At 44.2% G+C, this 72,089-nt stretch overlaps 1 long non-coding RNA gene across 2 annotated transcripts; it reads left to right on the forward strand.

The window, feature by feature from the left end:
- Positions 1-10,883: 10,883 nt before the first annotated feature.
- LOC131899930 (uncharacterized) lies at positions 10,884-29,093 on the forward strand. 2 transcript variants are annotated; one of them, XR_009376151.1, is made up of 3 exons: positions 10,884-11,026; positions 12,106-12,549; positions 28,701-29,093. It is a non-coding gene; the product is annotated as an uncharacterized LOC131899930 (long non-coding RNA). The 2 variants fall into 2 exon arrangements; XR_009376150.1 differs by lacking the exon at positions 28,701-29,093 and adding an exon at positions 13,140-13,468.
- Positions 29,094-72,089: the final 42,996 nt, after the last annotated feature.

The raw sequence follows: 72,089 nt of genomic DNA on the forward strand, positions 1-72,089 counted from the left end.
CAGTGACAGCACAGGACAACGGTCAGGAGCAGAAGGGAAGGCATCTGGGATCGTGGGGGGCAGGGAGCTAGGGGGTAAAGAGGGCCCAGTGGTGCCCAGCTGATTTCTCCCCATGTGGAAGAGCTGTTGCTATGACAACATCAAGAGGCAGATCGATGCTTGGCTTTGGATGGAGCTCTCAGTCACTGCCAACTCCCTCCCTCTTCTCTCCCTGAAGTGGGGAGTGTGAGAGTGAGCATGGGGGAGGGGAAGCCATGATTCCCAGAGCCCTCTGGGGCCACAACGTGGGTCTCTGTAGCCCTGGCTAAGGCATACACACCCTCTCTCCAGAGTTAGGACGTCTGAGACAGGATTCTTCTGCCTCCTGGCCCTTTGGCTTGAAAGAGATGGGGTGGAGAACAGTTCTCCAGCCCCTGAGAGCTGGGGAAGCTCCCAGCTGCTGTCACCAGGGTTGGAGGGCACAGGAGCCAAGCATCACCTTGCTCCCCTTAGTCACCAAAAGAGAGCTGTGAAGGGCTGCAAGGCAGGTCCTGAATCCTTTCCAGGACTCCTTCACGTGGAAAACTGCAGCAAGGACGCCTTCTCTGGCAGGAGGGGAACATTTTGGAACATACACAAGGATGTCTGCCTCCATCAGCCTCAGGAGACAGGGTCACAGGGAGGATTCCCGTGGAGTCCCTCCTTGCCTCAACAACCAAACCTCCATTCAATGGCCATTTCTTTGAGCTTATAAAAATATAAGTACTGCAAGGCAGGACCACATGCTGACATCCTACCCAGGTGACAGGCAGGCAGGCTGGAACCTCAGGGAAGGGAATCTGAGGGCTCCGTTCTTTAGTCCTGGCATGTTATTGACTTTCTGGTTTGTGTTTGCACTTTGTTTTGATTTGGTTTGGGTTTGACTTTCTGAGATAGGGTCTTTGTAGCCCAGGTTGTCTTGGAATTCACTATGGACTGGAATTCATGGTGATCCTCCTGCCTTAACCTCCTGAGTGTTGGGATTACAGGCATGAATTGCCACGCCAAGCTTAAGTCTGGGACATTTTAATTTATTCCTCTGCAAAGTAGGTCTTGGAAGAATATTAATACCTGGGTTGCTGTTGACATTCCATGAGTTAAAAATAAGAATATATTTAAAGACAGTTCTCGTGTAAGTAATGGAAGTTGTCATCAGTCACACCTGAATGAATTGGCCTCGCCTGGGTAAGGTCTTTTGAAAGCATGGAGAGGTAGGAGAAAGGCTTGAGTCCCATCGGGCACCAGGCACTGTGCTAGCATCATCCAGTTTGGGTTCCTCAGTAGTCCTGGAAATCAAGTCACCCTCATTTTTCAGATGAGGAAATTGAGTCTTAGAGAGACCAAGTGTGTTTATCACCAAGGTCTCACTGAAGGCTAGCAATGGGCCTGAGATTTGAATGAGCTCAGGTCTCTTTGGCTCTAGCTTGTTCATTGAAAACACATTTGCAGAGCACAGGTTCCTGCCCATGGAGGGTTAGGCCTAGGGACCCTCTTAGCATAAAGACATAAATTTCAGCAAGGAAGACAGTGGAGAGCAGGCTGGGGAGGCACTGGGACCGATTCTACTCATCTCCCCCACAGGGGCACTATTAAGACATTTTCTCATTGAGCTCAAGTTTCAGAGAACAGACACATGGACTCTGGTGAACACCCCTGAGCAGTTTGCTACTGATTTCAGCTCAAGAAAGAAGGGAAAGGTGGATGAGAAAGACAACCTGCTCCAGAGCAACAAGCCTCTCCATTCTCTACTCCAAGGCCAACAGACTTTCTCCGAAAGTCCCCATGAGCAATCGGGGACAGATCACCTCCCACCAGCCACTTCCAACTTCTCTGAGTCTGTCTTCATGGAGTGTCAGGTAAGGAGAGCATTTCCCAGCAAGGCGGGAAGCTGACAGAGACCGGGGCTTTCCTGGGTGTATAGAGAGAAGGATCTTCAGCCAGAATGAATACACAGGTGCCAGAGGACCTAGGGAATTCCAGGAAGAACGAAGCTGCCAGCCGGGAGCAATGTGTAGGAAGTCTGTGGGCAGGCACTGGCCCTGAGGCAAAGGATAAGTGAACTTGTGGACAGGGATGTTACCAAGAAGACAGTTGAGTTCTGCTAACAGCACTGGAAATGCAGCCTCTGCAGTCCTCTTTGGCTTGAAAATGGATATAGTTTGAATTAACTAATTAATTGAGTGTGTGTGCTGCAGGTGTCCATGTGGGATGTGTATGTATGTGTGTGTTTGTGCGTGTTCATGAGTGTGCACATATGTGATCATGTGGAGGCCAGGAGAGGATGTCTGGTTTCTTCCTGTGTCATGCTTCCTGAGGACAGGAATTCTCACTAAACCAGAAGAAAGCTTGTCATTGGGCTAGGCTGGCTGGCCAGTGAGCTCCCTGTCTCTGCTTTTCCCTCAGTGCACACACAACCATGCCAGCTTTCTCCATGGGTGCTGGGGATTTGAACTCATGTCCTCACGCTTGTACAGAAAGTGCTCCTACCCAGTGAGTCACCTCCTCGGCTTTTTAAAAGTAATGAGGTTTGTTTTTACTTTGAAACTGAATGAGAAGAAATCCTGAGATTGGTTCCAGATTCAGTCTGTTGTTAGCTGTTTAAACCCCAGGGATTGGCACCACCCTCAAAACATAAAATAAAAAAGGGCCTTCCTCCTTGGATGACTTATAGGGAGATGGCATGATGTGTGAACAGGAAACAACCGATGACAACCCTGGCATTTGACAGGCTTCGTGAGGTTCCTGTTTCCCAGGAATAGGCTCTGAGGCACTCAAAGACACACCACTAAGGCTGGGAAGAAAAGACTTCAAGGAGACGGTGGTAGTCGTGATGTTCTGCAAGAGCGGAGTGTTCCCTTTTCATAGGTGAGATGACATTAGCCCTATTTTACAGATGAGGACACTGAGGTAGAAACCAACAGAGCTACCCAAGTTCACCTGCTCCCTAAGTTACACCAAGTAGTGGAACCAGAATGCAAGGATGGGTATTTCACGTTCTAGTCCTACAGGTTTGTTTGTTTTTCTTAAATGTTTCTATTTGGGTTTTTTTTTGAGAATTTTATACATTGTATTTTGAACATTTTCATCCCCCGCCACATCCTCTACCAGATCCACGCCCATTCTGTACTCACCCAACTTTGTGTCATTTTTTTTTAATCCATAAAGTCCCATTAGTGCTGCCTAATATATTCTTAGGTGTGTGGCCATCTACTGGAGCATGTTAGATCTCCTGGGAGCTGTACTCTTCAAGAAAACTATCTTACCCTCTCCCTGAAACCATTCATTACTACAGATCTTCAGCTAGGAGTGGGGCTTCATGTCAGCCCCACCCCTGCCTCACTCCACGCTGAGAGTTTTCTCTGGCTTGAGCTTACTCAGACTTCAGACTTCAGTGTCAAAACCACTGTGCATTCATCTGTGCCACTCCCCTGTGGTGTGTGCTGCCCTGCAGTCACCCACTGTCTCTGGCTCTTCCCGTCTTTCCACCCTCCTCTTCTGAAATGATCTCAGAGCCTTGAGAGGAGGAGTGTGGCAGACTCTGTCCCCAGGGAGGGCAGCAGCTGATGACAGGCATGGCTGGAGACTGGATCTACCTTTGTACCCTCAGGCAAGAGGCTTTACCTCACTGGGTCTGTCTCTTCACCTGTAAACTGAGGACTAGATGCAATAATGGGTAGCAGAGATCCTCCCAATGTCAGGTATGGGAAACACATATTTTGGAGAGCTTGAATTCTAGTCTTATTCCTGACTGGGCTTGCTATGTGGCTGTTATGAGTAGTTATAATTGTTAACTTGACACACTCTAGAACCACCTAGGAGTTCTGAGAAACATCTATGAGAGATTATCTTAATTATGTTAACTGATGTGGGAAGATCTGTTCACTGTGGGTGGTATCATTCCCTAAGCAGGGGATATCCTGAACTGTATAAGAATGGGAGCTGAGCAGCAGCATGGGTGCATTTACTGGCCCCATCTTCTGACCATGGACAGGTAACCAATTGCTTCGAGTTTCTGCTCCTTTGACTGTCTTGCTACGAAGAACTGTGATCTGGAGTTGTGAGCCAAAATAAATCCTTTCCCCACTAAAGTTACATTTGTCAGAACACTGTCATAGTAATAGGGAACAACACTAAGACAATAATCCTGGATAAGCCGCAGCCTCTCTGGGCTTTAGAGCATCAGAATTACTAGAGAAACATATGAGCCTCCCATCTGGAGATTCCAATTGGTTGGTCAGGAAGAAGCCTGAACATCTGTTTTCTTTTCAGCCCATTAGATACCCTGGATATACATTCAGAGTCAAAATGCCACGAGTGGTCCTCAGAGAAGGGTACCTGAACTAGTGGTACCAGAATCATCTGGGAATTTTCTAAAAATGACATATCTTGGGGCAATCAGCAATTTAAAAATATTTCAGAATGAAAAAAGCAATCTTTTTTGACAAGCCCTGTGTATATGGAATGTATTCAAATTTGAGAATCTTGGACCACAGAATTCAACCCTAAGTTCAATTGCTTTTTAGGTAGTAGGCATTGGAGAAGCGATGAAGGAATTATGCAAGCACAGGAGAAGGTATGCATGGAACAGAACAAGTGAGGTGGAGAAGATCCAAAGAATCAGCCAAGACCAAGGTCTTTCTGAGTGTATTGACTTGGCACACTATGAAACCCGCTTTATATAAAATCAAAGTCTTTGGACTGGGAAGAAAACACAATCTGTAAACTGCTTTTTACATAAACACAAGGAACTCGGTTTGATCCCCAAAGCCCACATAAAAAGCCAGGTGTGATGTATTTGTATGTGATGTACACACTTGTAATCTCTGCACCAGGGAAGTAGAGAGGCAGAACCTGGAGCTTACTGGCCAGCTACCTACCCCAGCCCACTGAGAAAGCTCCAGACCAGTGAGGAGCAACATCTCTGATGTGGATACATGTGTACCCCCTCCCCCCAACACACACACACACACACACACACACACACACACACACACACACACACAATTTAAAGTCTTCTGAGGATCAAATCAGGGAGTGCAGCAGGAAAGGGCGATGGCACAGAATAAGAATGGTGTGTCTTCCTGGAAAGTCAATTTACCAGAAGATGTTTTAGGAGGAAAAAAGTTAAATGACTGTGCCAATGAGCAACAGGAAACATGACAGTTAGATTAAAACCAACAGATGTATTAGGACACAGAATGCTACCTGCTTATACACGGCTGAGGCAGAAGAAAAGCCTCAGAGGCACTTTCTACTTGAATTTGGGAGTTCTGGATTGCAGCCTTGGTCCCAGGTCCCTCTCCTCACTCTGTGGACTCCTCAGTGGAAAACATGGCCCTTAATGAGTGAATTAATGGACTGACTAATTCATCAGTTGCTTGACGGATCAGACAAATGTTTGAGCTCATAACTTATGCCAAATCTGTTATTGAGTCCAAAGAAATTTCTGAAACAAAAATATATAAAAGTTTCTGCCATGTCAAAGCTTACAGCTTAATGTGTATGTGTGTGTGTGGGGGGGGGGGTTGGCGGGCATGGACAAGCTGGGGCATTAACCCAGCTACCACAGACAGATTTGTCATAGCAAGCTGAAGTGTTTCTAACAAGTGTTCTGAACAGCAAGGGAATATCTAAGAGCAGGAGACGGGACAAAGCCTACAGTCGGGTCAGAAAGGGCTTTTTGGGGAAATGTCCGCTGTATTCTGACTGGAGACACAGGAGAAGCTTTGTGCCTGGGGTGTCAGGAAGTTGGCCTGATATTGTTCCCTCTGGCTTCTTAGCCTTGAAATTCCTGTCTACTCAGTCTGTTAACACTGACCCTTGTTGGGAGTGCACACCTGGCCCAGCCTGACCTCTTTGACCTCTTCACCCTCTGAACTTCCATGATGTACTCTTCCAGCACCTATTGTAATGACCAACTCCTGAATTCTGTCACTGGAGTCCCATCTATAAGCCTTCTATACCCAGGGAATAGCAACATCAGCCATGGCTTGATCATATTTTTCTGATTGTATTTATAGACATTTATTTCATTTTGAGACAATCTCATGTGGTCCAGATTGGCCTCCCACTTACTCTACAGCTGAGGCTGGCCTTGTATTTCTCATCTTCCTGCCTCTGCCTCTTGAGTGCTGAGATTGCAAGTGTGGGCCACCATACCTGCCAAGAACTGGATTTTAAAGGGAATCTTGATTCAACTTATTCTAAGAAAACCATCTACAAACAATGTCTTAAGTGTGTCTATGTAAGAGGTAGCTAATAAAGCAAGTGCTTCTGCTGGGCAGTGGTGGCACACGCCTTTGATCCTAGCACTTGGGAGGCAGAGGCAGGTGGATCTCTGTGAGTTTAAGGCCAGCCATGGCTACATGGTGAGAGCCTGTCTCAATAAAAGAAGGCAAGTGAGTGACACAGGGTATGGAAGGCTGTCAGAACTGAGACATCCTCTAGGACACACGAGACAAGCGAATATGAAACATGTTGTCTCATTGGCTTCTCTTGCTGTCTCTGTAGCATCTTAAATAACATCGTGGTCCACTATGGTGCACTACATCACAGTCTGCCATAGTGCACTACATTTTTGTGTGGCTGTGGCTCGTGAAGGTTACATTGTATTGTTGTTGTTGCCTTGGGGAGGATGCCAGGGCTAACCAAACTGCAGAGTCTCTTGGGACAGAGCTCTCTGCCATCCCTGTAGCACTCACAGCAGCTGTTCTCATGGCTCTTAAAAAGAAGGTTCATTAACTCACCGTGCCTGTGTCCCATGAGTGCTGGGATCTGTTGAGTACTTAATCTCTTCTTTGCTCTCTGCTAAGTGCTCTACATGTTTTGCTTCCTTGAGTTCTCACTACGACACCTCTGGGGGCAGAGTTAGTCTTGTCCTTTCAATTCTACAGAAGAGACTGAGGGTCGAGACAGGGAAGAAAAAACTTGAAGAGGTTTGTACAGAAAGAAAGAGGTAAGGCTGAGCCTTGAACTCATGTCTAGCACTGCTGTTCCTCACTGTGGTCTTATTCCATGCTCAAATGCTCATGGTCACTGCAAACAGCTCAGCATCCAGACACTGCAAGTCTGAGCCACAGACCTCTGTTTTGAAGGACAATGCTTGCTTTCTCAGAGGGAACCCATGCCAAAGGACTTTTACGAAAAGAAAATAAGGACATAGAAGAGAAAACAATGGAAAGAGATGATGGCAAGAACTGTAGAGTGCCAGTTAGTGAAGTTTATCACCAATTCTTCTCACTCCTTCAGCTCTTTGGTGACACCATTGCCTGCAGCGTGGGACCAAACACTTACTTTTCACGTGTTGCCACGATAAACTTTGCTGTCTGTTACTCATATGGTGAATAATATTGAAGAATTAGACTTTATTTTGAAGTCATGTACACACAAGAAAATGCAAGAACTATGAAGGAGGAAGGTGACACAGTGTAGTTCAACTCACAAGTTCTTTTTTGTTTGTTTGTTTGTTTCGAGACAGGATTTCTCTGTGTTGTTTTGGTGCCTGTCCTGGATCTCACTCTGTAGACCAGGCTGGCATTGAACTCACAGAGATCTGCCTGCCTCTGCCTCCTGAGTGCTGGGATTAAAGGCATGTATTACCACTGCCCGGCTCAACTCACAAGTTCTTGTAATGGTGTCAAAACAGTTTGCATTCAGCAGAAAGCAGACTTCATTTAAAAATACTTCCTTCTTAATTTCCTTCCTTCCTTCCTTCCTTCCTTCCTTCCTTCCTTCCTTCTTCCTTCCTTCCTTCCTTCCTTCCTGCCTTTTCTTCTTCTTTCTTTCTTGTGTGTGTATGTGCACATGTACACAGAGGCACATGTGCCTGTGTATATGTCTGTACATGTGTGTGCCTGCATTCGTGTGTGTGTGTGTGTGTGTGTGTGTGTGTGTGTGTGTGTGTGCCTGAATGTGCCACAGTGTGCTTGTGTACATTAGAGGACAACTTGAAGAAGTCAGTTCTTTCCTTTCACTATGTGGCTTCTGGGAATCAAATTCATGTCGTCAAGCATAGTGGAAAGTGTCTTTACCCACTGACACATTTTGCTGGCCCCTATGCTTTCCCCCAGGCTGATGTTCTGTAACCTGGCACCCTCCGGAGATGTTGGGCAGTGGTCCCAGCTGCAATGCCCAGTGAACAACCTGATCTCCGATGCTCTACTGTGTACTATGTTGCTATGATACAGCTCTCCATAGGTTAGGTGTGTTAAAAACATTTTTACTTAACATTTTCAACTTGTGGTAGATTTAGAGAAACATCTGGAGAGCCAAATCGCTCCCACCTACCCTGTCAATCAGGTCTCATCCCTGGGAAGAACCACCCTTGTCAGTGACTTGGCTGTCTTTCCACACAGTTCTCATATATAAGCAAGCAAACACACGCATATGCATCACCCATGGTGGGAACTCCAGCCCCAAGTTCTGTCCCGTCTGTCCTCTTCACCCACAGGCCTCAGGCAATCACTTCTCTGCACCCTGCCTCTGTGTTGACCTACATATAGTGTATGTATGTGTATGTATGTGAATATGGGGTGTGTGTGTGTGTGTTTGTGTGTGTGTGTGTGTGTGTGTTTGTGTGTGTGTGTGTGGTGTGCATCCCTGTGTATGGAAGGAGGATGTCAGGTCCTGCAGTCACTCTCTACTCTGTTCCCTTGAGACAGGCTCTCTCACTGAACATGGAGCTAGACTGGCGGCCAGCATGCCCCAGAAATCCTCCACTGTTCCTGTCTCCATGTCCTCACAGCACTGGAGTCAGGCCTGTATGTGTGACCATTTCCAGCTTTTAACGTGGGTGTGGGGATTTGAACTCAAGTCCTCATGCTTGCACCGCAAGCACTTACATCCTTAGCACTCTCCAGCCCTCTCTCCACTCCTACCTAGAACCCAAAATCCTTGTGTGGTGCAGGAGGCCCTAGGGACACAGCGCTGCCTCTGGCTCTCTTGTTACTGCTTCTCCAGCCACACCGTCCTTCTTGCCACTCCTCAGGAACATCCTCCATCATCACAGAGCTCTGCACTACCCACACCCCCATCTCTTCTTCTACCAGGTCATCAATGGGTCCCCATTTCAGGACTGTTCAGCTGCCATATCTCCCGGTTTTCTCCAACTCCATCCTATGGGACCCTTGCTTTCCTGTCCCCCTCTCTTCAAAGAACATGTGCCATTCCAATTCAATGTCGACTTCTGTCCCTCTCCTCTCCCAAAGTACGTGTCCCATAAGGACAGAGACATTATTTACAGTGTAGTTCCAGTCCCAGAACTGGGTATAGTATATAATTGGTACTCAAAACATATTTTCTGAGTGATTGGCCAGCAAGACGGCTTGGCAGGTAGGGGCACTTGCTGCCAAGCTTGCTGATTCCAGTTGATCCCTGGAACCTGCTTGGTGGGAAGAGAGGTCTCACTCCTGCAAATCTTTCTCTGACCTCCACATGCATGCTCTGGGATGCATGCCTCACCCAGGATAAACAAATAAATAAACATAAACAGATAAACAGAAACATTTTCTGAGTGGTAAACGAAGAGCTAAAAACCCAAAGTAGGATTAGTGATAGCTACGCAGTTCAACAACAAACATTTGGAGGGTATTTGAAAGAGGGAGGCAAGAGGACAGAGGGGAAGAGAGGGGAAGGGAAGGGAGGGGAAAGGAGGGGAGGCGTGGTCTTGAGCATCATTTAAGAAAAGCATCCCACTTGCTCTGATACTCTACTTTGTTCTGATTGTAAAACCTTCACATATTGGGGGTTGACCTTCAGGTGGGAAACCAAAGGGTGGACTCTCTCAGCCACACTTCCTCATCTACATGAGAAAATAAGGTGCGCACTGAGGTTTTGTCCTTAGAAATCTTTTGCAGCATGGAATCGATATCAGTCCCAGCATATAATTTTGGCTTTAACAGTCAATCCCTGATGTTCCTGACTTAATAATGCCCGATTTGAAGGGAAACAAAAAAAAAAAAACAAAAAACAAAAAACAAACAAATAAAAAACTCAGACTGCATGCAGAGCTTCTCAGCAATTGTAGTAAATAAATAGTCCTTGTAGGGGGCTCCCGCCTCTCTGCAAAGAAAAAGAACACTGAAAAATGATCAGCCAGATGGGCAGACATTTTAGAATATGCTTGGTGTAATAGAGGTTCTGGCTGAGAAAATGGTAATTGAGGCTGCCTTGCAGGGGTGATGGGTTGGGAGGCTTGCAACTTCTTGATGACCCATTGTGGGAATTGGCTGATGGGAATTGGGAACAGAGGGGAGCGAGAGGGGCCTCATGGCTGGGGAGCTGAGTCCCAAGGAAGGAGCCATCAAGGGGAAGCAGTCCTGACAATACTGCTCTGACGCCTCAAGGACTGCCTCTACACTGTGTGCTGTATTGACAGAATTCCTGATGCTGGCTAACGCATTAGGGAAAGAGATTCTACTGGCTCAGTGCTAGAGGCTGAAAGCTCTTGATCAGAAGGCCTCAAATGACAAGTCATCTTGACTGTCAACTTGGTGAGAGTTAGGGTCACCTGGAAACACACCTGTAGCCATGACTGTGAGGCTGTCTCCAGAAAAGGTTAACCAAGCCAGGAATTCCCATTCTGAATGCAGGTGGACCCGTCCCATGGGCTGAGGTCCCAAGATGAATAAAAAGGAGAAGTGGACTGGGAACAAGGAAGTTCCCTACCACACCTATATTGGGCTTTCTGGTTCCCAAACTCAGTCTTGCAGCTGTTGAGAGTCCCCCCATCACCACCAAATGAGTTCATTACTGTAAGATTGGACATAATGGAAAAGGTTCTGATGTTTGTGCTGTCACTAAAGTATTATTGGAATATAGCCACACCCATTTGTCTATACCTCATCTCTAGCTGCATTCCTGTTACAATGACAGCATTATGTAGTCACTACCAAAATGTAATGGCTTCAAGACTGGGGGGAAAGCCATCTGGTCCTTTGCAGAGGAGTTTGCCTACTCTTCTTCTAAAGGATGAAGCCCCAAGGAAGTCTGGACACACAGCTTTCAGAAGGTGGGTGCACGAGAGACTTCTCAGGAAATGGGTGGAGGAGCTTGTTGGTGTGGGGCTTTCTGCATACTGTGACTCGGCCTTCTTATGAGGAATCTGAACCTCTTAGTGACTATGATCAAATGGAGATTGGCTTGGAGGCTCTTCACAGCGAATGACAGCTTCGTCCTGCATCTTGCTCTGCCACCCACCCCTGCAGTTTGTACATTTGCTGAAACATGCCTGCACAAACACATAAGCGCATGTGGACACACGCAGACAGAAGACCCTTGCTATTTCTGGCCTTCTCGTCTATTCCTACCCATTCCTCATAGCCAACTCCTTATGCAGTGAACAAGCCCAACTTTTACAGATCTTCAGTAAGGAGTCAAGGACAGGAGTCAGGCAGCTGCCATTTTTTGCAGTGAACTAAGGGTATGCTTGGGTTTAGGGGCACCCAAAGCAGACCCTAACCTGGCTCTGGGGCATCAGAGAAGTCTTTATGGTGACAGAGATATCAGGACTAAGTCCCCAAACAGACCAGGAGTGAACCATTATGTCAGATAAGGAGGCAGAAGTTCCTGTATGAAGAAGAGGCATGTACAGAGGCTGGGGGTGGGTAGAGGACAGAGTCCCAGGAACCAGCAGGGAGGCATGGTGTCAAGCTGTAGTACCGGAAACCACAGAGCTCCTGGGCAACTAAAGGATCCCTTCACAGATGGAATAATGATGAGCAAGAGGGATATGTGGGACATCTGTAAGTGACCATGTTTGTGTTGTCTCCGTACACTCTGAGAGTGGGGACCTACTCTTTTCATCTCTGTACTCAAAGCACACTCTGCCATTCTCTGCATGGCGGAGCACTCAGCTGGTGCTTATAGAATGTTGGAAAAAGCGGAAACTCTTCCAGATCAAGATTCTGGTCCTCTTGGACTTCTGCTGATCTGCTCCGGGACCCCGGCCAGGTTATGCCATCAATGCCCAGCATCCGCTGGGCCAGCAGAAGAAGGAAAAAGACACTATCAACATCAAATATTAAGTTAGCAATAGAATCAGGCTGGAAACCATTTTCTCTGCTAAATCCAGTACCCCCTTTCCACCAGGGTTCTCAGAGGGCAGATCAATGAAGAATTTTGCTGTGTGGCTGACTGCACATCCTCTCTCAAGCGTGCATATTCATCTTTAAGGAGCTGATCAATTCATTTCAAGACATCATTCTTCCAAAGCAAAGCAGGGGCTGATAAACAACACTCCAATGGTGGCTTGGAGATGATGTGAATCCTACATACAAATGAGGAAAATCTTATATATAAGTGAAGAAACTGACCCTCCAACAGCTAAACTTACTTGTGTTCACAGACCTGGCAAGAAAAGCATAGAGTGCAGATGGAAACACAAGTCTTCCTGAATACCAAACCTATGCACTCACCCACCCACAACAAGGGGTTCTGGGTGTGAGGAAGGCTTTGCTTAGGAGGCAGTAGCCAATTGGAGGTCTTGTGTTCTGCTTCATACATGGCCTCTTAGACTGAAGGCTTTAGTTTGGGGTGAGTGACATCTCAGTAGTTTTCAAGGCTCTCCACTGAGTTGCTATGAGAATAGAAACTAGAATATAACTTTCGCATTTTTTACTGGTGACTTGGGCTGGTTTAAGATGACTGGATAGGATTCATGCATCCTAACTGTTTAGCTTCAGGTCTCTCTCAACCTGCTTCTCCATGGCCAGGCCTGAGTCCCATCCCTCCCTTACCAAGAGTAGTTCTGGCGATGCTGCACTGTGGAGTCTGGGCCAAACTAGTTACTAGCTAGACAGTGGAGACAGCTTCCCATGGTCATGTTTATGGTTTAGTTTTAGAATCTTCACCTCCTGCCCAGAACTGACCACTGTCCAGGAGGTTCTGGGGTGAGAATACTCCTTTGCTTCAGAAGAAACCTCATCTGGGATTAAGGCACAATACCTGTCTCATCCTTAGGTTAAGGTAGGCATGCCACCCAGCTTTCCTTCAGTTTTTCAGATACCTACATTCCTGATATCGCAAGGCCTTTACCCAGAATGCCTTGGTGTGCTTGACTGCTTAGAGAAATGTGAGAACCTCAATCCCTTCACTACCTCATTTCTTCTTTCCTTCTCTTGGAGGTGATGGTCTGTGAGGAAAACCAAGGTCTCACCATATTCTTCACCTATACTGAGGAGCAGAGGCTAGGACCAACAAAACACTTCTTCATAGTGACCATCATTTGTAGCAAACAGGGCAGGCAGTGGGCTGTGACATTGGATATAGGACAAAGAAGGCTGGATTTTTTTCAAGTACAAAAGTTCCAGAATGTCTACCGTTCCCATCTCCCAGTCCCATTCCCCTTCAAGAGAATCAATGTTTTCTTTCTTGCTGGAACTGAACGTCATATTTAAATCCCCACTGTATCATTAAATATGTCTTTTGCCTCCACACCAATTTACCAAATGTATTACTGGCTTTGGCGTGTATCTTTTCTGTAAAGATCTATCTTAATCCAATATTGCCCTATGTCCATTAAGGCACCCCCTTTAAAGATTACCTCTGCGGAACACTCCTCAAGTGTCTTCAGTTTCATCCCCATGGTCAGCTGGAAAACTCTAAAAATTTAGAACAGTAGTAACTTCATGAGTACCTAGTATGTGCACCGCAGCTTATGTGATGGCAAATTATGTGATTTAGAGCACAAGTTGGTTGCTAAAACATTGCACAGCGGCTAAATGAATTTTTATCCCTCTGATGTTACAGCATGGCAGTAACGGAGGTGACATGAAGGCTCACAATGTTATAAGTCCCAGCTTCCTCCTGTGTCATTGCTCTGACATCTTGAGTCTTCACTCTTATGAAAATTGTGGTATCATGACATAGCAGCCAGCTGTGGAAGGAATGAAGATAAGGGATGCTGCTACTTTCCTTTACGGAAGTTATAGATGGCAGCACGGCTATACACAGCCCCCCCCCCCCCCCCCCGCGTGCACTGCTGCCCAAAGAGTCTGAACTTACTCATAGACCTGTGCCTATCTGCAAGAAAAACTGGGAAATGTGATCTTCAGTCCAAGAGGCATGTACTCAGAAATAAGATGTTTTATAAGGAGAGGAAAGGGAATATTTGGATGCTACCAGCAACACATGTCACCAAAATACAAGGTGATCCTAAATGAGACCAGATTCCAAGGTCTTTGAACCTATGATAAAAACAAGAAACAAGTTGAAAATCAAATTGTCAGAGTGAGACACAGCTTCATCCAAACCAGGGGTCTCTGCCTCAGTCGTAATATGAAACAGCCTCAAATACTTAGATTGTCCTGTCTGTGTGGCAGGGAAGATGGTACCCCAGGGGAACAGATGTGGCTTCTATAAAGTAAAGGGAGATTCTCATAGCAGAACCTCCTGGAGGGTGGTCAGTGCTGGTCAGGAGACAAAGGTTATAAAAATGAACCTTAAATAAGATGGTGAGAAGCTGTCTCCACCCTGTTAGTAAGCCATTTGGCTTGGACTCCACAATGCAGCATCGCCAGAACTACTCTTGGTGAGGGAAGGATGGGCCTCAGGCCTGGCCATGGAGCAGCAGGTTGAGAGAGACCTAAAGCTGAGCACTTCGGCGAGCAGAGGATGCACTGGTCCTGTCCGGGCATGGTGAAGTATTCTGCTTTGCGTCTTTTAAACCACCCTCAAGTCATTAGTAAGAATTTGGGAACCGAACTCCTATATTTTTGGTTGTGAGCCTAGCCTTTAATGGCCAAGCCATCTCTCCAGCCTAAGAGTTTGAAACCTACATTCTAGTTGCTATCCACGTGTGGGAGATTAAGACAGAGTCCATCAGCCATTCTTAGGATGCAGTGCACATGCTGCTCTGGACTTCCTTCAGTCCTTAGAGATGTTCCAGCCTCTGCTATCCCAAGGCGTTTGCACACACCTTCTCTTTTCCTGTAGCACTGCCCTCTACAACCTTTGCCTGTACCCTTCAGCTCATCTTGAGGTATCTTCCAGATCTACAGTAACACTGCAAGTCTCCCGAACGCTCACTCTAGTAGGTTACTCCTGACAAACTTCTAAAACTCCTCTGTTTAGTTTATTTAGAAGTTTTGAATGCTGAGTGCCCAAAGAGTATGTATGGTACAGGCTCTGAAATGGACTCTTCTTATTTTTAGCACTTCACAGTGGGGACACATCTGGGAAGAAAGATGACATTATGAAGTAAGAAGCCAAAGAGTCTGGGATCCTGTGGTCTCTTTGGAGAGCATATCTCCAATGACCTAAGGTTCTCCCACTGGGTTCCACCCCTGAAGAAGCCCAAGCTTTCAAAACATGATGCTTGGGGGTCAAACTGCATCCCAAAGAGGAACTCCCTGCCCATTGCACGAATGCTTTGCAATTACGCACACTCTGTTTTATTGTTTGATCTGTATCTGTGAGCACCACAAGGACAGGAACAATGTAGTTAGGAAAAAAAATGGAAAACCTACTTTCCTCATGCCTGAGTGATCTTGTAATCTCAACACTAGGAAAGTGGAGACTGGCAGATCCCTCGAGTTTCCTGGTGAGCAAGCCTTACCTAATAGATGGGTTCCAGACCAAGTGAGAGACGCTGTCTCAAAACAAAACTACCTAAGATGGACAATTCTGGAGTAATGATGCTTGTGGTTGTCCTCTGGCCTAATGTGCATACACACATGCACTCCCACATGCACACACAAAGAAAGAACAATTTTAGACTTTCACTGATGATAGAAAATGCCCATAATGAGAAAAATTAAATTCAGGAGCAAATTGTGTAACACAATTTTACTTCTGTTAAAATAAAGATTCATTTATTCTGTTGACAACATGCACTGTTGTTAGTTTTCAACAGTGGTTGGAATTTACTGAGTGGCTGCTATTTTTCAGGTGGCATGCTAAAAGCTGAGGACCAAGTAATGAACAAAACAAACACAATTTATTAGGTTATCATCACCAGCCCATGGACTACTCTCTCTTGGAATGGTAGCTAGCTTTCTGTCTCTCTAATGAAATACCCGAGATCATCACATTTTAAGGAGGGAAGGTTTACTTGGATCCACCGTTTTGTAGCTTTCAGATGGTATGGGCAGACCATTGCTCTGAGCCTCTGTGGGGAGGGGCCTGCTGATGGCAACAGTGGAGAGTGCATAGCAGAGCCAGCTATTCTCCTGAAAGCCAAGAAAGAGACAGGAAAGGAGAAGCAGGGTCCTGGATCCTCTTTAGGGATGTGACCTCAATGACCTTCAGGCCTCCCACTAAGCCCCATCTCCTGTAGGATGTACCACCTCCCAACAGGACCAGCCTGAGGACCCAGTCATTAGCCCATGGGACTTTGGAGACACTTTCCAAAACCATAACAGCTGATGGTTACTGAAGCCAATGGGTCAAACTCCCTAAGACTCAGTTTATTCATCTCTTAAAAATGACTACAGCTACTAACAATATATTTATTCTTGAAAATTGCTAAGCATGCAGAACACTGCAAGTATATTTTCACGTTAAAAAATGAATAAAATCAGTGATGTATGCATAAAATAGTTTAGTCATTCTCCTGTGTGTACATATATCAAAACATTGTGGTCTATGCCACAAATATATAGAATTTTATAACATTTATTTATTTATTCATTTAGTATGTGTGTGGATTTCAGAAGACAAGTTCAGGAGTTTGCTTTCTCCTTCTACCGTGTGGGTCCTGGGGATTGAACTCAGGTCATTAGTCTTGTCAGCAGGTGCCTTTACCTTTTACCCATTGAACTCTCCCTATATAAAAATTTTTAAATTAAAAAAATGTGATTTTTTTTAAAAAATGACTGCTCATATTTATTACATAATATCTAGCAGTTTTCTATACATACAAGCATAATGTGTATAAACACAAGAGGATAATAATAGCAATGAACAGAGATGTGCCTAGGTCAAACTTGAGGCTGAAGTCAGCATATGAGGGCTTGCTACATACATGTTCATCACATCAGAATCTAGTTGTTGCTACTCCAGGATACCAAGGTGCTCCACAGGATCACAAGGCTGCTCAGGTCCTGGGTGAACCCAGCTACTGGAGATCATTACCCACTAAGCTACGATGAAGCACTATGTTCAGCCACTTGGATCATCTGGTCAGTCATTCAGAGCCTATGAGTTTTTTTCTGTGGCTTCTAAGGTTCTACTTATCCACTTCCCACCTCTGCTCCTTCCTGATCCTGACACTAGCCTTCTGGAAGTCCCTAGTATACCAAGTGTGCTCCTGTCTGGGCTCGGTACTTCCCTAAAGCAGTCCTCCTGTGTGTCCAGTCTTCTTTCCAATATCTCCCTTCAGAAGAGGCTGAGCAGCCTAAGACTTCCTGAACCTTCTACGCATCTCCCCATTGACTCACTCATGACGACTATGTGACGTAATTACGTTCTTTTCCTTATTTACCATTGTCTTCCCTACTCAGTGTCACCTCCAAAAGAACAGAGACCCAGTTTTTCTAGACCCTGGCAGAACTTCACCTTTTAAAACTATGCCCATCACAGAGTGGACATTTAATAAATTCTTGTCAGAGCCAGGCGATGTGGTGCATGCTTATAATCCCAGCACTCAGGAAGCTGAGGCAGGAGGACCACAAGTCTAAGGCTAATCTGGGCTACACAGTTGAGACCCTGAATCAAAATCCTAGAGGCTGGGAGTGTAGCTCAGTAATAGAACTCTGGCCTAGCATATGGAGGTCTCTGGGCCACCCCAACACTGAAATAAAAATAAATGAATAAATAACTATATGGATGAATATGCCCTGCACCATGCTACCCATAGCAGAGAGTGACACAGTGAGACACACATCTTTTCTATCATCACTTTGTGGTGCTTTTCTTCTTGTTCTCCCACAGAATAATTCCCCTGGGTCCTGTCTCACCTGAGAATCCTCTAGAGTTATGAAACTAGCATTCATTTCAATATGCCAGACCCTTTCTTCAGGCTGCTCTTCTACCACAGTGCTTAGTAATTGTCTTCCAGAATCTATGAGGGTTCCAGTTTTTGATTAAATGCTTTCCTGGCTTTCAACGTTCCGGGCCAGCCAATTAGGCTGTGCCCTGCCATAGCATCAGCTGGTGCAGTGACTGACGGAGACGCACCTTGTCCCCTTCTTATTAGCAGCGATTTCCTTGAGCGTTTTGATCCAGGCAAGGAGTATGACATTATTGATTTGCTCTGCTCCACTCACTGAGAGCCTCATCTGCAAGAGCGGGGATCTTTATGGCTTCAATAATTTCCCGTAGTGCAGAGGACTCTTTTGTATTTTTTGCTTGGCACTTTGCAGATCTGTAAATTTTTTATGGACTCTGAGGTTAAATTTTGTCCCCTGTTTCTACATTCATCAGGATGTTGGCTTGGACTCTAAGAAAGTGCATGACCTTTTTGTACCTAGGTGTGTCCCATCCCACCCTAAGAGGGAGATAAAGATGGATATAGAGAAGGAATGAGGAAGGGGGAAATAGACAACAAGAGAGAGAGACAGAGAATGTTCTAGAATTGCTTATGTTCTATATGTCTTACTGAAAAAGATAAAAAAGAAATAGCTCAGAAAGCTTTAGTGACTCCCCTCAATTACCCTAGCCAATAAGTGGGTAACTCTCCTACCTTTGGGGTAGCCATTGATGATGTTCACCAAAATGTTTTTTCCTCTTCTCCTGGGAACAAACTAGAATTGCCCTTTTTTTTTCTCCACAGTCACATGATTTTCTAAGGCTAAGAGGGAGTGTACTGAAGCACTTCCAAGTAGATGCCTTTAAGAACTCCTGAGTGACAGATTAATTAGTCCTTTCCACCCTCCAAGGATAGAGGATCCCTCCACCTGTAACTGCAAATGAAGACAGTAACTCAAGGTCATGGAACATGAGTGGGAAGTAAAGCTATCATTTTTGGCACTGAGTTTCAGAGACAGCCAGCCTGGCGGTGCACACCTGTGATAACAGCACTTGTGAGGCTGAGACAGGCAGGCGAATTGCGAGTTCAAAGCCAGCCTAGGCTACACAGGGAGACCCAGTATAAAACAAAGGCAGAGCAAAACCAAACCACATGGCCACCACCATAGCAAGAGATTCAGAGTGCTTTGTTTTCACAATATAGCTTGGCTCATCCTCACGGGTACAGACTCCAGCCCAGAGCCTCCAAAGACATATGGAAGTCTTGAGATCCTGCTTGGGTAGCCTGGAAGACTGGGGCAAGGAGAGAAATGGGAACTGTGGTTACTTTAACATCAGATTTCCCATCTACAGCTTTGTTTGGAACAAGAATTAGCAAAGCTATAAAACAAGGCTAAGCCTCATTTATTAGGACAACAAATCATTCCAAACCTGTTCTTAAGCTTCCTTTCGGGCTCGAATCCGCACACTGTCCTGGTGCCTTGACGTCACTTTCTCCTCTTTCCTCTGCTCACTTCTTCATTTGCTCACCCACTCATTCAGCTCATGTCTTCTGGGTTCTTGGTGTCTCCAAAGCTTGCTGTAGACACAGAAGTGTCAAACTGTTACACACACTTCCCCTTGCCTTGCCACCAGCCCTCAATTCTACTTTCAACATAGTGAATGTCTTTCATGTTGTGAGAGCCAATCAAAATTCTTTGTATCAGAAAACCTTTCTGCTACCCCTTCCCTCCAAAACACATTCAGCCACCATTTTCTCTGTGCTCTTGACAGGCTGAATTCCTTTGTCTATGGAGCATCTGGTGTTTCCACAGCTCACACATTTGTCTCCTTCACTAGACTCTGCCTCTTCTGAGGTGGGGGTCATTCCTCAGTCCCTCAGTGTGTCGGAAGCTTAAGTGCCCAGCTTATAATCTGTGTCCAGTACATGTATACTGAATGAGGGAGTGAGTGATGTTTGTTCAATCTTGTTATTATCCCCTATATCACACCCAATATTCCAGAACCTTAGCTCTCCAAAATTTATTAAACAATTTAAAATAATTCCATGTCTATCCTAGATCTTTCTCTCAAAAGAGATTATATAATTTCCTCCTAAAATAGGAATGTTGTGCATAATCACTGCATCCTTATTTTAAAATTATAGTTACATTTTGTACCTCTTTATGGTGTTTTATGTGTTTATATCACCCCATCATTCATTGTTGCTACATTGTTTTTGAGGTAGGGTCATTCTTTACAGCCCAGGTTGACATAACACTTTTTTTTGTATACATAATTTTTTTTTAATTTTTATTTTGCAATACAATTCAGTTCTACATATCAGCCACAGATTCCCTTGTTCTCCCCCCTCCCACCCCCCAACACTTTTTATATAGCCCAGGCTGGCCTCTGCTTCCTGAGTGCTAGGATTATAGGCATGAGCCACCATGCCTATTTCATTTCACAATTTTTCATGGCTGCATAAACTTCTGCTGTTTACAAACAATTCAGCAATTCCCTGTGACTGGTCATTGAGGCTCTTTTTACATGTTTGCTATTTTAACAAATAGTTTAAATGCTTGGAGACTTCCTCTGCAGACAAATCTCTTTTCATTTCTTTCCCGTAGTGCATAGTGGTTGGGTCAAAGGATATGAGTCAATCAAATGGTCAGATCCAGAGTTCTAGGGCCCTGTCCAACTGCATGTTCAGGCAAATGTTTAGTGTACAGACTTCCCTGTGTGGGCAGGGGTAGAAGGGGAGCTATTTAACACCTCTGTGTTTATCTGGACCAGGAGAAGGAGACCCCATGGATATTCTGATATGTCTGAAGGAAAGGGGCCACGACAATTATTTTATTGAGGGGTATAAATGTCATTTAATGAGCCTGCCTCCTTAGAAGCCTTAGAATATGCTTGTAGCCAGTGGGAATGTCCTCTTTCTGGTTGCATTTTAACTATAATAAATCGTGCCTGCCTCCATTAGCTCAGAGCTCGGAACATAACAAGACGTGTGCTGTCCAGCAATCTTTGTTGTTCCTCCAACTACATCAGCACCATCGATCTGTTCAAGTCACCCCACGTTGGCTGAGCTTTCTGATGGCCAGCTCCCTGCTCAGCTGCCTTCCTTCCCACACTCATGTCCAAGCATAAACCCAGCTTTCTGTGTTGTGCTCCTCAACCACATTTGACATAATCCATATTTTCCACTTTAAATATTTATAGCAAACTTGGAGAGAAAACATTCTCTTTTTCAAGCTGCCTTCTAATTTCATTTCACAGTGAAGGTCAGAGCAGCGAACCCTCTCTGCAGGGACGATTCTCTCCTCATTTTCAACAGCATCAAGGACGGAATCCTTTAACCCAACTTCATCCCCTGAGTACCTCCCTGCGATCCTCCAAATGCTTCTTATGGGTAAACAGACCAGAAACCACTCACTAAGAGAGGATACTATAATGAACGTCACATTGCATTGCTTTTACGGGTATAAAAAAAATACAAGTCTGAAGCAACTTCAGAATATATATGTAAAAGCATACAGAAGAAGCAGAGGCCACACTTCACCCACCATCCAGATAACTATGTTTTACAGGTTGGTGTCTACTTTTTTAGGACTTTCTTACAAAAAGGGGTTATATGTAACATATATGCTACATCAAGATTATATTTCACATACCCCTTTGAAAACTTCTTTTTCTAATTATAATGTCACTGGGCTCTTGCTCTGGACTCCCCTCAGCTGCCTTGTCCTTGTGGATGAGACACAGAGAGTAAATGCAGAGGAGAGGAGGGCATACCCTCAAGGGGGTGAGAGTGGACACTGGCCACAAAGACCATTTCCTTTATCTACAATGTGGATGGGCTTTATACACTTATAAATTATAAGTTTCTGGAACTGACAGCTTTTTGGGGGGTGTTTTCCTGTCTGAATTGTTGACGGGCTCGTTTGGATGAACTCTTATGGGTGTGGGTGATGGGACACCTTTGTACTTTATCGGAAGGCCTTCTGTATAGCCATCTTAGAGCTGTGATCCGGGAACCAGGTTTATAGAGTTATCTGTTTATGACCTTCAGGGCAGGGCAGGATGTAAAGTCTCCCACCAGGGTTAGAGACAGGACCCAAGCCTGTTTCCTTTGCCCAGTAATTACAGTCTTATTGTTCCAACTCTTATTTTACAAGCTTCTGATTAGGAGGGCAGGGTCCATCCTCAGTGCCCTCTAACTCTGCTGCCATCCATCAAGCTACCTAACAATAATTGAGTTGCGGGATCTTCCTTGTCTTCAAGAGTGTATACGTGTATTTTACTTCTACCATAATTTTTAATGGCCATGGCAAAGCCTGTCTTGTATAAGTGTAAGAGATAGTTAGCCAACATACTATCACTAAGTATCTAGGCTATATCTACTAGTTTGTTATTGTCTTTAAAAGCAGCTTAGAGGGGCTGGTGAGAGGGCTCAGTAGGTAAATATAATTGTTTCCAAGCCTGATGATTTGAGTTCAGTCCCTGGGACCTGCATGGTGCAAAGACTCCTACAGCTTGTCAGTGTACTATTGAACACATGCCTCCCTCACACCATAATAATCAATGTAATAAAACTGTTTTAAAATCTTAAAGGCTTGGGGCCTCCTCTCCAGACAGATGTCCCCATCTCATTACTTTCATTTAAATTTCCTGATGCAGATCAGCTAAGGATGAAAGATATGAGCTTTTTAAAAACCTTTGACTCATTTTACCAAAAAAGAAGGACAGAACCGGCCTGTTCACATGAGCAATGCCAAAGTCAATGTCCTCATAACATCACTAGGTCTGAGCATTAGGACTCCAAATTTTCAACCATTGGATAGCAGAGGGAGAAAAAAAACCACAGTTATTACCTGACTGTCTCATTTCAACAATATATCCCATGAATATTAATTTCGAATGTTTACTAAACATTCATTTTCTGTTTTGCCAATGTGCCTCTAATCAGATGTCTTGGCCATCGTCCTCACTGGTACTTAGGGATGCTGACATTTTAAATGGTAAAGAACTGATGCTACAAACACTGCTCACTGCATCTTTCATCCTTTAATGCTGTGCTCTTCTGCTGTGGGGATTTAAAACCTGATGTAATAAAATCCATCAGTGTTTTCCCCCGGGGTGATTTCTTACTTCCGCTTGCATTTTCCAAAGAGAAAAGAAATTTTATTTATATAGCTTTACAAAGGTTTCCATTTGTTTATTATTTATATACACATTCAAACAATGTGAAATTTGTTTATCAACCATGAGGTAGGAATCTCATTTTGATTCGTCACGGAAAGCTAGTTTATCTACCCAACAGTTTTAGAGGTACGATTCGATTTTCTTGCTGATTTGAAATGCCGCACTAGAAAGTCTAGGATGGTTTGTTGTTGTTGTTGTTGTTGTTGTTGTTGGAGCAGGGTCTCTGATAGACTAGTTTGGGCTCAGATGCTCTTCATAGCCAAGGTTGGCTTTCTAGTTCATTCTTCCTGCCTGTACTGCCACACATTGAAACTGTAAGCATGTGTAGCCACGTGCAGCCATGTCCAGCTTTTGTACTACCTTAGATGGATCTATTCTTCCATTTTTGTTAATCTCCTCAGAAAATCTCTGACTATTTTCAAATGTAAATTCTTATAGATGAAATTTAGTATTTCACTAGGCAACAAAGAACACTGAAAATATTTTAATGAGAATTACATAACATTACTTAACTTCGGATAAATTGGTGAATACCCAGCACCTTTTCATCTTTTATATCCTTTGGTAAAGACTTGCATTTCGACATAGCATAGCATATACACATTTTTAGTTGTTTATTCCTAGGTAACCTGTATCTTCAGTGTGATCAGAGTTTTATCATAATTTGACTTCGTTGTTGACTGTCACTGATCCACAGCAAAGCTACCAGACTTGTGTGTTCAATGTATACTTGGCATTGTGTCTGAGGATTATCTGGCAGTGATAGCCAATGTCATTGCATCACTTCCTGGCTTTTTGTCTAAGATGGAGCTCAAAGCCATGTCACTATACTTCATAGTCATTTGGTTGTATCACAACAGGAAGAAAACCTGTGGGTGGAGTTTGGGCAGTGGTGCAGCACTGGCTAGCATGTGTGAGGCCCTGAGTTGGATCCCCAGCACTAGAAAGAACAGAGAAACAAAAGAAAAGAAAAGAAAAACCCTACAAAATCTTATGTATCTCAGGTTTGTCCTAAATTTATTATGTAGCCTGCCATGACCTTAAACTTCTGATCCTCATGCCTCTACCTCCTGGTGGGGAGATTACTGGCATATGCCCAGTTTATTCTGGGATCAAACCTAAGGCTTCTTGCATGCTAGGCAAGCACTCCAGTATTTTGCTCCATCTCCAGCCCACTCCCTCCAAAACTACTTTGTAAGCCTGGGGTTGCACAGTAGAAGAACTCTGGCAAGGCCTAGGCTTGATGTCAGCTCAGAAGAAAGGGCATAGGCCATGCAGATTCATCTGGACAGGTATAAGAACCATATGGGATATCAGAGGAGGGTATTAATTTCATTTTGGGGCTTTGCAGTTGTTGTTTGGTTTGATGTTTTTGTATTTTATGATGCTTTGACATTTTGAGATCTTGCTAACCAAACAGGAAGTACACTTCCCAGAACTACCTAGATCCCTGAGACCTCAACCCCTATCAGCAGCTTTTCCTGTGTAAGCCAAACTACCACATTCAAACACCTCCCTTAGCATGCATGGACACCACAGGCCAATTTTTCTTGTCCCAATCACCATCAGACCACGTACCCGGCAAACTGTGGGAGCCCCACACTACAGACTCTGTTGTGGTTATTCAACCAGCCTATCTTAAGCCTGGGAAATCATCCTGCCTTACATTTCTTCCCATGGAGGCCTCAATTTGCTCTTTCCCAGGCTCTCCTGTCCTGCCCATCTTCTCACCAACATGGTGTGTTTGGGGGGTAAATGCATCCTTCTATAATCCTCAAATGGCATGGAACTGCCCCTCCTCTTGGAAACTGTGGGTAGAAGTCTTTTCATCATTGTTGGCCTCACTGGACCTCTCTAACAACACAGCCTACATTTAAAAACAATAGCTCTATAAACATCCAGAATAGACGGTTAAGAGGAGCCAGCCAGTCCTGGGCTTCGGTGTCAGATGGTCTTGAGTTTCACTTAAACTTCTTGGCTTGCTGGATCTGTGACTTTACACAGGTGTCCTACCTCCTCAGATACTCCCTGTCTCTGAGGTGGGGGGTCTCTGAAGGAGAGGACTTGCTGAAATTCACTAAGCTGGTGGGTAGCTGAACAACTGGGATTCAAACCTGCACGAATTCAAATGCGAAGCCTGTACTCTTGACACAGTAGACAACATTTTCCCTTCCTTGTCCTTTATCTTGTTGTCACCTCTGGAAGTTCTTCAGGGGCCTAGTTACCATGCAGAGTCCCTGGTAGTATCACCCAGGTCCAACTCTAGAGTCTGAGATGTGGAGGGGAATAAGAAAACACAGGGGATTCCCAATGCAGTGATGTTTCCCATCCTGAGTCCTCATGAGTCAGAGTCTTACGAACTGAGCAGAGTTAATACAAAGCCAAGGCATGTTCTACCTACCCAGTACATCATGTAACACACCAGAAAGCAATCCTAAACAAGCAGGTGAGTTACAGGAGCATAGTCACTAGAGGTGTGGCCTAGATCAACACATGCCAGGCAAGTGCTCTACCATTTGAGTTCTATCTCCCACCCTCCTCCTCCAAAACCACTTCATAAGCCCGGGGGTGCATAGTAGTAGAGTTCTTGCAAGGTCTGAATTTCATCCCAGTACCATCCCTGGTGCCATGGCTTGGGGACACTTAGTCTACCATTCTTGAAGAGATCAAAGAACTTCAGCTCCCTCTCTGCTCTCATGTGGTGAAAGGAAAGAAAGGGTTCATATAATGTCTCTCTACATGCACCTGCTGTTTACCTGGAGTCTGCTTTCTGCTTACTGTAGATATAGCTAATATGTGTTTTCATAAAAATGCTAAACAAGAAATGAAATTTGAAAAAATGAATTTATAATTACAACTTCATGTAAGCCCCGAAGCAAACCTGTGAATGAGCAACAGCCGTCACAGTTCAGAAAACTGAGACTCAGAAAACGAAGTCTCACTCAAGACCATTCATCTGAGAAACAGCACAGTTATTATTCGAAGCCATGTCTGCCTGGCTTTTTGTGAGGGGCGATTGTTGGGACAGGATCTCATGTATTGAAGGCTAGCTCAAACTCACTATCATTGAGAATCACTTTGGACTGTTATTACCATTATTGTTGTTGTTATTATTACTGTTATTTACCTTACATATCTTTTGCTTAAGCATATGGATTCCAATTTTATTTTTATGGGTTTTCTATGAATGGGTGCTTTGCCTCCATGTGTGTCTATGCAACACATGTGTGCCTGGTGCTGCCAATGCCAGAAGAGGGTGTTGGATGCCCTGGGACTGGAGTGACAGACAGTTGTGGTTGTGAGCCATCATGTGGGCACTTGAAATTGAGCTCCGCTCCTCTGGAGGAGTGGCCACTGATCTCACTGCTCAGTCATTTTCTCTAGCCATGACCTTAGGTCTATGATCTTCCTGCCTCCACCTCCCCACTGCTAGGAGCATAGGCATACACCAACATGCCCAATGAATGGGCTTTTTTTTTCTTGCTACTAGAGATTGAACCCAATACCTCACAGATGCCATCAAGTGTTCTATCAGTTAGCTACATCTCTAGCCTGGTGTCTGCTTGACTTTCGGATGCTCCACCCCCTTTTGATATAGTTAGTGCCCATTCACATCCTGGCATTGACTTGTTCTCTGGTTGGCTGTTGGTTGGAAGTCTATTTACTCCAACAAGCCATTAATAAATACTCATAACACTACAGGTGGCATATTGTATGCGTTCTCATTAACCAACACTATTTGTCCCTTTCCTGCTTGTTCAAGATACCTGCTGGTAAGTACCATGGTGTACTTGGTCTGGAAAACCTGCCGTGGCCCCAAAGCAGCCCACCTCAATACATAAAACTTAATGTCGTATTTAGGAAAATATCTAATAATGCCCAATATGATGAATTCTATAGATTTAAGCAACCCCTGCACACACCCTCTACCATAGTGTAAAGGAGCAGTTCACATTCGCTGGTGGAGGGAGTACACACTTGTGTTCCTGGATGTAGGTTGCTACACAGTCTGCAGTTGAGTGTTTCATGTTATTCAGACTAGCAGGTGTTCTCTGGAGCTAAGCCAGATTCTTTTACCAGGGCAGCTGTGTTCCCCAGCCAGCTCAGAGCCATCCATCAGTCCACTCAAATTCATTGTCTCAGGGACCTCAGGTACACAAAGTCATTATGAGTCCAAGTAGTCCCATGTGCTAACCCCAGGAGTGGTTCCGAGGCTCGCTGTTGCCCTTGCTATCTGGAGCACTAGCCTCCCTGGGTGGCTGCGGTGGCAACACTACACAGTGAGCAGGACAGACAATCCCTCTGCTGAAATGCTGTGCATTAATGTGAAGGTAACATCTGGCCCGGAAGTCAAGGACCCCAAAGCCTTTGGTTTGTATTTGACCTCAAAGAGTCCTTAGTCATCGGAAGCATAGCCACAAAATCACATCAGAAAGGACATTGCTCTCCGCTAAGGACGCCAGGTCCCGAGCCTGCAGAGCATATGGTAGAGCAGATTAAGAGCCAAGAGGGACTTCCTGTGCTAAGGTGCCAGTCTCATTAGTGTGGCTTAGCACCTATGGCTGAAGTCACTTCCTCCTGGCAAAAGCCTGAGGACCCCAGAAGCCAGAGCAGGGTACTACCCAGGCAAGGAGTCAGGAGGAGGGCTGAGTTACATCTTGTGATATAACTTGGCTGATTTGAGGCTTTTGGATGAACAATAATAGATGAGTTCCTAGAGTTCCAGAGAGAAAGGGACATCAGCAGCACACATCACTCAGCTACAGTTTGGAGTAGACCACAGGGATTTTCTGATTAAAACCTCAAAAGCAACAGTTTCTTCAGTCCCAGATTGTTGTGCACAATAGGCATCCTTGAGACTCATTCTACCTCCCTTCCTAACGCCCTGAGTCCCCCACCTTTCCCCTGAGTCCCCCACCTTTCCCCTATGGCCCCATTCCTTCTCCCCACCAGGCTAAGTGCTTTCTCCACAGTGCCTCATTAAATCCTTAAAACCACCTATGAACAGCAGTTTAGAGGAAGCAGCATTGTGTAGAGGATCAGTGCACAAACCCGGAGACATGTCATGCTGCAATGCTTTCCATGAGATTCATAAAATGAAGTAGGCTGAATGGAGACTCCCAAAGGTAGTAAGAATTCATCCCTTCCACATTCTAATGTTGCCTGGCATGGTAACATTTTACAGATGTGGTTTAAGATCTTGAGACAAGAAGAGTTTTTCCAGATTATCTGGATGGACCCTGCACTGGGCAGTTTTTGTCAACTTCATTCAAACTAGAGAAGAGGCAACCCTAACTGAGGAATTGCCCCATCACATTGGCCTGTGGGCATGTCTGCTGGGTATTATGGGTACTATCTTGATTGACTATGGGTGTGGGAGGGCCCAGGCATCTGTGGGCTGTTCTATCTCTGATCAGATGGTCCTGGGTGCTGTAAGAAAGCAGGCTGAGCAAGCCAGAAGGAATAACCCGGTTAGCAGCCTTCCCCTATGGCTTCTGCTCCAGTTCCTGTCTCCAGGTCCCTACCTTTAGCTGTTCTGGTTTCCCTCAGTGATGGAGTACGACATGACAAAGAAATCCATTCTCTCCCAGGTTGCTTTTGGTGTTTCATCACAGTGACAAAAAGACCAACTACTACAAGCCCTAAGAGTTATCCTGAGTGTCCTTACAAGAGAAACAGAGAGATACATGGTGAAGACACAGGTAGATGAAGGGTAAGGTGACGTGGCCATGGAGAGAGAGATGCAGACATAAGCTGAGAGCTGCTGGCAGCTACCAAAGACAAATGCAAAGAAAGACTCTCGAGTGAACGTGACCTTGAAAATATGATTTCAGAGTCTTAAAGCCTAGGCTGGAAGTTGAGGCTATTTCCTACTGCTTTTGCTGCTTCCAGTCAGCCAGACCTAAGGCAGGACTCCCCCTTTCAAATTCCCACACTCTGCCATCCACTGTGATTACCAACTGTGAATAAAACAAATGACCGCTGCTTGTGTAGTGTCAAGTTTTGAACCCCGTACTCTAGAAAGCCTTTGGATTCCCAATCATTGTACTCACCTCACAGGTGGAGAATGGAAGTTCTTCTCACAGTGGCATGCCCAAGCTTGAGTGGACTAAATCCAGGTCCATCTTTCCCTATATCCTCAGACCCAGTCATTTCCCTCACTGTAATAACAGCTTCCTATGGCTCAGGCACCATGCTTTGCATTTCCATATGCTTGCTCTCTCTTTGAATCCTGTGGGACTCCATGTCTTACAGGTGAGGAAACACAGATTCTGACAGGACAGGCTGCCTGTGATCACTCAGAAAACCACAGCTGTGCTAGAACATGGAACCCAGTCTTTGACTCTGGAACCCCAGCTAACCATCTGTCTGGCACATTGTCCATCACAGCTAAAACTCACATGCAGACATCTTGGCAGCTTATGCTTACAGAAGCCATTAAATTCATTCTGTGCTTCTCTCATTCCATTCAAGGAGGCCAGGTAGGTGGAAGACATAAACTGGGTGTGCAGGAAGCCCCTCTAAACTCCGTGGACTTTAGCTGACCCCTTGAAGTTCACGGTGTGTATAGGTCATCTGCAGGAAAGCCAGGAGAAGCTATGCAGTAAGGAGCACCAGTGCCTCCCTGTGGAACTTCTCTTTGTGGGGGTCATAGTGGCATTTCATGTAACTGTCTCTACAGGAGACGGTCATTGCACTCTTCTCCCATCCCTCTAACCCTGGTTCCTATAGGGAACCCATCTGAGAACCGTCCTTTGCACTTAAGTCTCATGGTTTCTCTTCTATGCAGTGTTGACTTTCCTGCTCTGAGACTGACCTTTTCTACAGTCCTGTATTGCCAACCAAGTCTCAGGTGTCCTGAGGACATGCATGTGACTGTGCCATTCTCCCTTCTTATCCCGACAAAGTGGGAGGAGTTGCCTTGTGGGTCACCCAGTACTTCCTGTGCACTTATTTTCTGATTCTAATGACACCCCTGTGAAGCAGCTTTTAGCCATGATCACACCTAACAGCTCCAGGTGGATGGTACTGAAGATGCCCACACTGGCTGAGATGGTGCCACTTGGCACTGACCCTCATTCTATGGCAGACACTGCTACAAGAGCTCCTCATGCATCAACTCAGTCGTCACGGTGTATCAAGTACCACACTTAGAACTGGTGTTGAGGGGTACTATAGCTCCCTTTGCAGGCGAGGAAACAGAGACCCGGGGAAATTAAATAAGGTTTCATAGCTCCTCGTTGGAAAAAGGCAGCGGGTGTCTGCATGTGTTTCTGTAACCCTGTCCGGGTTCTTTGCTGCTCCAATAGTAAGGATGAGAGTGGAAGAAAATAGAGAAGATGTGACCCCACCTCCCATCCTAACTGCTCACTACCTGATCTTTCACAGGGTACACTGGCCAAATCCTGCTGTAGCCCCAGAACTCATCATATAAAAAAGACCAGTGTCTTCCCTTCAAAAATATCACTCCAAAGCCCAGATGGAGCAATAGTATGCACTCAGTGCAGTCCCTGCATCTAACAGATATGCATTCAAGTTCTTGGTCTAAGAAGATGTCTTGATGTGGAACACAGCAGTCTTCATCTATAACCTTACTCTGGGGTTGGGTATGGTTTCTGTCCCCATTTCCCAAAGTGATTGGAGGTTTGGTCCTCAAGTTGATGCTGTTTGGAACCAGTGGATCCTTTGGGGGCTGGGACCCAGTAGGGAATCTTTGAGTCATTAGACATATGCCTTTAGAAGCTTGTTCTCACAAAACTTATTAAGGGGTTGTTCGTTTCTTGTACTGAAGAATAAACCCAGGGCCTTGCAAATGCCAGGCAACATTCCACCACTAAGTTACAGCCTCACCTTTTTTTTATTATTTAAATTTTGAGGTAGAATCTCACTGGGTAGCCCAGGCTGGACTCACACTCCCGATCCTGCTCCAGCTACCTAAATAGCTGAGATTATAGGCATGCACCACCACCATCGGCTCCCCCATTTGAATTGCTTCGAGCCGAGAAACTGTTATAAGAGGGTCAAGCTGGGGCCAGATATTTTATTGTGGTAGCAAAAGCTCACTAGTGCACTTAAGATAACAAAAATCTTTCCTGGAGGGTATGCCTATGGTAAGGAATCATAAGATACCGTGAGTAAAATGTCAGGAAGACAGTGGATACAAAACACGAACTCAGAAATCATCAGTGGCACAGGTGAGGAGGCAACTCCCTTCACCTCCCCTGCATCCCAACAAAAGAAAAGCATCAGTTCCACTCCACCATCCACAGAGGACTAACACCTGTTATTCTATTGAAGTGCAAAGCAGCTCCCGTCTAATTCACATTTGCAGGCCATCATCAATATGCTGCTTCAGTTCAGCAGATGCAGGCAGAATTTGCCATTCTCCAGCACAGCCGGCCACCTCCCTAGAGGACAGGTGGAGGAGGAAAATGGGAATGGAGGTAGAGACCAGTACTTCCCTGGGCAGCTGGAAGCATTGAAGCCCTGTCAGCTGTCCCTAGTGTTCAAGTGGCCCCTCCTAGAAATTAGACAAAGCGACATTCTGGATGTAGGAATGGAATTCTCAGAACCCTGCAAGCTGATGGCCTCTGTAGAATCCTTTAATTGTGGGAGGTCTGTCGGGGACAAGAAGGCCTGGAATCTGCCTGCAGAAGCCATCTCTGGCCCCTTTGTGGGGTTTCTGGGGTGAGGGACAATTTATCACACTACTTTCCCTGAATAACTTCCCGTGGGCATGCTGGACAGCCCAGCCACAGCCACAGGGACAGCTGACATTTGTTGACTACACACCATTCCACACTCGTGGTAGCTCAGTGAGCAAGATCTCTGCATTAGTTACTGTTCTTCTCTCTGTGGCCAAATACCTAGCTGTAGCAACTTAAGGGAGCAGGCATTTATTTTGGCTCACCATTTAAGGTGGTCTCATCTATCACTGCCGGGGAGGTATGGTGGAACATCCCGGTATATGGCAGTGGAAGTTTTCGGCTGCTCTTTCTTGTGTCTTGGAAGATCCAGAAGCATAAGGTAAGAATGGAAGTGACTGGGCTATAACCTAAAAGACATATGCAGGGCCCTACCACTGCCAGCTACACTTTCTGACCTAAAGGTCCTATAGCCTCCTCCAATAGCACATGAGTCAGTGAGGGAATAAGTCATATTTAAACCATAATGGTTTCCATTTTACAAATGAAGATATTGAAACACAGAAAGCTAAGAGGCACAAGTCACTGATCAGAGTGGAGGTGTTATCTAGCAGAAGAAACAGGCTGGGAAGCCAGATGAGCTCAGATTTGAGTCCATCTGAGCTAAGGAACAATTTCATTTCACTTAGTCTGGATTTCTGCATTAAAATGGACACTCCCCACCCTCCAGTGTCTATTGTATTACTGTAAGAACTAAGTGGGCTATGTTGAGCCTCATACACTGGCAGGCATTGGAGTAACAATAGCAGTTGTTATGGTTTTCTGTATAGATACTCGTATTTTGCATGATCAATACCTCTTCCTCTTCCTGGTATTAAGTAGCACTTTTTTTTTTGTCCTTTAAGGAACCATGGCTCACCACCTCTCTGATGGTTTGGAGGCAGAAGTAATTATAAGCAGAAGCTGACTTTTGTCTGTCATCTGCTCACAGCAGACAGGCTAGACACATCAGAGCTACCATAATTGGTTCTGATTCAGGCACATAATTACACTGGGCCCAGAAGTTTCAGAACATGGAGTTATTGATTGAAACACTGGGAAAGAAATGCTTTTCTCCCATTGACATTTTAACTCGAAGCCTCTGTGGCCCACTGGGATGAGGCAAGACAATGGAAATTGTATCCCAGAAAGAAAGAGAGCAATTAGATTTCTAAGTTATGTCATGTGCAGCCTTGAGTCCAGACAGATCTGCAGGGAGAATGTAGGCCTCTCCATGTGTGCAGCCAACAGGATCTCCTTTTCTGCTGAAGTCAGTTGAAGTAGAGACTGGTTTATTTGTACCAGTCTTGATAGCTGCATCCTCTCTAGTGGGCATCACTAAGAACATAAAGCCAGAACACAGGGCTTCTCATGTCAACCCCCCATCAACCCTTAACTGTCCTTCCTTCCTCCTCATCGCTCCATCACTCATGTCTCCTTTTCCAAGTCGAATCATCTTGCTCTATCATCCATCCTTTTTTTCTAGATAAAGCTGTCAGAGCATGCACGCTGTCTCTGTTTTCCTGTGGTCGGTAGCATCTCAAAAGACTAACAGCATTGTCTTCTAGCTGAAAGAGCAGAAATCAAATACTTACTGACTGCTTAGAGAAGACTACAGTTTGAAAGTGCAAACAAGCTAAGTGATGAGCTACTAATAACAAAGATACCACCTCTTTTAGAAAGCCTTCTAGAACCTTCTGTCCACTAAGGCGAGGTATCTCTCCTTGGGCCTCCTCCCACCATATTTTTTCGAGTGTTTATTGCATTATGATATAGTTGCCAGTTAATAGGCTTATGTCTCCCATCAGTCTACGAGGTTCTTGCAACCAGGTTATTTAATTACTTGGGTACCCTAGTGCTATAATGGGTTAAGTTGTGGTTCTCTCAAACATGTGTACATGTCCTAAAGTCCCCAGAATCTGAAAATACTGCCTTAGAAGCAAACAAAGTGTGATTAAATTAAAGATGTGGAGATGAGTTTGTCTTGGATGAGAGAGTTGGGCCATAAGTACAGCCACACAGGGATTAGGAGCGAAACATGGAGGAGGGAAGGCCCAGCAGGACGATGGCAACCTGAGAAGCTCAAGTCAAGGAATGTCAGCAGCAGAAAGAAACAGGTAATGAGTTCTTCCTGACAGCCCCCAGAAGGAGAGCAACCTATTGACACCTTGATTCCAGACTTCTAGCCTTTAGCACTGTGAAAAACTGCATTTCCACTGTTTTAAATCATCCGGTTTGTTAAAGCAGCTGCAGGAAACTAAAATGCTAAAGCAAGTTCTATGTACCAGGCCCAGTGTGTGGTCCACTGGTCAAGAGAGCCTTACAGCTGCCATCCTGCTCAGTCAAATCAGATCAAATGTTAATGCCTACAGGGTGGGGCTGAAAGTATTTGTCTGCTGCCAGAAAATAAAGGACGATTAATTAGTAATGCCTGCTGTGGGTTAGGAAATAAGATAATACGAGCATGAGTGTTATGTAATTGCATTTCCCATTGCTATGTCCAATGTTGTGGTTTGCGTGTGAGATGGCTCCTGTGGACTCGTATTTGAACCTGTCACCCCCCAGTTGGTGGTACTGTTTTAGGAAGTTGTGGAACCTTTGGCACAGTGGCTTAGCTACTGAAGTGGACTGTGAAGAGGGGCTTGAACATGACATGTGCTTCCCCTCCAATCCAAGCTCTGTGTCCTGACCTGCCAAGCTCCTGCACTGTGATCAGAGGTGCCTCATCTGCCATGCCTCATTCACCATACAGGACTGTGTCCCCAAAACCGTGAGCCAAAATAAAACCTTTGCTCCTTAAGCTGCTTCTGTCAGTATTTTGCCATGGCTTTGCAAGTATTGTGGAAATTCCTCCCAAGCAAGATGGTAACCATGCTTACCCCATCTTTATAAGGTCCCAACCACAAACCAAAGTTCTGTTATATCAAACTTCATCCCAGAGAGTCAGGTTCTGGGTAAGAGAACCAGTTAATTTGACTTGTGTACAAAGCATGTGTGGGTGAGGTGTGAATGGCAGAAGTGTGGATGACTCCAAAGCGGTTGTCCTGGAAAGTCTTTACCCAGCATGGATGATGGCTTTGCCATAGTCACATAGATGGAGTCCCTTTTGCTTAGTCTTGCCCATCCTGTAATACTCCAGCACCTCCCTGAGACACTAATGCATACAAATGGCTGGGAGAAGTAGCTGAATGCTCAGATGGGGGTCTGATTGCCCTCCCTGTCCCCTCCTATAAGGGAATGCCAGTGATCCACAGGGCTGCTGGAGATACTCCAGGTACAGCTATCTAGTGAAGACAGAGGCTGTTTTTCCTCAGAGGACAGTGCTGTATGACAGCCACTTAGCAATGTTCCCCTTGTGGCTGGTGTCATCCACAGGGACTAGGTTAGCTTTCTTCCTTATTGTGTCTCCCAGAACCTGACATGTGCCAGGTGCTCAGTAAACAGCACAGCTATTTAGGACTTTGGGAGTTTCAAGTGACTCACTCTATCACTTAGAGTATAATTCACTGTATTATTATCTAATAATAGTGAGTTAGGATGCAACTCACTGCATTGTTTAAATATCATTTTGGCTACTGTACCAGAGACCCAGTGTAGCAAAGGCTTAACAAAATAGAAAATTATTTTCCCTTCCAATGGTCATGATGAAAACATTCTTAGGTTGGCAGATTCTTGAGCCTGTTCTTCTACCATTCCTTGCATATATCTCCCATACTAGTAACATGGTGTCATTACTTCTCAACCTGGATATCAGCATAAAGGGGCACAGGAAAATGCAGAAAAGATCTACATTGTTTTAGTTAAGGTTTCAGTTCAGAAATGACACCCAACTGTATGCTTATAGCCCATGGGCCAGAACTTGGTCACAACTGTTATGTAGTTGAAAGAAAGTAGGAAAATATGTTATTAACTTTGAATAATCATGTGGGTAGATCAGAATCAGATATGTAGTAGAAGATTGTGTTTTAGGAGAATATCATTACAACGTTGAAAAAAGGCCGCTTTCTGCCTGCGTCACCCTTAAAGCATAGCTAGTGATCAGACCTCAAGAAGGGAGATACAGTGCTGCCTTAGGAACAAAGGAATTAGCAAGATTCCTGCTCCATCTTCATCTCAGCTTCCCTTTATTTGTCATCGTGTGGCAGCTGCTGAATTATACATCTTAACAAGGGCTCAGACTTGGAGAAAGTCTAACTCCCTCTCCCAGTCTTGGGAGAATCCAAACTCCCTTTAGAACAAGCAGTTCTGGTTGGGAAGACAGGACCCTGGGAGAGCATTGTCCTGGAACTAAGCAGATGGGAAGACAGACCGAGTGAATGAACAAATGAATTTGGACACCGGTACCCATCCTCCTGTATTTCTGGCTGATATTTCATATGTCAGCTCCTTGAGGGCCAAACCTCAAATCTGATGCCTCCGTGTAATTTTATTTCTATCTTCCTAGACACTGGGATGATTTGATGAATATTTGTTGAGACGGAATCAAAGAATCAATACTTACCATTAGCCTCAGTATCATATAAATGATCAGTGGACTAAATACCTGGTGAGGATGAGAGTGGACCCTGGAGCAAAGGTTCAGTGAGGAAGATAACGGAGGACCTGGAAAAGCCCCAGAACTGCTGTTTGCTGAGCTGGCTCTTTGTGTCCAGCAGACAGGAGATCCTCAGGGTGCAAGGAGGGTGGTACGTGCCAATTGAGGCCAGAAACCATCTTCATTACCACGCTGTTTCTGCCTTCCCTTTACATCTAAATGAGACCCAGTGGGGTAAGTTTAGAGGATGATTATCAGGGATTTTGCAAGGTGGCTCATTAACATAATTCCCCTAATTAGAAACCAAAGAAGCTCCTGTTGAAAATTTTCCACTAAATATTACAGGGCCATAATTCCTGCATCTTTAAGTGCCTAGCTCTGCATTCTAGTTCTAAACCTAGTCCCCTGAACTGTGAAGAGCTCAACTTTGGAGACGTTTCTTTCATTTATCAAACACTCAGTGAATTCCTATGTTGAGTATCGGATTAGGAGTCGAAGATATAGAGACATAAGGTAGTCCTTGAGTTTAAAAAGCTCATAGCCTAACAGGAGGGACAGATAGGTAGGCATTCAATTGTGATGGAAAGGATGTATGTTTTCTCTCTCTCTGTCTCTCTTTCTCTGTCTCTCTGTCTCTCTCTTTCTCTCTTTCTCTCTTTCTGTGTGTGTGTGTGTGTGTGTGTGTGTGTGTGTGTGTGTGTGTGTGAAAGAAAATGAGCAAGAGAAAAATACTTTAGGAAATGTGAAAGAAAGTGGGATGACACACAAAAATTTCTATTCCTACAAGAAACAATATCCACAGGTGAATTATTAAGTCAGTTGAGATCTCTACAGGGATGACTGGAAGCCTGCAGAAGGGGCTGTGAATCAGAGCTTAGCCACATCGCTGGCTCTGGCTGAGGTCACTGGAAACCTCTGGGAAAGTGCTCCCTATTCCAACACACACACACACACACACACACACACACACACACACACACACACACACACAGCACCTAGTGCTGCAGAAGCAAATGGCTGGACTAACCAAGGCCAGGACATACTATTGATGCTGAGACCTCCAACTGACAAACCAGCAGCAGAGATTCAGATCCAGCATGGCGGACTTTGGCCAAGGTCAGTGAGATCTTGAGATCTCTGTGAGCAGACAGTCCAAGGACAGATGTAGTCTGTGGAGGCCTGGGTTGAAAAGGAACACTATGAGGCTGAGACAGTCTTCTACTGTGGCTTCCCCTGCAGTCAATGGAGGCTCCAGCAAGAACTCCCATCCCCTGCCCTATCCCCCATGCATACTGGTACCAAGTCAGAGAGCGAGGACCTGTGCAGGCTCAACAACCTGAAGAGTACAGTTATTGCCTTATGAACATCAGTATAGGAACCAAAAACTCAATCTAAAAAGTAGTTTGTTTGAACTCCACTGGGTCAATGCAGACTCCAGGTCTGGTTTAATAAGTTTGAACTACAATTGCAAACTGTATGTTCCCCATCAGCACAGTTTTCCACATGAACCATCCAAGGGAAAAATAAGAGCTCAACACATCCCACCAAGGAGGAAACACTGGCTGACGTGATAGTATTTGTTAACCTAGTGCAGTTTCATTGCACTTTATCTTTGTGCTATTGTTATCTGCTACCTTTTATTATTTTTAATCTCCATTCTTGCACAGCTGTCTCTCAGCGGTCTTGCTTTAATTTGCATGTATCTCTATTAGGCTTTGGCTTTTTGGTTGTTTGTATGTCTCTACCCATTCAATTAAGTAGTCTCCATCACTCTTCTCACACACAATCCGTCCACTTTCCCTTCCAATCCGACCTTGTCTTCCTCTCTTTTCTCCTCCTCACCCTCCTACCTTTTACTTCTTAACTAGACCCTCCCATAGCTTAAATAATCTTTAAATCTGGACCCTAACAGTATCCCAGCTTTCGCCTTTCAGCTACTTACTGTCCACACCTCTAGCTTTCCTATTTGTCTAATAGTACTCCCTGTCTTTAACCCCGTCCACGTCCACACAGGACACTGTCCTGTCTCTTCCATGGTCATTAAAGTTAAAGTGATAACTGTTTTTAACTGGCTGTTGTAACACTTGCAGAGTGGGTGTGTCCAGCAATGTGGTTGCTTTTGCAGTTAATATTCTACTCTCAGAGTGACACAGGAGACCATACCTAGTTGCTAAGCACACAGATTGAGGGATTAGATACTGAACAATGCACCTCAATTCTACTACAACTCAGTCCCACTTCAATGTTTCAAATACTTCAATTGAAAGAACACAGCCAATAAAGTCCAATCTGTGAAATGATCTCGATGTTTAATCATTAAAAAACTAAGGCCGTTCACTCACTCCCTGAAAACATCAGTTCTAAAGTAACAGTTCCGATGAGAATAAATGAGAAGAAATTTCAAACAAAGAATTCAAATGAATGCTTATAAGAATATTTAAAGAAATCAAAGAAGATGCAAATAAGCTTTTATACGAATTGAAAATTGCAAATAATACTCCACTCTTGACATCCAAATTAAAAAAAGATAGAGAAACATCGGAGTTAAATTGGATCACAGATGAAATGGACTTAACAGACATCTTCAGAACATTACACCCAAACACTACATTTTTCTAAACAACTGGTAGAACTTTCATTAGCAGAACACAAAGCAAGTCTTTAAAAAATATAGGAAAGTTGAAATGATTTCTTGTAGTCTATCTGACCAAAACGTACTAAAACTGGAAATCCGCAGCAAGGGCACCTGGAGACTGTAAACAAGCTCATGGAGAGTGCACACCACTCTACTGAATGATGAATGTACTAGACTATTGTACAATGAATACGTTATCAAAGAAATTAAGAAGGAAATTTCAAAACTCCTAGAACCAGATAAAAATGAAAGCACAGTGTGTCAAAACCCACGGGATACAAGGAAAACAGCCTCAAGATGGAACTTCATGGTTGACAAATAATATTAAAATACCAGAGAGATTTCAAACAAATGACAGCAATGAACCGTTAGGGCCTTGGATAAACAAGAACAAGCCAAATTCCAAATAGGTACCTGGAAAGAAATAATAGAGAGTGGGTAGAAATGGATGAAAAGGAAATGAAAAACAAAATGACACAAAGAATCAATTGAACAGAGTTGGTTCTTTGCAAAGATTGACAAACCATTAGCTAAACTAACAAAAACAAAGAAATCTACCAGACCTTTAAAGAGACAGCAGCAGGGCTTCTCAAACTATTCCGTAAAAGAGAAACTAAAGGAATGCTACAAAATTCTTTTTACAAAGCCAGGATTGCTGATACCTAAGCTAGATAATGGCACAACAAAAGAAGAAAATTGTAGTCTCTACCCTGATGAACATAGACGCAAAAATTCTCAATAAAGACACTTACAAATCAAATTCAAGAAAACATCAAAATGATCATTCACCACAATCAAATTGGCTTCGTACCAAGATGCAGGAATGGTTCAATATAAACAAATCAGTAAATTCAATATATCACATAAATGGACTTGTGGACAGAAATCATGTGATGACCTCAATAGATCCAGAAGGGACTTCTGACAAAATTCAACATCTCACTGTGATTTTAAAAAATCCCAAAGAGACTAAGAATTGAAGGAACATATCTCAGCACAATAAAGGCAATGGGACAAGGCTGTAGCCAACATTATATGAAATGGAGAAGACCTCGAAGTATCTCCATTAAAATCAGGAACAAGACAAGGGTGCGCCTTTATTTTTATTCAACATTGGACTGGAAGTCTAGCTAGAGCAGAAGGACAAGAGTAGGCAAGCAACAGGAAGTGAAGTCAGAGCATCCTTATGCGCAGATGATGGGATTCTAAACATGAGACCTTAAAGAGTCCAGCAGAAAGCATTTAATTCTGATGAGCATTTCAGCAGTGTGGGATAATACAAAGTTAACACCAAAACAACCAGTAGCCTCCATATGCACCAGAAACAAGCATGCTGAGAGAGAAATCAGAAAGGCAATTCCATTCACAATTGCCTCAAAAATATACTGTTGTAAACCCTAACCTAGGAAGTGAAAGACTTCTAAATGGAAACCTTTTAACACTGTAGAAAGAAATTGAAGAAGACACTGGAAGATGGAAACACCTCCCACATTCATGGATTTAAAGAATTACTCTTGTGAAAACCGCTGTACTGTCAAAAGCAAATCTACAAATTCAATAGGATCCCTATCAACATTCCAATGCCATCCTTCACTGAAATGGAACTTTTAAAAGGGCCCGTCTGGCCTTCTGGGGGACCATGTTAAGGGAGGGACAATAGACTAAAGGTGAGATGGGAGTAGAGAGGCAGAATACTGGGAACAGATAGGATTTAGCAGGGAGGGATTCAGGAGTAGGGGGAACCAGGGATGGAGCCGTGTGCTAACCCAAAGAAGGATGGATGAAAAGCCTAATGGGATCTAATTTTTAAAAGAAATTGGATGGGGTGGTAGAGTATGTGTGATATAATAGACAGGGGAATAATGATGGCTAAAGAATTAAGCAGGAATGAATGTGAGGATGGGAGAGAGTGGGAGAGCAGTAGGTAAGTTTACCCAAACTAAGGATGTATGGAAAAGCCTTATGGGAAAATCACTAATTAGTAGGCTAATTTCAAAATACAACTTAAAAAAGATTTTCAGTGCAATTTCCCTGAGTGGGTGGAAAGTATAGCTCCAAGACTACATGTATTATTAAATGAAAATAAAGTAGAAAGCATGGGATATCTCTCTACAAGTTATTGGTCAGGGGTGGTGGGGCTCAGAAGCCTTCGAAAGAACACAGGCTATTGACATTGTCCTCGGTTACCCACCATAACTACATGGTAAGGCTCTTACTAAACACACCCACTTTAGCTGCAAGACACAGAGAAACCAGTTTCAAACTGACCAGAAACTCTTCCCTGTTGGTTGGCTTTTGTAACACCAGAAGATACAATGCAAGGTGCTAGGGGAGAAACCACATCAATGCCCTAACCACTGCTGGGAACTGCATCAGCAATATAAATGCTCCAACAAGGTAAGCCCAGTAGCTCTCCCCCCCCCCCCGCCCGTGTGTGTGTGTGTGTGTGTGTGTGTGTGTGTGTGTGTATGCATGTGTTGCATGCACAGTGGAATTTTCAACCATTAAAAAAAAAGCAAAGTTGGCCCAGGCAGTGGTGGTACACACCTTTAATCCCAGCATTAGAGATACAGAGGCAAGCAGATCTCGGTGAGTTCCAGAATAGCCAGGACCACACAGAGAAACCCTGTCTCCTGTCTTGGGGGGAAAAGAAAACTCAAAACAAGAAAAGCAAAGTCGCATCATTCACAGGAAATGGGCACAACTGGAGAGAGTCATATTAAGCAATTCTCAGAAAGACAAATATCACAGGTTTTCTCTCATTTGTGGTTCCCAGCTTTTATATAGACACATGGAATCATTCTTGCACTCATGACATAAAGCAGAAGTGACTCTAGGGGAACAAAGGAGATTGAAGGGATAGGGGAAGGGTGAGAGAGGAGCATCAGGATACGAAGGAGAATATGCTCAGAGAACATCATACACTTGTATAAAAATGTCCCTATGTGACCCAGTACCACGTACATTGAATAAAGAGCAGAGCAATGGAAAAAGGAAGGAAAAACCGACCAATGTCTTAGTTTGGTGGAGGGATTTGAGATGGGGCAGGAGGGTCAGGGAAATCTTTAAAATTTAGGCAGCATGTAAGCTGTTTTGAAGATCAAGTAGGTGACAGAGGATAAAGGCCTGTCTGGCTGGAAAGTGGCGTGTACAAAAGACTAGGGTCATGAGACACAATGCCGAGTCCAAGGAACTGCAGGGAGTTCAGGATGTCTGGAACTTCAGAGAGAAAATCGGGAAGTGGGGGCCGGCATGTCTACACTGGCGGTGGCAGTCAGATCACAACATGGGAAACCATGGCCAGAGAAGAGGAAGGAGAGTGGAGTGCTAGCACGGATGCAGTGGTCCACGCATGCAGAAGCTGAGTGCTGGCTGTGCACATAGACGGCCCTGAGTTCTACCTCCAGCCCTGGGGGTGGGTAGTAAGGGGTGAGGGAAGACACTGGCCAAACCACTTTCTAGTTGATATCCAGAGGATTTTCCCAGAAAAAGCTTCCTCTTACCCTGGAAACTTCTGCTCTCAGGCCAATCTGCCCCACCCTCTGCTTGAAAGTGGCCTTATCAGGGGAGCCAGTATATAATTTGCCTGTGAGCTATACCTGATTGGTTAGAAGTTGAGCACAGTATTCAAACAGGGCAAATCAGGTTTCAGGAATGTTTTTGAATATGCATGCAAAATAGTCTATGTAGTTGAGGGGACTGGGAGATTCCTTGACTTTCTCAGCTTATCAGAACACATTACTAAAGTTCTTGAGAAAAGAGAACAAGTAAGAAATACAGATGTGGGGCCAGAGACGGCTCAGTGGGGGCAAGCTGCTTGTCATTAAATGTGACAACCTGAATTTGAGTCAGCACCCATGTGAAGTTGAACACAGCAAAGCAAGTGTGAATCTCAGCACACCTTTGCAAGATGGAATATGGAGACACCTCCAAAAGCTTGGGAGCCAGCTAGCCCAGCATACTCAGCAGTGATCAGGAGACTGTATTAAATAAAGTAGAAAATGAGAACTGGGTACCCAAAGTTGTCCTCAGATGCCCCACATGTATGCACCTGCACTCACATGTACAAATGCACAAACATACACACCATACACATAAAAATTATTTTAAAAATATGTGTAGGTGTGTGAGTGTGTGTGTGTGTGTGTGTGTGTGTGTGTGTGTGTGTGTATAAAATGAATATAAAAGGGGATTTGTTATGGGATTGGTTAATACAATTATGGAAGCTAAGACATCCCATGATACACCATCTGTAAACTGGAAAACCAAGAAAGTTGATGGTGAAATTCACTAAAAGCTCAAAACTATGATTTTTTTTTTTTTCGAGACAGGGTTTCTCTGTGTAGTTTTGGTTCCTATCCTGGATCTCGCTCTGTAGACCAGAGTGGCCTCGAACTCACAGAGATCCGCCTGCCTCTGCCTCCTGAGTGCTGGAATTAAAGGCGTGTGCCACCACCACCCGGCGAGAAGTCAGAGTTCTAAAGTCCAAGGGTGGGAAATGAATGTTCCAGCTCCAGAACAGAGAGAAAGTTTTACCTTTCTGAGCTCTTCAATGATCAGATGATGCTCTCCCACAGTGGGGGAGGGGTGAATCTTCTCTACTGAGCCAGGCTCTTTGGGAAACAACTTCACAGACATGGCATCTGGATATCCTTTGATTCAGTCAAGATATAACACATGGAATTGGTCCTCATTTGTCTGGGAGACAAACTTCAGGATGATGGGGGTGATTTTCCTAAGATCGTACAAGAAGGCTCCCAGGCCCACATTGTTCCCATGCTCTTGAGTCAAGAGCAAGACAGCTTTCCAAAGCAAAATCTACCCTCCGTGCCTCTGCTCCAAATTTTCTGCTGGTCTTAACATTGTTTCAGATCCGCCCCACCTCACTTACTTTTGCCTGACATGATACAGCATCTATCTTGTGAGAAATAGACTGTAATAAATATACTGCTTAAGCGAAGAAGGTTGACAGGAATATAAATACAGGGCATGATATATAAAGCTTCACACATCCCAGTGGCCTCATTTATTAAAATCTTGCCATGCTAAATTCACAGAGCATATTTGTCTCTATCTGTGTTCTCATAAAACACTGCTTATACAATTGCTCACATCTAAACCCTCCCCAATTTTATTGTTAGCTGACTTTTCTCTATGTCAACCTCAAGGACAGGTGAGTGCCCAACAGGACTCAGCACTTAGGTGTTTTCAGAATGAGACTCAGACTTAGAAAAGAGTAAAGATAAAATGCACCTATAAAGGCTAAGTTAAAAGTTAAGATGGAACTTCTCTGTGTGTGTTGGGGAGGGGATGCATGTGTGCACATGAGTGCAGCAGCCAATGTTAGCTATCATCCTCAGTTACTTTTTACCTTACTTTTTGGAGATAGAATCTCTCATTGAACCTAGAGCTCACTAACTGATGAAACTGGCTGGTCAGTAAGCTCCACGGATCTGCCTGCTTTTTAGTGCTGGGATTAGATGCCTGCACCAAGTTCAGCTTATACATAGGTGTTGGGGATTCTAACTCAGGCCTTCACTGAACAACTGAGTCATCTCCCCAGCCCCTAAGGTGGAGTTTCTCAAGGAAAGATGCTTCATCAGTCAAGCTCATCACCAATTACCCATGTAATGAACTTTGAACCAGACTTCTAGTAAGTAATATTCATTTATCTATTCAGTATTTATTGCCTAGTTAAATTCTAACTATTGAGCGAAATGGATTAATTAGCCACGACTCCCTCTAAAGTATACACAGCAGAATGAGGGACATAGATGCACAAATAAATCATACTGACACACTGTGTTGGTGGTCGGGAAGGCCAATGACTATGGTGGTGGAGTCTACTCTGGGTCAGACACCCCACTGTTTTATGTCATTACTTCATATTCAGGAACCTCTATGTTAAACAAAGGAAAATAAAGTTCACAACGTAAAAAGACTTGCTTGAACCAAACAATTAGAAAGCATAAGCACTGGGATATGAACCCAGGATTTCTGAGTTCTAAAGACAATACTTCATTCTCTGGTTCCTTTTATGCATCCAGGTTTAGCACTGGTAGCAGCTAAAATACCTAAGGTGTCCCCCTTGCTTATTTATTTCAGCCAGCTATTTCTTGCCCTTACTCTCTATCACCTATATGAACACTTTAAGGAGTGTCTTTGATTCATGAGGTATTGCCTGCCCACATCTGTTCCCTTTTCTTCTGATGGGACCATAGAACCCTCCTCTCTCCTTCCATCTGGAGATGGAGGCATTTACATTCACATGGCTCAGGTTGCAGCAAGCCCAGCCACTGACTAATTCAGGGAAGGTCTGTCCAGCCTGAGAAAATGGGTTTCAAGACTTTGACTGGAATGACTGGGAAAGCTGTCTGTCTGTTTGAGGTTGCTAAGGAGATGGAGTAAGCCTAGAGTAGGTCATCCTTGCCTGTCTCTGATGAGAACTTACTATAGGATGAAGCCAACACAGAGAACAGAGCCAAGTTGTAGAAATAGACTAGCATCTGCTCCTTCCATTCTGTTGCTCTCAGGATTGAACACAGATACTTGTAGAGGTCCTGTTGTTTATTAACAAGGTACACAAGGCAGAAAAACACCATAGAATAAAAGAAAAAGCCTTATGCATACATTCATCAGTATTTTCTTTGACTTCCCAGGGGCTGAAGCCAAAACATGGATAAAGCCCACCACATTGTTCAACTCCAATGTCCCCACTAGCTCCCTACCTTTCCATCTGGGAGAGCAGCCAAGAGGTGCAGCAGAGAAGTCTAAGACTCAGAGTTCTCTGTGCCATTCGATCCATCCTCATCCTTGGTGAAATTGGGAGAAGCTGAGAAATGCCTCCTCATTCATATTGAGAAGAGAGTCTCGTAACATTGAAAAAATTGGAAACCATTCCCTCAAACAAAGTACTAGAAGAAAGGACTATGGTGGGAATCTAGGAATCTTGTCTTGAAATAAGCTAAACTCCTTCTTACTGTGGTACCAAGGTAGTGGCTATGAAATTAATTAGAAGAATGATCTGAACCATAAGAAGATAGCAGTGGAGGGAAATGGGATAGAACTTTACAACATGTTGAAACCTACAGAAAAGTCAAGACAGCTGAATGAGATTGATGGCATCCTGCCATGCAAGTATATTAAAATCTCACATACATAGAAAACAAGCAAACACACACTAGGGACGTATATACAAACCATTACAGTGGGTGCTGTGGGAGGCAGCCTAGATTAGGAATGGGGTATGGAAGTGGGGAGAAAAAATAAAATGAGAGGGGCTTTGCAAGGTTGTGCTGTGCTCCAGGATGCGGGAACTCTCAGCTTTCTGTGTCTAACCTTCAGGCTCAAATGGAAGACGCTCCCCAAAATATCAACAGTAGTTGTTTGGGATCAAAGATCATTTAGTGGCCAGGAAAAGAAACTTGAGGTAGCCTAAATTAAAAGAAAATTTATTTTACGAACATACTTGTAAGGAATGTAGTCTCTATCCAGGGATCTGTGATTTGGGGGTGAGGGAGATACCATCACCTCCCTTTTTATCAGAACAGCGCTCTACATCAGAGCTGCCTCTCTTTCTGCCTGCTTCCCTGTGCATCCCCTGGGGTCCAACACCTTTGCACATACACACTCCCTCCTCTACCCCAAGTAAGCTTGACCATGGCAATGCTGGAACCGTTGACAATGGATCCACACACCTACACAAACCAGCCAATCTACTTTCCTCCAATGGACTCCTCTCTATCACTCTCCTAAACTGGGGAGCTCCAGATGCAAGCAGCCCATCATCAGCCAGCAATTTACCCCAGGCTTAACCAGCTTTGTCGGTGGAAAAGAGAAAAGGGATGGATAAAAGGGAAACAAACCCGGGGCCAGGAACTAAGAAGCCAGCAGGAGGAAAGATTACAATATCTTGCACAGACTGTCCCTCCGCATTGGGATTAAGGATAATGCTATTTTTTCCCACATTTTAGCATTATCAAGTTTTTCCTAAGGTAACAGGAGTTTGGGATGGAACGATTAGTGCTTAAAGGCACAGGCTCTGCAGTCAGACACAAATGTGTTCAAGTTCTGTCTCCTTTGCTCCTTGGCTATGACTTGTCTTACACCCCGGGCCTCTCTGGGTTTCATTTTCCTCAGCTGAAATGCGATCTGGATGTTGAGACTAATGGAAATAGAAGGTTGAGTCCTGTCTTATCATAGCAACCACTTAGAAAATGCTATCGCACGTTCTTATTGTTCATACTTTTTATAGTTAAAATTATTTTTACAAAAACACTTCTTAGCCACCTGTCAGTCATTATTGAGCTGGCAGTAGCAGACTCTGTATCTACACTTGTCTTTCCCACCCCGTGCCTCCTTGGAATACGGTGTTTATCTGAGCTGGAAATGGCTGTTGGAAATTGCCACTGGCTATGTACCCCACACCCCCGTGCAGAATCAATAAACAGAGAGGGCTCCCTCTTCCTCACAGCCCTCATCTACTAGCTCTAATTGACCATTACTAGGCATGCTCAGAGGGTCTCTGGGCTCACATATTAATTGACCGCATACCCACTTAATGGGAAACTCCCCAATTCCCCAAGCCGGAGCACGCTGTTGCCTCCCTCCTCGCCCAGTGCATTCTGGGAAGCCTGTGGAACAGAGAAGGTCAGCAGGTGGTGCATCTGATCAATTAATTAGGAGCATGTTGAGCATTTGACTCTGAGCCTAGTTAATCGCATAATTAAATCGTACCCACCCCCCACCTCAACTCTCCATCCACAGGGCTCTCTCCAGCACAGCAGCATCCCTGTTTGTTGAGGGAGGACTTGGTCTTGCTTGGGTCTGAGGCAGCCACAGTCCCTCCTCACTGGCTGCTCTACAGTTTTAAACTGATTTTATTTTGGTTTGGGGTGAGGGATGGGGAGAGTCTGTGCCTCACTTCTGGAGCTGAACAATCTGGCTGGGAAAATGGAGTTGCAGAGGATCTGAGTAGTGGATGAACTTCCTCCAAAGACTGTATGACATGAGAGCAGAAAGGAGGGACCGGAAGGAGGAGCAGCCTGAAGGGGCTGAGGGAGGTGGAGGACAGGGAAGGAGAGAAGTAAGAACAAAGTGCATATGGAAATGCTGCAAGGAAACCCATTACTTCGCATGCTAACTTTAAAAAACTACTAAAACCTAGGTTGTGTGAGGATTAGGGATAGAACAGTGCAGAACAAAGTTTGTCAAGCAGAAAAGCCTCGCACTATACTGCTCTGCCTCCCAAAGGCCTGCTCACGCTTCTTCCAAGGAGGCTGGAGCACGCTTGGCTGGGCTTTCCTACTCCGTGCCTGCCCCACTCATGGGAACCTGGCTTTTGTCCACAGCATACATATGTGCAGATAAAACAAGATCTTCCCCAGGTTCCCCTGGGTTGAAAGTGGCCACAGGGCCATTTTGTCCAGTGACTCTTTCGTAGTGTACCTAACAAAAAGCAGGGTCCTCAGGCGATGTCCTGCCCTTTACCCTTCTGGTTTTTCTCATCTTGAAGACAAACACAGAGCCTGTAGGTAGGGCAAAGATCTATTGACCATAAAGGGAAACCAAACTGAACTTAACCGAAACAACTAAACAAAATGCTCTTAGAATGATTGAGCTGAAAATGGAAAGAGCCTGGATTCCTAATGATGCTATAGTGAGCCATGGCAGCCTAAGCTGCCGCTCAGGGTATCTTGTTATGGGATGAAAAACACAGATCCAAAGACATGTGTGAAAACTTAGGCCAATGACATATTTGAGTATTATCCACTTATTGTGGATATTGGCCAAACCATTGTGATCCACTCTGACTCACAGCTAAAAACATTATATATACATATACATGCTGACATCAACCTAATGCAAGGGTACAGCACTACACAATAGTAATGATCATTACAACACATAATGAACATGTGCTTTAAATAGTGCATTAGTCAGCTACTCTTTACTGTGACAAAATACTGAAAGCAGCTTATAAAGAGAGAAGGTTTATCTGGGTTCACATTTTTATGTTCCAAGTCATGACTGGTTGATATCATTGCTTTGGGCCCATGGTGATACACCATAGGGAGGGGGTTGGTGACAGAAGATACTTACTAATTTCATAGCAGCTAGAAATTGAAAGAAAAAGATCAAGACCAATGTCCCACAATCCTCTTCAAAGGCATAGCCCCAGTTACCTAAAGACTTCCATTGGGCCCCACCCATTAAAGGTTCTGCCACCTCTCAATAGGACCAAACTGAGTACCAAACCTTTAGCACGTGGGCCACTGGGGGATATGCAAACTATAGCATATAGGATTAGTGGGAAGATTGTATAATATTAATACTTAAAACTCATATTGCAGTGGCAGGCACACAGCTAGCATACATAAATCTTGGCTTGTATTAGAAATTGAGGTTTGAGCAGGAGTGATAGCTTAGTCAGCAAAATTCTTACCTTGCAAGCTTGAGAACCTGAATTTGACCCTCAGAATCTATTTCAAAACAACACTGTGTGGTGGTGTGTGCTTCTAATCCTAAAACTGAGGAGGGAGAGAGGAGGGTCCCTGGGACTCACTGGACAGCCAGTCTAGACCACTTGGTAAGGTCCAGACTAGTGAGACCCTGTTATACACACACACACACACACACACACACACACACACAGAGAGAGAGAGAGAGAGAGAGAGAGAGAGAGAGAGAGAGAGAGAGAGAGAGAGAGAGAGAGAGAAGCTCCTGAGGGCAACCCCAGAACATGACCACTTCTGATCTCTACACACGCTCCTTCCCCACAGAAACACATGAACACATGGTACTCAAGAGGAAACTGAGATTCAAAAGTTTATAAGGCTTTTTAAGAAACAAAACCTGAAAGAATAACAGGGAAGGGAAACTGGTTTCCAGATTTAGGGAATTCTTAAAGCTGCAGAGTATCCACCCTGGACACAGAAACCCCCAAGGAGCAGCTCTCCTGCACTTGCTCCGTGGGTGGGTGACTTGTGTGACCTCAAGCAAGCCATACACCTTGTTGGAACCTCAGTTTCCTCCTCTGCAAGATAATTGTTAATGCAGTGGGTCCACAAAAGTGTGTAAAGTGTGTGTGCTTTGCCTGGGGAAGCCAGGAATCATATAGGACACTATCCTGCTGAACACTGAGACGGGTTGCCTAAGATGACAGCCCTGTGTCTCAGCAAAGGTATGTTCCAGCAGCTCCCAGGAAAGGCAAGAAAAGGCACTCAGCACATTCCTTACTTTGATGAAAGTCTCTGAGAAGCTGTAAATTACCAAATCCTTGTTTCAGCTAAATCAAACCTACTGTGGATCCCATCGGCATTTAATAGTGATATTATAGCCCCAGGAATAACAAGTGAAAGTAATTAAGTTTAATGATTCCAATGAAGCCACTATTCTTGATTGCTGTGTGTATGCCTAATTATCTTCCATTTTTGTTGTCATTGTGCATGGTATAAATAAGGCCTATTGGGGGAAAATAGGCACTAATTTTAAGATGTATTAGGCAAAGTTGCCTGTGCAGCACCTTTCCTAGGGGCTTGGTTGCTCCCTTGAAACGCTGAGTGAACAGAAAGTCACTCAGCTTGTCAAAATGGACCAAGGAAGGAAGATCTAAAGTTCTTTCTCTGAACTGTGAAGGAAATTGGCCTTCCCAACAGCAGAAGACTTTTCTTCAGTAAAACGGTGGAATATTCATTCCCACACTTGACTTTGAAGTTGAAAATGTGGCTTGCCTGGACTGCTTGACGGTACATTATGTAGACTGGACATGCTTGACAGTATGTTATATAGACTGGACATACAGGACTCTTGGAAAAATGACCACTAAATTTTGCCAAAGTAAGGTGAGATGGTCCGTCAGGTTCCTGCTTCACAGAGGAGACTGCCAGACATTCTACAGGACACAGAGAGAAGCAACCAAAAAACTCTAGGCCTATAGGCTGAAGATGGATGCCCCAGTATTGCAGAGGAACTTTGGATGACTGTCCAGGCAGCCAGATGTCTCTGTCATTCTAGATTTTTGGAAGTTGGTTACAAAGCACTTCTTATTTACTTAGGTAATATTATATCCTTCTGGGGTCTTTGATATAGTTAAAGACTAAACAGTTATAATTTTCCTTGGTTATGATAAAAGGTAAATTAGTTATAAAACCTTAGACTCACAAATATAGGATAAATAGAATATTTTCTTTAATTTTGCCGAAGACAAATAGACTAAATATTGTAACTGTAATTCCTGCTTTATAACTGTTCTATTATATGTAATTTACTATGTTAAAAACCTTCCTTTTTGGTTAGATAAAAAAGGGAAGTGCTGTGGGATGTCCTTCTGTATGCTGTGAATATGTGTTGCTTCCATTGGCTAATAAATAAAGCTGTTTTGGCCTATGGCAAGGCAGCTTAGAGGCAAGCAGGAAATCCAAGCAGAGATATGGAGAGAAGAAAGGAGAGTAGGGAGAGATGCCAGCCACTGCCCAAGGAATAGCAAGATGCCAGCAGACCAGTAATGCCACAGCCACATGACAAAACATAGATTAATAGAAATGGGTTAATTTAAGATGAAAGAGTTAGCTAGCAAGAAGTCTGCCATAGGCCACACAGTTTGAAAATAATATTAAGCCTTTTATTTTATAAGTGGCTGCAGGACTGTGGGGCTGGGTGGGAGGGAGAAACTTACCACTACAAGCACTTCTTGGGATTATGTAACAATAATCATTTCCTGGAGGCAACTTTTAAAGTTTTCTTAAAATTGGGTATTATCCAAGGAAAATTAGAAACTTCCTGCAGCAGTGTGCTATGTTAGTGGTCTTTCCACTGCTATGACAAAATACCTGAGAAAGTCTACAGAGACAATGGTCATGTGGTTCCATTGTTTCTGAGCCTGTGAGAAATGACAGTGGGGAGTAGGGGTAGAACAGAGCTGCTTACTTCATGGCAGGCAGGATGCAATGAGAGTGAACTTGCATTTATAACCAAGTCCCTTTGTAATCCATTAATTAATCCATGAGGTCCCATTGTCAAGGTCAAATCCTTCAGGAACCAATCACCTACCAGAGACCTTACCTCCAAATACTGTGGCACTGGGCATCAAGCCTTTAGTATATGAGCTCTGGAAATGTGCACACATGTACATATGCACAAGTGCATGCATGCATGGGTGTGTGTGTGTGTGTGTGTGTGTGTGTGTGTGTGTGTGTTTATATGTGTGCAGGCCAGAGATTGACTCCAGGTTCCTTCTTTATTGTTTTCCATTTTATATTTTGAAATGGTCTTCCACTAAACCTTGAGTTTGCCATTTTGCCCAGAAAGGCTGGCTAGTGAGCCCCCAGGATCCACTTGTCTCTGTCCCTGTCCCACAGTACTGGGGTTACAGGAAAGTACCACCAACCCCAGCTTTCACATAGGTGCTGAGGATCCTCATGTCCTTCACGCTTGTGCATCAAGCATGTTACCCACTGAGAATCTCCACAGTCCCACTTTAGAGATACATTTAAGATCCAAGTACTAACTAGCTAACTAGCTATCATCTGGCCAAGAAAGTTGAAACTTCTAAAGGTCGTGGCTTTTCTCTCTCATTTCACACCATCACCTTCTGACTCCTAGTGTATAGCATCACACTTGTAACTCGGCTATGATGGGAATAACTTACACTATATAGACTCATAAACACTATTGATCCAGAATTTTGTTATCACCTGAAAGATCCAATTTACTAGCATCCTAAGTTCTCTCCAATCAATCAGGCCATCTTGTGTTTTGCCACTAGTTGCCACTTGTGTAAGTGGTCCCTCTTCTGGAGTCTGACATGGACAGCTTGTTGTCTTTATATCAGTAGATCAGGGATACAAAATACATATCAGAGCCACATAATCTATAGTCAAGCTTTTGACTCCTACAGTTATATAATTATAGCAAGTTTCTTATACTTTACTAGCAGTGTGTGTGTGTGTGTGTGTGTGTGTGTGTTTGTGTGTGTGTGTGTGTTGAGGCCCAAGGTCATTGTTGGGTATCTTCCTCAATTGCTCTTCAACTTATGTTTTGAGAAAAGGTCTCTTGCTGGACCTGGAGCTCATCAATTCAGCTGTACTGGCTGGCCAGAGAGCCACATGAATCCTACTGACTCCACCTTATCAGCATTGAGATCATGGGCATGGGCTCCTCTGTCTATCAAGTTTCTTAAATAGTCTAGTGGTCAGTCTCCACATCTGTAAAGTGGAAACAGCAGAATGTTATCTGTCTCTCACAACTATTAGGAGACATCAATGAAATGACATAGTCGTAATGATGGAATGCAAATGGAAAGATGAATGAACTGGGTGATAAAATGATGCAGTAAGTCTCTGCCCTTTCCTCTCCTGGTAAGGGTTCTGTCTATGGATGCCTGGCTGAGATATGTGTTGACAATGTTATGAGTCCAGGGTCCCTCCTTCCCAGTTCCCTTTCCTTCTCTAATTGTACATGCAGCTCCTCTTTAAACAAGTCTTGGTCAGGAACAGCTTTTAGTAAATACAGGATTTCTCTTTCCTTCCAGAAACTGTTCTTGGTTACTAATATTCATTTGGAACTTGTTGTGTACCAGTTATATAACTAAACAGTATCATTTCATATTCATGGTGTCTCTGTAAGACAGATAGATATTCTGGGCAGTTGGAATGGTACTCAGCACCAAACCTGATAACCTGGGACCCACACCTTGGAAGGAGAGAACCAACTCCTGCAACTTGTCCTCTGACCTCTAAACATGCACCATAGCACACACACCATAGCACCACACACATACACAAGCAAATAAATAATCCAATTTTTATTTCTTTACATTACAAGATATTCTGTTTATTTTCATTCCAAAGATGAACAACATTTTCATAGAAAGCTTACAGAATGTTCCTTGAGTTTTACGTCTGTAAAATGATGAATCCCAGATTCATCTCAGACAACCAGACTCAAAGGTCTCACTCATAATGAACACTCTACTCTGGTTTTGTTTGTTTGTTTGTTTGGGGGGTTTTGGTTTTTGTGGGGGTTTTTTATGTTCCTTTTAGAGGCAGGGACTATCACTATACCTCAGGATTGCTCCAGAACTCACTGTGCACCCCAAGCTAGGCAAAGCTCTCCAGCCTCAGCATCCCCAGTGCTGGGATTACAGGGATGAACCACCGTACCCGTATACCCTGTGCTGTTATCTTCATAGCAGTCTTGCTGTTAGCTCCACTCCCAATGTTGGGATAGATCAACTAATATCCATGGCAACCATGATCATGTTGTTCCTTCTGACCTTACTGAAGGCATTTCTAACATCTGTTCATTTGTACAATACTCATGAGTGCAGGTTACAGAAAGTGTCACTGTTATCAAGATACAGCAATAAAGACCACAAAGATACCTCTACATGGATAGAAGGGCCACTGACACTTTGCCTGAGAAACGTATGTGCCACAGTCTTTTAGGTACTAAAAACTCCACCAAATTATGAGTGAAGGTGTGGATAACCACAGCACTTAGCTTGGCTGACAACACACCCTGGAGCATCCTGAGTCTGGGTACACAAGGGTTCTAACTCTAGCCCTTCTATCTACTAATGATGTATGGCCTGCACCAAATGCTTCACACTTCCAAGCCTCAATTTTCCTATATGCAAAATGGGGAGAATAATAACATCTAGTCATTTGTACAAAGGGCTGAGTGCCCTTAGAGACACACAAATTATGGTAGTGGCAGTCACAGGCTGACTGGAAACAGATATATGATGAGATGAAGTATAGATACTATATGGCAAGAAAGGATGCCTTTCTTTAGTGGTGTGTGTGTGTGTGTGTGTGTGTGTGTGTGTGTGTGTGTGTGTGTGTGTAACAAGGTGAAAAAATTTTAGCCATCTCTGACTGGAGACTCAGACCCCTCACCTCTCTGCTCCTGAAGGCTTCCCTAAGTTCTGTTGTCAGAGGACGTTTGGGGGAGCACTTCCCTCCAATCTGATTAGCTTCTCCTTGTTAATTAATAAGGTTCAATGCAATTTCACTTCATTGGGAGGAACTGGCCCAGAAATCAAGGTCATTAAATTTCTGAAAGACATTGGGAAAGGTTGCCTTTTCAGAGTGATCTTTCTGCCACCCACTCCTCTTGAAATGAGAAGGGCAGTGGTTCACACAATGGCTTCAAGGTTATCTGAGACCACCTTCCAAGTAAGAGGGAAATCCTTTCTGTGGGAGTTTAATTAGGTCAGTACAACTAATTCTTCTTCTGCTACTTATTCAGTTTCCTTCCTTTCTGTAATTACTACCAGCATAAGGCTCCTCTCACACACAAATGGAACTGAAGAAAGCCCTGCAATTATCCTTTATTTCTCCTTCATGCAGGAAAGGAGGGGGTGACCCACTGCATTTGGTCTATGTAAATCTGAGGAGTATGGTCTTTATAGCCCTCCACACGTGACTAGCAATGTCACTATGACTGTGCGAGAGTGGGAGGGCGTGTTCCAATGCAATTCTAACCCCGTAACACACACGTCTCCCCAGCTCTGTGTCTATAGGAGATGACTTGGCATCAGAACAAAGGGAGGCAATTCATGCACATGCTGTCAATCAATAAACATAAATCAATCCAGTGCCTAGCAAAGACTCAGCAGGGTGTTAGGTGGATGGGAATACTTGCCAAGGATATAAAAGATCTCAGGTAGGTTTGGTGAAGCAGATCATTAGCAGACAAAATAAACTAACAACACCCAGATTAGGCTTCAAAAGCAAAGGCATTGCATGTGTGAGTGTTGGGTAGGGGTGATGGGAATGCTTTCCAGGAGGGGAGGGCTTGAGTAAGGCCTAGATCACTTATCCATTTACAAATAATCATGCAGTGAGTGACTTGTACACAGGAGATACTATCTAGCCACTTTGGACACCATGTTTCTTTTTTCCTACCATTCCCTACCACCATTTCTTAAGGGGGTGGATTCTGTCTCCACTTCACAGATGAGAAAATAAAGGCTCAGACATGTCACACAAACTGCTCAAGGACATATAACAGTGGCAGAGCGGGAGTCAAATTCAGATTTCTAACCTCAGACTCCAGTACAAACTGGAGATAATGTGGTCATGGTAACACATGCCTGTAATACCAGTACTTAGGGGCTGAGGCAGGAGGATCGTGACACCGAGGCTGTTAATGGGCTACATACCAAGGCCTTGTCTCAAAAAGAGAGTAGGAAAAATATGGAACTTGTTGGGTAGGGAAAGAACGTGTAGGTTGTTTTCAGGACATGAAATAAAAGAGTTTAGCGCAGAGCCCTTATGGAGTGCCCACAGGCTGGGCTCTGTGGTGGGTGACTTCTCTCAGGTGCCTCCACCATCACCCTACCGTCCCTTCTCCCTGTATTCTTGTTCTGATTGTTTATCCACCTTTTCTCCCTCTAAGAGAGGAAGGGTATGTCTGGTTTGGCTACTGAAGATCTCGAAGCACAGGGGCTCCTGACTGGCAGGAAGACAGCAATCAACAAGCACCTGTGAATGGCAGGCCACATCTAGTTCCCTAAGGACCAAAGAGGAACTTGTAAAGGCGAATGTCCAAGGCTGTTGGGAGCGCCAGTCGTTGTCAGCACCAAACACAGCTCCCCACAGCCCTGTACTGTGGCTCCTGACTGCATTTTGCTTTGTTTTTTTTTTTGTTTTTTTGTTTTGGTTTTGTGTGTGTGTGTGTGTGTGTGTGTGTGTGTGTGTGTGTGTGTGTGTGTTGGTAAGTCATGGTCTCCTGTAGCCCGAGCTGGCCTGGAACTACACATATGTAGCTGAGAAAGGCCTTAACCCTCTTGTCGCCATCTCCCAAGCACTGAGATTACTGACACCAGCCACCATTCTGGGGAGCAGGGAAGAGGGAGGAGAGGGATAGGAAAGACACCCACCAGCTCAACAGCGCATCATTTCCAGTCAGCTGAGCTGCTATTTCCATCACTGGTACGGAGTCACATCGTGAAAGACTGGGACAAAGAAAATTCACCAGCTGGACCAGGAAGATCCAAATGCTTTGCTGCTTTAATGGTCCTCTCTGTGCCTGTCTGCCTAGTCCAGCCAGAGCGGCAAATGCTCTTTAGTACTCTGTAGATGTCACCATCAACTTGGATTCTCATTTCATGAATTCGTGTTTTCCTAGGGAATATTTATTCAGTAGTCTGTGTTCACGCAATTATTGAAATTATGCCTAATTATGCAGTAGTGGTAAATAATAATCTCTTAGCTACAACAACATGCACTATTTCTGTAATGGGGAAAAATTTTGTGCAATTTTCTGGGAAACATCCTCATGCAGGAGTGCCAATTAGGAAGAAGGAAACAAAATGCTTTGGATATTGGTTCTGTTATAACTACTTTTATCCAGCACTATTCAGGAAAAGTACCTTTTATCCAGCCTTTGGACTCTACTCATTGAATAATGGCTGCCATTATTGCAATTAATAATGGGTACTCTTAACTTAGCTTGTACCGTGTGCCAGATCCACTCTAAATCCGATTCAAACTCAGTGCTATCTTGAGTGCCTTCAGAGACCAAGGAAGCATGATGAGTGACTGAAACAGGCTATGTTTGGAGGACAGCAGAGAGGAGTAGGGTCTGTGGTAAACTGTAGTTTACATGCTCCATCTGTAGGAACCATCTACATTCAGCTAAAAGCTAAAATTGTCATATAGAGATACAAGGCTGCTGCTTCCAGGTCTTACTTTTTTTTCTGAAGTCAGAAACAGGGATTTTAATATAAACTTTCTAGAATTTAAAACTAAAACCTAAAGTATGTCTCTCAACAACTATGTGCAACCTTCAATCCCATTGCATCCCAACATTAATACCTCTGTAAAGACTTGTCTTTCAATGGGAACTTGTTGATTTCGTTGATTGTGACATGGGGAAAGGGAAGGGAAATTGCATAGGGCCAATGTGGCTGCTGCTTTAGGAGCCAGTTTTATTTAGTATCCTGTAGAGGTGATTTCAGAGAGCTTGAACTAAGAGGTCTGGCTGGAGAAGACAGTTGTGGCAGGTGACTGATGGAAGTGCTAGAAGCTCAGAGAAGGGGAGCCAGAAACAGGTGATCCAGAGTCACAAGGAAAGCCTGTTTCCCAGCCCTCCATTTGAAGGGAAGGGGAATGCATTAGCTTCTTTTGTGCTGCTAGAATACAATGCCCTGAAGAAAACAGCTTATGGAAGAAAGGGTTTGTTTGGGCTCATGATTCCAGAGGGACTGAGTCCACCATGACAGGAAAAGTGTGGTACCAGGAGCATGAGGCAGGCAAGCTTGTTGCATGGCATCAGCAGTTAAGAAAAGAGTGGACAGAGAACGGGAGCAGCAGAGGTGACTCCTAAAGCGTGCTTAGCCTTCCCAAACAGCACCACTATCTAGGGACCAAGTGTTCAAAATCATGGACCCATGAAGGCCATTTCATATTTAAGCCACTGATGGGATGATCTGTCCTTGAGGCAGGCAGAGATGGAGATCCAAAGAGAAAGGGGTTGGGCCACCAAAGTGAGAGCCCTGCATCGGCAGGGCCAGAAAGAGGCTGCACCATTACTTCTGCTTGGCAGAGTATTGAAGTTTCAGGCTCTTCCCATCTCAAGGTAAATGTCCTAATTCAGGGTGGGTAGTCAAAATGGCAACTTCTGACCTGTCACACCCTCCCCTCCCCTCTGTCACACTCACTGCACATGGTAGCATCTGTTTATGGTGGAGCCACCTTCTGTCACAACCGTGGGAATGGGGGTTTTGTTTGTCTCTTTCACTGCTGTATCCCCTCCCTGGCAGAATAGTTCTTGACACACAGCAGGGTCTCAGTAATTAATACTGTGTGGGAACAAGTGAGCAAATAGTGCTTTGACCTTGGGTGTGAGCTATTTCACAGCACGGTGCCTCACCTGTCAACTCAGGTCATAGAGATGACTATTAGACTTTCTGGGTTTTTTTTTTTCTGAACTAGTGTGCAAAGAAAGTGTGCACCATGTCCACAACTAAGAATCCAACCCCTGTGTTGTTTATTTATTTATTGCTCTTTCACTCTTTTGAGAGGCCTGCCACCCAGCTTCCAAATATATCACTCAGTGAGGCTTATTCTTACTTATAAACATCTGGCCTTAGCTTGTTTTGTTTCTTGTCGGCTTTCCTTAACTTAAATTATCCCATCTACTTTTTGCCTCTGGGCTTTTCCCTTTCTCTTACTTCTGTAAATCTTACTCTTACTCCACAGCTTGCTGTGTAGCTGGGTGGCTGGCCCTGGGGTCCTCCTCCTTCTCTGGTTACTTCCTCTTCTCCATCTCTCCTCTCCCAGATTTCTTCTTCCATGCCTATCCTTTCTCCTGCCTTGCCATTGACCATTCAGTTCTTTATTAGCCCATCAGGTGTTTTAGACAGGCACAGTAACACAGCTTCAGAGTTAAACAAATGCAACATAAACAAAAGTAACACACCTTAAAATAATTTTACAATACCCCTCAGTATTATTTTCCTCAGAGGAATTTGAAGGAGAAAACCATTGCCATAATCTGCATTTTAGACCTAAAATGTGCTCCAAAGGCCCATGTGTCAAAGGCTTGGTCTCAAGTTTTGTGGAGCCTTTATGAGTTGGGACCGGTGGGAGGCCTACAGGTCACTGGGGGTGTGCCACCAAGGGACTCAGTACCTTCCTCTTCCTCTTCCTCCTTCTTCTCTTTCCAGCTATGCACTGAGCATTATTCTGCCACACACTTCCCACCATGGTGTGAGGTCTCAACACAGGTCCCCAAAGCAACAAGACCATAGACTGAAGCCTCCAACACTATGAGCAAGTGACACCTTTACTTTGTATAAAAGTTGATGATCGGAGATATTTGTTATAGTAGTGGAAGGCTAACATCTCTTTTGTTAGTGGAGACTAAGGTGGAGTTCATAAAGTGGTTTCATTTGTTCTGAGACTTGAAAGATTGAACCTGGAAGGCAGAGGACATAGAGAAGTCTTCCTAGTAGAAGAAATAAATCAGATAAAACCCTCTGATAATAGCCCAATTCAAGAGCCACTTAAGTCAAAGGGGGGTCCTGAGAAAGGACAGGCCCATACTGCTAGAACTTTGTTACTACATCTTCTCAGTGTTTGTTTACTGTGTGTGTCATGTATGGGGGCCCAGGGAGCAGTACACTCACTTCCTGTCCTCATGAAGTCTACAGTTCCTCAGCACTGACTCTCCAGCATTACTACAAAGGCCAAAGGAAGTAGGCAAGAAAAGAGTTTGAAAGTGCACACACACACACATACACACACACACACACACACACACACACACACACACACACACACACACGCGCACACACACACGCACACTTCTCTGGCCTGGTCAAAGGGAAGAATACAAGCTAAAAGGAAAAGTCGTGCTGTGGGATGTTCTGTATGTTACGTGTGTTGCTTGATTGGGTAATAAATAAAACACTGATTGGCCAGTAGCCAGACAGGAAGTATAGGCGGGACAAAGAGAAGAGAATTGGGGGAAGTGGAAGGCGGAGGGAAGAGACCTGCCAGCTGCCGTTCAGGGAGCATCATGTAGAGGCAACAGGTAAAGCCACGGAACACGTGACAACATATAGATTAACAGAAATGGGCTTAGTATAAGAGTAAGAGCTAGACAATGGTAGGCCTGAGCTAATGGCCGAGCAGTTTAAGTAATATAAGCATCTGAGTGATTATTTTATACGTGGGTTGTGGGACTGCAGGGGCTTGGTGGGCCCTGGAGAGAAGCTCTCCAGCTACAAAGTCGTTTTTCAGATATAACTGCAGGGCTGCTCTTACCAGAAGAGTGGTAAATTCCAGGAAACAAAAGCGTGTACTTACTAAGAAAAGGCTGTGATCTTCAGAACTCTCATGTTACCAAAAGCCATATTATAATCCTATGGTTTTAGGACCCTGAAGATAGATTGGCAAACCCAAAGTTGCAGGAATATAGAGAGGAGGGGAGATTTTTCAAAAACAAAGGTCGTGCGTGTTGTGTGTTGCATGCGTGTTAGTGTGTTATTATTATAGGTGTGTACGTGTGTGACGGCAGGGTGCACTCATACTCAAAGGTCAGAGATTGACATCAGGTGTCCTCCTCCATCACTCTCTGTGGTATTTTTTTGAGGCAGGATCTCTCACTGAACCTTGGAGCCTGCTCATTCCAATTCTACTTGACTGGCTCTCCAGGACTCCTGGGATCCAACTGTCTCCACTTGTTCAGCACTGGGGTTACAGTAGCGTAGCGCACCACGGCCTGATTCAACATGGGTACTGGGGATCCAAACTCAGGCTCTCAAGCTTGCACCGCAGGCATTTTGCCCCGAGGCATCGGCCTAGCTCGGAAGATCTTGTTTGTACTAGTCAGTATGTTTGCGTTGTTCCTGCAAGCTATAAAACCGACAAGAATGAAACCTGGCTCCACTGGGAATCCTCAACAGCCCTGTGATTAGACTCAAATCAGTGCGTTCCAAGCACTGTGGCTTTGAGCACCTTGTGTCTCCACGAGAGCTTTTAAATCTGCTGATGCCTGTACCCAGGCCACAGTGATTCCGGCTTAACTTGCAGTGGTGTGCCCTGGGTATGGATTTGGCTGTTTTATGTCTTTGGTTTCGCAGTGCTGGAGAGATACAGGCCAGGGCCTTGTGCATTTTAAGCAAACTCTACCACTGAGCTGTATCCCCAGCCTTGTGTGTTGCTGCTGCTGCTTCTGCTATTAACAATCGTTCTCAGCTTTGGCTGAAAATCATCTGGAGAGTTGTGATTTCTTTTTAAATCCCAGTCAGTTTGGGAAAATGGTGGATGGCACAGTCCATAAGATGCCTACCATGGAACGAAGCATGAGGACCTGATTTAGGATTGACAGGAACCATGTGAAAAACTGGGCATAGAAACAAGACACCTCTAACCCCAGCCTGGGGGTAGGGGATAGTGGAGTCAGGTGGATCCCTGCCTGTAACCCCAGCCTTGTAGGTGATGCTCCTTAGACAACCAGTCAGCCTAGCTGAATTGATGAGCTTCAGGCACAGAGAGAGAGAGAGAGAGAGAGAGAGAGAGAGAGAGAGAGAGAGAGAGAGAGAGAGAGACCCTGTCTCAAAAAATGTGAAGGTGGAGAGCAATTAAGGAAAGACACCTGATGCCAAAGTCCAGCCTCCTCCTGTTTGCATCCACGCGTGCATGTGTACCTACACAAACACACACACACACACACACACACACACACACACACACACACACACACACAAAGATTTAAGCTGCAGGATACAACTCAGATAAGGTGCATGATAGTTCACAGAGGTGAACACAGGCCTTGCTGTACCTTGAAGCTCTTGTGAGTAATCAGTCAGCAACAACCACAGGAAAGTGTGAGAACATTCCCCAGTAGGCACACAACTGTGTGTCCTCTACTTATAGCTATACAATAGAGATAAAAGTAAGGCAAGCTGTGGCCATTAGCTTCACTGACAGCACCAGATCATTTGCCACTATAAAAACCTACTTGGGCCATAGCTAAATTTTATGGTTCACAGTACTGCCAATTAGCTGGGCTAAGGTTTTTATTAGGGGTTAACGTTTAGTGAGGACTTGGTTTGTGCCAGGCATGGGTCTTAGCAGATGACATAGACGTGACTTAATGAATGTTCAGAACAACCCTAGGCATTATTATTTCCCCAACTTTACAGATGAATGAATAGATGCAGAGAGGTTCAGTAACTGGCCTAGTGTGGAGTGAGCCAGTATTTGGGATGCAGCAACCTGGCTGCTAGGCCTGTGCATTTAACATCCACATGGTAGGAAGCCTGAACAGAAGTTTAGTGTGTGTTCATCTCATCCCATTTTATGGCTACTCTGAAGAAAACAGTCAGGGCTTAGAGGCACTGTCCTTTACATCCCCGCTGTGGTTAGTTCATGGTTGGTGACCTCTAAGCTGGTTGCCTTTCTAATTAATTCCATGGGGCCTCTTGACTCCTCTGACTCACAAGATTTAAGAAAGGTTAAAATACACTCCAGGAGAGGATGGGACAGGGATAAATGCCCGATACTCCATGCCTCAGTGTCTTTGCTTAGGAGGAATTTTATCTCCCCATCTTTCTGGTTATCTGTAATTTCACTTTCTACACTTGGCTCAGGCCCATTATCCCATGAGAAACACCCAGATCTATTCCTTTCCACTCCCAGATAAAATCTCTAGCTAAGAGTGAGCTTCATGGAGGGGCCTACACCTGCCCAGCAAAGCAGTCTTGAAGAACAGTTTGGGTTTCGGAGGGACAGTTCCCAGGCTTTGCCAGTTTAGGACACCCAGGGGAAACTGAGTGTCTCTGTGTAACAACGTAGGAGAAATTGGAAACAGCTGGTAGGGAATGGAACAAGGACATGTAGAGTGTCTCAGAGGCAGAAGACACTAGCAGGGCCACTGGACTAGAACCTTGAGGTAACGCTGGCCAATGAGATGTTCTCTTCACACCCCAGCAAGTCTAACAAAAGAACCGAGCCTTAGGATAAGACTATCTAGCAGTTTATCTAACACTGGCTGTGCTATAATTGAACTCCTTGTGCCGCTGTATTCACCAAAAACACTGAGAGGAACCTGGCTTTCATGCAGCTTCCTCAGATGATGGGCATTTTGGAGAAGCAAGGGAAATCAGCTTTGTTGCAGTTTTGGACAAATGCGAGAGGCAAGAAGAGCACAGGGCAGAAAGCAGAAGATAAATGCTCCTCACACTAATGGAAATTCTAGCTGGAGATTCAAACATAAGCCATAGGATTTAGGGACGCCTAATCCAATAGCAGGAGCTGCAGTTGGAGATATGAGCCGTGCTATTTCATTCTTCAAAGACGAGACAACTCCAGCCATTATCTAATTACACAAAGTCTCTTTTAATGATGGTTTCTCAAAGGCACTAACCTCCCTTCTGCGGATGGCCAGTGTTCCACAGAGAGTCATACAAAGTCTTGATCCTGGCCATACTAAAAGAGTCAGATGTCCAAACACTTCAGATGTCCTTTTTATTCTCTTACTTTTCTATTTGTCCCTGTTGCTCAAATCACACTCCCCTACCATCTTTGTCTATTTTAATACCTTTTGCAGGTTCAGCTTTAGATCTCAACATTAGCTGTCACTTCGTCTCATATGTTATTAAGGATGCTTCAAATTGCCAGTAAAAAGAAATTCAACACACAATGGCTTTAATAATGGGGTATTTACTGCATATCACACACCATGTGCTTCACCTCTGATCTTGGATTCTTTGTGCCATTTGGGAAGAGCAATGTTGATGGGGCCTGCTGGTGACTGTGTGAGGAACCAGGGAAAGGAAAAAGTCCATGGGAGAACTTGGGGGTGCATCCATGTTCTGCGATCACAGAATCCTGTCCGTTTCAGAAAACACAGTCCAATGAAGACTTGGGGTTGAAAGACAAGGTCAATGCAGAACGGGCTGGGATAAGGTAAACTACCATGATAGCAAAGAAGGAAAGTGATGAGTATCAACCATGGGCTCACAAGCAGCTAAAATAGATAGTCATATCCATTCATCAACTCCTGCTTAAAGGCCACTCTGTTGCAGACTGGACTCAACAGTATTCCCCAAGGAACACATGAGGGCTGTTTTGTTTGCAAAAGTAGGGTCAGAAGCTTGTAAATTAGCAAAGCGCTTCTCTTGGAAGCTTAGGGATATGAGTTCAATTCCACAATCCATTGTAAAAAAGAAAAGAAAAGCCATGCACAGCAGTGTGTGCTTGTGACCCTAGCTCTGGAGAAGTGGAGAGAAGCAGACCCTTGAGGTTTGCTGGCCAGCCTAGCCTACTTGGCCAGTTCCAGGCCACTGAAAGACACTGTCCCCAAAATAAAATAAGGTGATGGCACCTGAGGAGTAACACCCAAGGTTGTTCTCTGGCCTCCATATACACTCATTAACACACACACCACACCACACACACACATACACACACACACACACACACACACACACACACACCTAAAAATATTGGAGGGCAAGAAGAAACCTATCACCTAACTCAGCACTGTTTGGATTCCATCCGAATTAAGTATGATCTAACTGTGTGTCAGTTCCTCTCTACAACTGCATGCTGTGGGATGGTCTGTATGTCAAATGTGTTGCTGATTGGTCAATAAATAAATCACTGATTGGCCAGTGGCCAGGCAGGAAGTATAGGCGGGACTAACAGAGAGGAGAATTGAGAGAACAGGAAGCTGGGTGGGGAGACACTGCCAGCCACCACCATGACAAGCCACATGTGAAGATGCCGGTAAGCCACGAGCCATGTGGCAAGGTATAGATTTATGGAAATGGATTAATTTAAGCTGTAAGAACAGTTAGCAAGAAGCCTGCCACAGCCATACAGTTTGTAAGCAATATAAGTCTCTGTGTTTACTTGGTCGGGTCTGAAGGGCTGTGGGACTGGCAGGTGAGAGAGATTTGTCCTGACTGTGGGCCAGGCAGGAAAACTCTAGCTACAACTGCGCTATGCTCATATTACTTCCCATACCTCAAAATTTTCTTGCTCATGCCAAGCTACAGAAACTGAACTGGTACCCCTATGTGAAAACTCCAGCACTGGACTCAAAATACAGTATGAGAACAGCCACAGTTAACAATAGCCAGCTTGATAATACTTTCTAATCTCTCTCTCTCTCTTCTCCCTCCTTCTCTCCCTCCCTCTCTCCCTTCTTTCTTCCTCCTCTCCTCTCCTCTTCTTGCCCTTCCTCTCCCTCTCTTTCTTACTTCCTTCTCCTCCCTTCCTCCCTCTGCTTCCCCATGTCTCTCTCCTCTCCTTCCTCTTCTCTCTCTCCCTCCCTTTCTCACTCCCTTCCTCTACTCCTCTCTGCCTCTCCCTTTTTCTCTCTCGTTCTTTCTCTTCTTCATCTCTCCCCTTCCCTCCCTCTGGTCCTGTAACAGCTTTTTGCTTCCCAGGTAGATCTGCTTCTTCAAATCAAAGGTACCAGCATGACCAGAGGCATGAAGGCAGGAAGGTCAGCTTTAGATGGACATGCACTTTGCTTTCTAAGCTAACTTTTCAGGCTTCTATCATCAACATGCTAGGTTTTTTTCTTCACATTTACCCCTTCAGGATTCACATTTATTATTTCAGAGCTATAATAACTCCAAGCATTAGAACTTTAAATAAAATATTCATATTCTGAACTAGAGGAAGAAAGCAGTCTTTTCTCCCTAGGGCGAAGAACACATTCCCTCAATGCTCCCCAGTGGAGTGAAGAATCTATCCACTAGAAATTCCCCAGAGTGGGGAACATAACTGGGGAAGAATGCATCCCCTAAAACAGCAGTTTTTAACCTGCGGACCGTGACCCCTTGGGGGTCGAATGACCCTCTCACAGTGGTCACCTAAGGCCATCAGAAAACACAGATGTTTACATTAGGATTCATAACAGTAGCAAAATTACAGTTATGAAGTAGCAATGAAAATAATGTTATGGTTGGGTGTCACCACAACATGAGGAACTGTATTAAAGGGTCACAGCATGAGGAAGGTTGAGATCCACTGTCTTAGCAATAACTCTGACAGTGAGAAATACATTTCCTAGAAGTCCCTCAAATGTTGGAGAAATGTTTTCTTGTACCATTAACCAGAACTGCACCCCATTCTCTCACTTGATCCAAACCTGATTCATCCCTTAGGACAGGAGAAGCGCCATCCTCTCACGAATGGTCTTCCTTAAGGAAACCAAGTTACATTAACAAGAAAGAAGTGAGGCGAGAGCTGGTAAGAGGAATCCTGGGCAAACTGCTTGTACCACAAGGGTGAGGTTTTGAGTTTATATCCCTGGCACCCACTTACAAGCTGGACACAGCGGTGCATACCTGTCATCCCAGTGGTGAGAAGATAGAGGATAGCTGAAGCTCATTGGTCAGTCAGTCCAGCAACTTAATGAGCTGCAGGTCCAATGAAAAACCATGTATCAAAAACCATATATAAAGTGGAGAGCAACTGAGGAAGACATCGCTGTCAACCTCTGGCCTCTGTGCACATAGCAGCACACATTCATGTATGCATACACGAACATGTTCACATCATGCATACACCACATAACATTTTTAATCTTCCTAACTGATAAAGCAATCAAAGATGTCTACTGTTTCCTGTAAGTGCAGATTGTGTTAGATATCCTCTTCCTTGGCTGTCCAAGACTTACTGACGACATGGTGATTGTTACACCTCATATTCATCCTTTGGTTCAAGAGACTTTTATGAAGTGTGTGAAGTATCAGTCAAAAGCTGAGCTACATCTGTGGGGATTACAGGGTAAGAGCGCTGCTTATGGCAGCGAACTGGACTGAGTTATCCCCCACGTCTCTCATAATTTTAAACTCTGTAACCTAGTTCTTTTAACATAAATATCTCCTTTTTCCATATATAAACAGAAAAAAATGGTTCTCTACATGCTGGTATCTTGAATTCTCTAGTGTTGTTTGCTGTGACAGAATTGGAGCCAGGATTTGGATAGGTATGTATTTGAGCTCAGAATGACCATTTTCTCTGCCATGCATAATGGCCGTGAAGAGTTATTTCTTCGGATACACATAACATCGTGGTAACACAGCAATGCAACTTGTGCAGATGTACATTCTGTGTGTGGTGTGTGTGTGTGGGGATATAGCTAATTCTCTTTGTGATGAGTTTTTATTCTATTCTAAGCAGTCCTGTCCTCATCCTCTTCAACAGTATAGAACATTCAAAGAAAAAATGTCCTGTATGAAGATTCCTTTCATATTGTAGTGATGATAATAATGTATTTCCTGTGATTATAGCTAACAGGTCACTTGTTGCCATTTTCTGGTTGCGGCAAAGGTGTGTGGGAAAAGCTTGCTTTTCAGGGAACCTTAGAATTCAAAACCTCTCCAGTAGTGTAATTGAATTAAGCAGCTTTTTGTTTTATAAGAAAATGCTGGAGACAGTCAATTTATAAAGTAAAAAATATTAATTTGGCTCACAGTTTTAGAACTTCCACCCCATGATGAGCTGACCCCACTGACTTGGGTCTGAGGTGAGGCCGTCCATAATGGTGGGAACACACTGCAAAGCAAAACCACTTGTGTCTGGGACAGTTTCTCACACCCCTACACAATGCCTCTAGTACCTCCCCAAAGTGTCACTCCAGCAGAGGGGTCTTTGGTGGAACATTCAGGATTCAAACCACAGCAGTGGTAGAACTCACCTGCCTCTAACTGATGGAGGAGTTGTCCATAAGGAAGATTAAAAAGTGACCAAATATTGACTTTCAAACAGAAATCTTTTGTGAATAGCAGTAACATTTCCACTTATAATACACCTTTAATGTAGTAGATGTGCCCACTATTTTGTATTTCTTCATTAAATGACTTCTTAGTGATGAGAGAGAGAGAGAGAGAGAGAGAGAGAGAGAGAGAGAGAGAGAGAGAGAGAGAGAGAGAATGAAGCGGGTCAGTCTCCAGCTTTGTGACTGAGAGTCAATTGCTTTATAGGTTTTTCTGATTAAGCAGGCACCCAAATAAGTGAGTTTATTTCGTAAAAAACTTGCTAGAGTTTTGTAGATTGTACATCTTCACTGTGAAACTTTAAAACAATACAGGAGCATAAAACTTAAGAAGTGAAGTTTTCTGTCTTGCCAAACCCAGCTCCACTTCTGCCCCAAATCTCTACATTCATCCAGATTTTTCTCTTGTGTGTTTTCTCAAATAGATAAACTCCTAGATGATATACAAACTATGATATATATGTCTGTGTATGTATATTTGCACATACACACACACACACACACACACACACACAGAGAGAGAGAGAGAGAGAGAGAGAGAGAGAGAGAGAGAGAGAGAGAGAGAGAGAGAGAGAGAGAGACTGTGGTTTATTCCAGGTCCACTTTGTTTTTAACCATTTAAAATTTTCTTACATTTATTTATTTATTCATTTGTGTTATCTATGTGTGTACATGCACATGCACAGGTGTGCATGTACCATAGCATGCATGTGGAAGCCAGAGGACAACTTGCAGGAGATAATACTGATATTTTTCCCTCCACCATGTGTGCTCTAGGGATCAACTTCAATCCCCAGGCCTAGTGACAAGGATCCTCACCCATTGAGTTATCTCCCCAGGCCCAATTCTAGGATTCACTTTTTATTGTTTTCAAATTATACTGTGAAATAAGGCTGCATCTAGCAATCAAAGACATTGTGCTGTGGCCTCTGCTTTTCTTATTGACACATAAAATAACAGTGAACCAGGCATTTTAGAATAAAAAAATACAGGGGAACTAGAGCACTCACAGTCATGGCTGGAGCACCGTGTGGCTTGCTAGGGCAGTTTTTTTCACATAGGATTTTCTCATTCATTTCCATGTCTTTGCAATTGGTCTTTGCATGACTGCACCCGCCTTTAGGTAGCTATGTTCCTTCGAGATGAATTTTTATATTATTGCTAAGTTTTCCTGGAAGAAACAATACTGTAACAGCCATCATTATCCCTAACCTTGGGTTCCAGGCATATGTATTTGTGAAGGAACTATTCCTACTTGTGATTTCTCAAAGCTACTCCTGGAAATGGAGGCGGGGGAGAGCACCCAAATGCATGTTCAAATTCTGCCTCCAAGGCTTCCACACCGAGTGCCTCAAGAGAGTTTTAATTCTCCTCTACATTAGAGGTCACATGCCTATTCTGTAAATAGATAAATTTTCAGTTTGGTGGGTTATTCAGTCTCTTTTTTTCCATATGTATGTGGTGTGACATGTTCACCTGTGTGTATGAATGCTTGAACATTTGTGGGTGTGCCTGAGAGGCCCAAAGTTGTCAGTGAGTGTTTTCCATGATCACTCTCCACCTTGGTTTTTTTTTTTTTTTTTTGATCCAAAGCTTGCCAATTCTAGCTAGTCTAGTTATCCAGCTTGCCCTAGGGACCACCTGTTTCTGTCTTCTGAGTGCTGGGTTTGCAGGCAGACATCATGCCTACCCAGCTTTTGCTTGAGTTCTGGGCATCTGAACTAACTCACACACATGTCCAGTAAGTGATTTTTTTGGTGGATCCATCTCTCCATCTCCAGTTTTTTGTCCCAACAAAAATCCAAAGACAAGAGCAGTTCATGGGCTGGTTGTGGTTCAAGGGCTACAGTTTGCTGGCCCAAGTAAACAGTCCACAGACTTGTGTAGGGATGGCTTGTGCAGCCCTTCACAAAAGCCCAGACTTGTTCCTCAGCCAGGGACCTGGCTAGCGTAAAGTTCATAACCTTTCCAAGCTTGAGCTTCTAACCTTTAACTGGGAAACACAGTGAATTATCAAGGAAAAATTTAAAAGTATTACTGAACAAAAGTGAACCCCTGAATTCTATCCATTTCTGAGATTAAAGAAAATAAATCTGTATCACTGAATATCAAAGGATAATAGAATGCCACCAAGAAAGTGTTTGCAAGTCTGATCAGCTCTCTAGAACTTCAGGATCTGTACCCACGTATTGTGAGGGGCGGAGGAAGCCATGAGTGAATGTGAAAACCTGAGTGGATGTGTGTTATTGACATGGACTGGCCATGACAAGGACCCCAATGTTTAAATCCATGGAAATTAGCAAAGCCTTGCCCAGGCTAGCCTGAGGGAAATGGGAAAGCCTTCCCTCCTGGTCATAGTGCAAATGTTAATAGTATGTGCCAAAAATGTCCACTGTGGCTTTCTTCTGCCCCCTTACAATATTTAGGGCCCAAAGATAGCTCCCCAAGAGACTGCTCCTACAAAGATTAGTTAAACCAGTGATGTTTTGCCCTCAAACTTGGCAAGTTTTTCCTGAGTCCTCACAGTCAAACACTCATGATCCTCAATTCTACTGATTCACAGTTTTATGTCACATTCTGTACATGCTCAAAATTTCCATCTTTCACAGCGCATTACCACATTATCACAATCACATTATCACAAAGGAAAGTGGACTGCCGTGACAGAGATGGTATAGTTCTGACTGGGCATGGAGAGAGGAATGGTTATTTTAGGAAACAATTCTACTAGAAACACAAGACCAGATACAACTGAAGATATCCAGGCACAAATGCAGGATAGAGACTCCAAATTGCCTCTTACAGTGTCTGCTACTTCAGAGAGAATCTGAACTTAGAGAGGCCCAAAGAGCTGAGAGAATCCCAGCTTGTCTGCAGTGGACATCATGGATTGGTGCAGGCCTCAGAGCATCCGACACTCTGCCTGCCAGAAGAAGTGTCTTCAGCCTGACTAGCAACATATGCACAGACATCCCCAACCAATGGATCTTCCCTATTGTTTATGCCAATTCTATTTGATCGCAGCTCTCTTATGGGATGGAAAAGCAGCCATGGAGATGCTGATAAAGCTGTCACAGCAAGGTAGAGATAGGAAGTCTCATTAATATTGAGAAAGTAACAAACCCATAAATAAGAGATTATCAAACAAAATAAGCTAGTCTCTCTACCGAAGTTGGAACGAATCTCTTGAGCAAGGCCATGTGATTTCCCTAGGCACCCTCCCAGTCAGCCAGACCTATAGAATATGAATGGTGCGGAGGAGGGAAATTGAGATGCAGAATGAACAAGGAGTAAGCAAAATAATTAGAGTCAGGAGGCTCCCTCTGTATTGCATTTTACTTGTGAAGTCACCAAAGTGGAATAGGAAGATCACACCTTAACCACATGGATGATGTAACAATGAAGCTGGAGAGGAGGGAGAAGAGAGGACACAATAGCCCTGAGGGTGAAGGCTGAGCTCAGATAGGCTCATGGATCAGCTAAGGGTCACCCTCCAGGGTAGACAACAGTCCATGCCACCCCTTGTACCACCCTGTTTAGCCATCTGTCCCTGACACTCTGTCATCCTAACTCCCTATTATTTTGTGGCTCAGTCATACTAACCATTGCTCCTGGAGATGACCCCCCTCAAGGCTACCTGAAGACTAAGCCTGATTGGAAAACACGTTTTAATTAAGTTTCAGGAATGAACTACTTGGGCCTGTCTCCCGGGGATACCTTGGCTCAAAGCACATCTTTGATACAGGATTTGAAGATGCTTGCTTTGAGCGACAGTATCCATGAAACGTCCATGGCTAAGAACAAGAGGAAGAAACAGGATGGGGAGAGGGAAGTCAGAGGCAGGAGAAGGGCAGAGAAAGTAGGGAAGACA

This window comes from Peromyscus eremicus, chromosome 1, assembly GCF_949786415.1.
Source record: "Peromyscus eremicus chromosome 1, PerEre_H2_v1, whole genome shotgun sequence".
NCBI classification, from domain to species: Eukaryota; Metazoa; Chordata; class Mammalia; order Rodentia; family Cricetidae; genus Peromyscus; species Peromyscus eremicus.